The following is a 72,089-nucleotide window of genomic DNA, read 5'->3' as shown; positions in this document are numbered from 1 at the left end:
AGTTGAACAACATTGGATTTAAGCTAGAGTTCATGAATGGCAAGGTAAAACTATTGGATAAAAAAGGAAATCTGATTGGATTAGGCAAGAAAACAAAATGTAACCTATTTTATCTTGATTTGAGTGATTGCTCATGATTTATTGGTCAAGTAGAAGAAAGATAGTTATTGCATAAAATGTTAGAGTAAATAATTAATTATTAATTATTTATTCTATTGCTTAAGTTTACTTAGGTCATGCATTTATTTAATATTTCGTATTTAATGCATGTTGTGACAACACGGGAGTTTGTTCCCTTCTAGTTGTCACACCTATCTTCTAGCTTGTTCTACAAGCCTCCATGAGCTCTTTATATTCGAGCTCTCCTCATTGTATTTTCATACATTGTAAGCCATTTCTTATTGTAAATACATTTCTTATTGTGTTTGCATTTTTGGCTCTCATGTCCGTTTAGGGTTTTTGCCCATGCTCCATGCTTTTCCCCTTCTTGGCTTCTCTTTGACAGGTTCGCATGCAGGTGATCTTGGCATCTTCGGAGTTGGCTTTCCTCAACTCCAACATGGTATCAGAGCCTTCCTGCTGCAGCTTCGTTAAAGAAATTTTGAAGCTGTGATTTGAAGTCACAAACCCTAGTTTGTTTGTGAATTTTTTCTTCAAAATAGGGGATCAGCAAATTTTCGGAGCACTTTGGGACCAAACGGACATCACCATTGGATCCGGAAGGCCGTTTGCAGTCAGGATTCATATAAAGCTTGTCGTTTTTGGAGACAGAGCAATTTTGGCAAATTTTTGAGGCCTCCAGGAGTCTGCCGTACGGTCGTACGGACGCTGCGACGATTTTTTTTTTTAAAATATATATATTCGGCAGTGCCGCGGGGCCGCCACCGCGCCACCGGCGCGCCGCCCGCAGCGGCCGCAGCAGGCAGCGCTGCCCGCGAACCACCGCGGCCCGGCCGCCTCCTGGCCGCCGCCCTCCACCGGCGGCGCCTCTCCAGCCAGCCGCCCTTCGCCGGTGGCTCCTCCCACCTCCGCCGCCCCTGCGGCCATCTCCGCCAGTTCTACCGCCTGCCAGCTGTACTGCACAGTCAGCGGAAGGTATCAAATCCGCGTGTGACACGTGGCAGGCGTGCTACGTGGCACATTGCCACGTGGCCCCTACCACGTCATGATCCGTACCTGCCACGTCAGCTGCCACGTGGCCATGCCACGTGGCTCTCTTTTTTGCTGCGACGGCTGACGGGCCGTCAAATTTAATCGCGTGAATTGCTGACGTCAGCACTGCATCAGCCCTTGCATGCACCTCTCCCGATTGCTTTTGGACCTACTTGTGGTTTTTTGGCCATAACTCTTGCTTACGGAGGTATTTTTCCGATCCGAAAGAAGCGCCGGAAAGCTGGTTCCGAGACAGAGATTTTGGTGCAAGTATTTTTAGGTTTTGATGCTTTTTATTGCCTATTTTTTTAGTTAAAGTCTGAAGTCTTGTTTTTGACTCCGGCATGCATATCTTTTGCGTCCCATGTCTGTTTTTGGAAAACTTTATATTTTTGGAAAGCTGGTTTTCTCATCTTTTCAGAACTGTCATCTTTTTTCCTCACTTTTGGCCTCTTCTCTTTCTATCATAGTTTTGGCATTTTTTGCTCTATGGTTGATATTTTGAGTGTTTTAGGCCCGAGGATCGTTTTCCTGGCATGGTTTGCTTTATTTTCGGCTGTACTTTCTTTTGGTTCAGCTCTTTTTCAGTTCTGATCATTGTAGCTATCTTTTTGAAGCATTTTTTATTTTCGCACTGAGATAAACTGTCACTTTTGTAATTCTGGGAGTCATGAACGTTGTTTTGAGTCAGGTGTACTTGCACTATTTCATAAAGCACCATGGGGGGGATTATTTGTTTGCTGTTTTAGGCATTCTCCCTTTGTCAAGTGAGTGTCCCTTCCACGACATTAGCCCATGCAGAGTCAGTTAGACTGTGTCTTTATCGGTGTCTGTACTTCTTTTCCTCTCTCCTCGTTCTTGGTTCGTTTGCAGAAGATTTTGGCTCACCTTCTCAGTTGCCTGTCATCACACCCCATCTGCATTAAGTGGGGATTATGCTGTGTTCTAATGCATCCATGGTTCGATGGTTCGATAGTGTGAACTATGTATTCAGTGGTTGATCCTACATACAAGGCGATTGCAGTGGCTGGCTACCTATGCATTTCGGTGAGATGGATCATCTACCATATAGACATGCTCGGCTCGTGCCTTCTTCTTCCATGGAGGTTTCTTCAGATCAGCAGTTTGACAGATTTGCGGCTCTTCATGCTTCAGTGATGCTGCTTCTTCATGATCACTCATTGTTCCTGTTTTAGGGACATTTTCCCTAGTTGGAGACTTCTTCAGCTCTTCACTGGGTTCTTACCTCTTTTTAGGGGAGGGTTTTTCCCATGTGGTTTTCTCTCTTTCCCCGTTTACAGAGGTTTCATTTTTTCTTGCATTGTACTTGGGTACCTAACATGGCCTCATTGCCAGGACCCATTATGCATTTCATCTTAGCTTTGTGAGCTTAAGGCATTTCCCTAAGTTGCACTTAAGGGGGGGTGTTAGAGTAAATAATTAATTATTAATTATTTATTCTATTGCTTAAGTTTACTTAGGTCATGCATTTATTTAATATTTCGTATTTAATGCATGTTGTGACAACACGGGAGTTTGTTCCCTTCTAGTTGTCACACCTATCTTCTAGCTTGTTCTACAAGCCTCCATGAGCTCTTTATATTCGAGCTCTCCTCATTGTATTTTCATACATTGTAAGCCATTTCTTATTGTAAATACATTTCTTATTGTGTTTGCATTTTTGGCTCTCATGTCCGTTTAGGGTTTTTGCCCATGCTCCATGCTTTTCCCCTTCTTGGCTTCTCTTTGACAGGTTCGCATGCAGGTGATCTTGGCGTCTTCGGAGTTGGCTTTCCTCAACTCCAACATAAAAGACTATGCCATGTGAACTTTGATAATATATTCAAGATAAGAAAACATAGAAGAGTAAGAGGTATCCCTAGTTTGAAGAAACCTAATATTGGATTATGCAAAAATTACCAAATTGGTAAAATGGGAGGGACTAGTTTTAAGAGAAAAAACTATTAGTTAGAAGATGTCTTGGAAATTGTGCATACTGATTTGTGTGGACCCATTGGAATAGAAAGTTATAGTGGAGAAAAAAATTTCATTCTTTTTGTTGATGACTATTCTAAAATGATGACTATTATGTATCTGAAAGAAAAATTAGAAGCTTTTGAGAAATTCAAATGGTATCTGGAAAGAGAAGAAAAAGAAACTAGAAAAGGATTGAAATGCCTAAGATTAGATACAGGTGGTGAATTCATCTCAAATAAATTCAATAATTTTTGCATTGAAAGAGGGATCAAAAGACAAGTATTAGCCCCTAGTACTCCTAAGCAAAATGGAAAAGCTAAAAGAAGAAATAGATCCATCATGGATTGTGCAAGGACACTAATGATTGAGAAAAATATTGCTATCAAATATTAGAAGGGAGCTATCAACACTATAGTTCATACTTTGAACCAAGTTCATTTGAAGGACTCAAACAAAACTCCCTATGAACTATGATATGGCTACAAACCCATGTAAGTCACTTGAAAGTATTTGGAAGAAAATGTTATATCCTAAAAAAATCTAGAAAATGAAAATTTGATGTAAGAGGTGATGAAGATATATTTCTAGGATATTCCTATAGAAGTAAAGCATACAAATATCTAAATTTTTCCACTCACAAAATCATAGAAAGTGCACATGTGAGAATTGATGAGTTTGCAAATAAGAGTGAAGAAGAAAAAAAAAAAAGAAACCAAAAGATTATAGAAGATTTGTTTACTATGAACCTACTACATTGCCAAACATATTTGACAAAAAGGACACTTCATCTCTTGAGCTCTCCAAGACTCCAATAGTTACTAAGTTGCAGGAAATGCAAACTGAGTCATAGGGACCCAAGTCATAGTTAGAGGCTATCGAATTAGTGCATACTGAGCCTGAAGGACCCGACCCATAGATAGAAGGACTTGAGCCTGAAGTTGAGATTCAAAATGAAGAGAGTACAATTCATTCAAAAGTCAAAGAACCTGTATTGGCTAAATATGTCAGAAGGCATCATGCACCTAATCAAATCATTAGGGATAAATCAATTGGAACAATGACAAGAAACAAACTAAAAGGTACATGCTTGCTTGCTAAATTTGAACCTAGAAGTGTTAAGGATTCACTGGAAAATGAAAGTTGGATTGAGGCTATTAAAGAATAAATTAAACAAATAGAAAAGAATAAAACTTGGACTCTTGTTCCTAAGCCCAAAGATAAAGATGTGATTGGTACAAAATGGGTATTCTGAAATAAGCTGAATGAAAATGGAAAAGTGTCAAGAAAGAAAGCAAGGTTGGTATGTAAACATTATTCTCAAGAAGAAGGTATTGATTACTATGAGACTTTTTCCCCTATTGCAAGATTAGAAGGTGTTAGGACTTTACTAGCATAAGCAACTCATAGAGGATTCAAATTATATTAGATGGATGTTAAATCTGCATTCTTCAATGGAATTCTTGATGAGGAAGTCTACATTGAACAACCAAAAGGTTTTGTTGATATTGAAAAAAGAGACATGGTCTACAAATTACACAAAGCACTATATGGTATCAAACAAGCCCCTAGAGCCTAGAATGAAAGATTAAATAACTATTTGATATAGATTGGTTTTCAAAGAACAAATGATAACAATAGTTTGTATATAAAGGAAGGATCAAATAAGAAGATTGTGCTGGTAGAAATATTTGTGGATGATACTCTATTTATAGGAAATGATGACTTATGCAAAGCATTTTCAAAAAAAATGAATAAATAATTTGAGATGTCCATGTTTGGTGAAATAAAATTCTTTGTGGGATTGTAGATACAATAGAACAAAAATGGTATCTATATCACTCAATCTAAGTATATCAAATAGATACTCAAGAAATTTGGAATGGAAGATTCAAAACTAGTTGGAACACCCATGTGTACTAGACTTAAGATTACCAAAGATGATGACTCCAAAGAAGTAGATTAGACCTCATATAGATCAATGATTGAGAAATTACAGTATGTAGTACATACAAGGCCTAATATTGCCTTAGTAGTTGGGATAGTGGCAAGATTCTTAGCAAAACCTAGAGAAAAGCACATGATGGCAATAAAAGAAATCTTGACATATCTGAAAGGTACTGAAGACTATGGCTTATGGTACAATCTTGGAGACAATCTTGACTTAAAAGTATTTACTAATGCTGATTGGGCAAGAAATCTTGATGATAGAAAAAGAACTAGTGGTGGAGCATTCTTTCTTGGTAAAAGGCTAGTATCTTGGACAAGCAACAAGGAAAACTACACATCTCAACCCATAGCAGAAGCAGAATATGTGGTTATAGCCCTAACATTGTTTGGATTAAACAATTTTTGGAAGGAATGAAGGTTGAAATCAAAGAGCCAATAGTCATGTATTGTGATAACACCAATGCAATGAACATATCAAAGATTCCAGTGATGCATTCCAAAACAAAGCACATTGTTATAAAATATCACTTTGTAAGAAAATTAGTACAGGACAAAGAAATCAGATTGGAATATGTACATACAAAAGAACAAATTGAAGATATATTCACCAAGCCATTACTTAAGGATACATTTTTGTATCTAAAAGGTAAGCTAAGGGTCATTCTAGTATCTGAAGCTCACTAAATAAATTTTAGTGATGTATCAACATAAACTAAGTTAAAAATCAATTAGTTGATGTGGTATTCCCAAGGACATATTGCAGATGAATCTATACTCAAGGTACATTGACACTAATTAGAATTATCTTTGGCATGTGTTGTCAGAGAGGGAGAATTTTATTGTCATATCTTTCTAAAATTTTGTAATTCTAAGAAGGAGAAGTTAAGTAGTTCCTTCACAGAGGGAGAATACTATAGGAGAAGTTTCTCTATGTAAAATCAAAGAGGGAGAAACTTTTTTATAGATGGAGTCTTGTTCTCAAAATTTTATTGTGCTATGACATGTTGTGTTTCCATCAATGCCAAAGAGGGAGATTGTTGGATATAATTGATTAATTGTGCATTGTCTTTGATATTACACAAATGTCATATCAATTGATAGTTAGTGCATGCTAAGCTCACTTGGTTAGTAAAGACAATTTTCCTTGTCTACCGAGTGTTCTTGAGTCTACTCTATATAGAAGGCAATATCTACCGAGCTCACTTGAACATCGAGGGAATTTATGTATAAAAGAGTGTTGACCAAGCTCACATGGTTAACAAATAGAAAACTAAATAGAGCTAGTATTAATTGAGTTCACTCAATTACAAAAGGAATTTTGTAATTTTTTAGTGTTAACTGAGCTCCCCTTGGTTAACACAAGAAATCACTTCAGAATTAATTTCTATCGAGTTGGGTCGGCTACCAAAGGATTTTCTTTTTTTGGCATGTAAAGCTTGATTATTTTACCTATTGATTCTAGTTAACTATGGTAATGAATATTGGTTATTCTAATTTGTATTTGAGCTAACTTGACAATATAGGAGGTATAAGTAAAAGGTTGATTTTTGATTTCAAAGTATGCAAGTTGAATGAGTTGAAAGAGATAAGAAGAGAGGAAGTGAACTTGAAGGATAAGTAGGTATCCCTGTAGAGAAGAAAAGTGTTATTCAATTAGGAAGGATCAAGTATAAGCCAGAATAGAGATCTATAATCAACAATTCAATTGCATCTCAAATAGGTCATTTCATTGTTACTCTCTAACCATTGTAGTAGTGATCTAAAATCTCTTAACAAAGTTGGTTTGACAACCATTTGTAAATCCTCTTACAAGGACACTCCTAATAGGATGATCAAATCCTTTAATAGGGTCACACTTAACAGTGTGTTTTGTAACATTTAACAAGGTTGGCTCCTAACAAGGCTTACTTCATAAGAGTGAAAAATAATAACTAGTTATGTTTGGTGAACTTTCTCAAATTATGTTTCCACATTAAATCTTGGTGTCATATGTGTCCATGTTATTTATTTATTGCTTGCAAGTAAATTGCTGACAATACCTTAAGATCTGCTAAGTTAAACACATTCTGCATTTACCGAGTTACAACAATTTATGTATGTTTACCATGTATCGGCAGTAATTAGTTTCATTAGTCTACATTTTATTTGACATCTAAGGGATCTAGGATTTACTTTAGAGTAATTGGTTCACCCATCCCCTCTCAGTTTCTCCTCTTATATTGCCAACAATTGCTGCCCTATCGTCAATTCAACCTAAATTTTTAACTATTCAGGATGTAATATCCTACTATCTGTGCAAAGTAGGAGAGATTGGAGATTTCGAGATAAGGAAAGCTTATGATATTCTATGCAATAATGGAGCATTGAAAGATGAAAAAAAAATGTTTTTGAGAAAGGGCTTACTCGTGCCCTAGGTTTTCTAAAAGTTTTCAAAGCAAAATGGATAAAAGTCATTCTTAGTTGTGATCAAGACATGAAGTATCATTAGAAGGAGGACCAATAAAGATTAGCAATGCTATAATAAGTCAAGTTACTTGATACCCTACCTCGGATTGACTAAAAAGAAAAAAGGAGTACAACACAAAATGAAATTAAAAAAATGACCAAAGTGAAGTGGAATGGTAGAAGGATGTCAATTGCTAGTATTGAACATCATATAATTGAATTCACAATTTGTGTGATAGCACACAAATTTTACCAATCTAGTAGATTGGATAGTTTTTCTTGCATTGCAGTGGGTTTGTGATACAAAATTTTCAAAATGAATCATGCTTATGACCTTACTAAGTTGCAACTGCAATAATTGATAGAGAACCTAAAAGCAACAAGGACAGAAAAGAAATAAGGAAAGAAAAGAACACATCATGTAAGTTTGGATCTTTACTAGTGTGTATATTTTTCTATGTATAAAATGCATTCCCTACAATTGGGATGGTAGCATGGGATAGAAGTCAACCTACTATGCAATAAATAGATGATTGAATAAATAGGTTGGGAGAAAAATTTAAATCCCTAATGGATAATTATTTAAAAAAATTAAAAATCAAAATGAGAAACCAAATGAGGATCCCCAAATTAGTCATAGATAAATATTATGATGAGATATGTTTTGTAGTAGATGAAAATTGTGTACGTGCTCAAGAAATATTACCAAGGATCACATGTTTAAGGCCTATGCCTTATGAAGTCAATGTTGGTGAAGTTACAATAGTAGTTATTGCTATTTTGATTGAAGTTATAGATGCTAAATTCAAGCAATTCAGCACATATGAGGCAATAATGGCTAAACTAATTATAGAGACTAGCATGCTTAAAATTAAAAATAAAATAAAGAGGAAGGGTCTTGAGGAAAAGAATAGTGAAGAAGGGGAAGGATCAGATCAACCTACTAAGGTCGAGGAAGGAAAAGGAAAAGAATTGGCCATTGTCAAACCCAAGGCAACCAAGTAGAGGAAAGTAGTAATTATTGATCCAAAGGTGAAAGTTGATCTTAGTAGAGATGTCTAGAAGGTTATCACACTTAAGAATCCCAATTTAAATATTGTAACAAGATCAAAGACAACCTATCCCCTAGTTGTAAAAATAAAAGGAAGTCCATTTGAGAAGAGACTGACTAGCTCACCAAAGTAGAATATACAAGAGAGGCCAAGGAGAAAATTGATCATGACACAAGAGGAGCAAGAAGATGATGAATAAAAGAAGTCTAATGAACCAAGTAAATTATTAATAGCAAAAAGACTTCCTTCAAAGATAGTGGATCAAGTATGTGAAACTATTAGAGAATCAACAAATGTAGAATTCAAGGATATTACTTGTAATTATTTGAATAATGATGATCAAGTTAAGCTTGAAGAAGCTATGATTGATATCATGATCAAATTTAGATTTACATCCTTGCAACTAGGAGATGGACTCCCAAGAGGCTCATATAAATGGATAGATGCTAAATGGAAGTGGGAATCATCTACAAAAAAGAAAATAAGAGGAATGACATTGGCACAAGCTATGCAAGATTTTGAGAAGACACATATGTCTATATCCATCAAATCTTTTGTAAAAAAATTCATGCCAAGGGATAGGACATATAAAATTTTGAAAAATAAATCTCATGAAGTTGAGCAAGACAACACTCATATATGGAAAGAAGCATTTAGACTACTTACTCCAATAGTACAAGTAAGAGATGGAAGAGATGCAATAGAATTTGAGAATACATATAAGGAAGAAGTTATAAGCTAATAGAAAAAATTTGACAACTGGAAGGTTGGTGTGAAAAAAAAGAGTTTATTACCATCAAAGATGTATTTGACACACTTCCACAGAATCAAAATGTACTAACTGAGGAAGATATGAAAATTTTAATGTTAGACACAACTCTACCTTGTACAAATCCAATTTTGTTACAAACTGTAGATTATCTAAATATTGAGAATGCAAAGATTGATAATGTTGAGGTTACATCTATTAGAAATGCTTTAGAATAACTAAAGAGAAGGGGAATTAGTTATTCAAGGTCTAAATTTCCTAATAAAACTTTTTCACTAAGTATAGTGAGCCCAATTGAACTAATCATGTATCCAAGCTAAACATTTATCTTAGAAAGTTACTATAAAATCAACATGCAAGAATAAGACATGAAAGATCAACACATAAAATAGTGATTTATGTGGAAACCCTATTTGGGAAAAACCACCAATAACATGCTACCTAATTCTCACTCTTATGAAGTGATGCCCTGTGAAAGGCATACCTTGTTAAAGGCTACAACGCACTATTAAATGTGACCTGGTTAAAGGATTTCAACCACCCTATTAGAAGTGGGCCTAGTTAGAGGACTTTAGAACATTCACTTGAAATGGTTGTTAAACCAAGCTAAGTCCATAGGATTTTACCCTAAGTGATACAATTGTTAGAGAGTAACAACAAGGGCTTTTGATTTGATACAAATCACAACTTAACTTACAAATTTTAGATCTTAGTTTAGCTCTCAAATTTACCTGGATTTTAGTCTCTACAACTCTGACAGCTTGTCCTCCTTTCAAGCTTCATCTCCTTGAATCTCCATGATTGATGTACTAGTGCAATCTCATATATGACCACTTATTAAAGTAGAGTCTTTGTACTCTTTTCTTCATTCTTAATGCCTTCACCTTGACATCCTTCCAACCACTTCAAGAACTTGGCAACTCAGCAACTCTTGCTTCTTGACCTGTAACTCCTTAAATGGAAGTATAAAATACTTTTCTCTCTCAAATATTCTTGATTTTAATTTCATTTTGAATGGATTAGGTAGGATTCAATGAATCTACCCCTTATCTTGTTTCTTCAAGAAACATCATGAAGAATCCTCTTGAATTTGACCAAAACTAGTTTACCTAAAATTTTGTGCCACTAGCTCATCATCCTTATCTTCCATCTAGTTTATAAAATTCAAGGTAACAAACTTGTCGGCTCAGATTTGGTGAATCTTTTACTTTCAAATGATGCAGTAGCTCGGCACTATTAAAATTTTGATGCTTGACATCAACTAATTTTTTTTCGATGCTCAACACTTATTACTTACTCAACACCTTCTATTTCACTCAACACATAGTAGATTTTTCATTTTCTTGGCACTTATTAATATTCTACTTGGCATGAACTAGCTTTCTCATCACCCACTAATGAACTTAGTCAAGCTTTGCAAATAGCTTTGTTACAACTCATTCTTTCCAGAGTTTCTAACTATAGCCAACCTCTGTATCTTGAAGTGTATTATTAATACATCATTTCACCATTGTCTTAACTAATCCTTGCACTTCATTACAATACTATAACTCAACCTTTTCCTTAGGTACTTTTGTTATAGCTTATTAATTAAATCCTCTTCATCAATCAACTAAGTGATAGTACTTGGATCGTATAAGAAATTGTCACTCTAGAAAATAGCAAGTTTGACATGAGTGACAAAACAATGATTGAAAAAATTCTTTATATCAACAATCTCCCTCTTTGCAACAGTCTCCCTTTTTCAATAATGATCTTTTCAATTAGATTTCCAACAATCTCCCTCTTTGGCATTGATGGAAAACCAAACTGATCAACCAAGTTATCAAAATGCTAACTAGGTTAAAATAACAAGTCAAATGCCAAAAAGAAATTTTATTACCATTGCTATTTTCATCAACTTTCACATCTTCCTCTTTGTTGATACATTGTCTTCTCCTTTTGTTTTACTCCCTCTTTGATCTGCTATCTTAATTTCTTTTCTTCTACTTCTTCCTCTTAGCTATTGTTTCCTTTCTCTTTACTTTATACTAGTTCTCCCTCTACACATATGATCAGTTTTTGCATGTCTCCCTCTTTTCTATGACTTATCTTACTTTGATCAATTTTCCTCTTGGCTCTTTCTCTTAACTTCTATTTCTCCCTCTACACATTATTTCTCCCTCTATATGAATTGATCAATTTTAGCTATTTCTCCCTCTTTGACAACAATGCCAAAGATACATTATTCTAGCATCTTACCATCCAAGTATAGCATTTGTAGGAACTTCAATTTCTTCCTCTATCAACTTGCTTGTGACTTTTTTATCATTACAATACTTTTATTGCTTTAGGTAATACCTAAAGTATCCTTTGCATCAATTTATTAGATTTCAACAATCAACTCATTTGATGCAGGTCAATCTTGGTGTTGCTCAGAAAGCCTTGGATAGGGGTATCACCCCTAACTTACCTCTAAGATGCTCAAATGCATCTTTAGGTAGTGCTTTTGTGAAGATGTCAGCAATTTTTCCTTTGAAATGACACATTCCATCCTCACTTGCTTGTCTTCCACCAATTCTCTTACATAGTGATAATTAAATGCAATGTTCTTTGGTTTTAGCATGCATCCTAGGATTTTTTGATATGTTGATGGCACTTGTGTTATCACAATAGAGTATCACAGGTTTAGTCATATCTTCCTTCATACCTTGTAATAGATGCTTGATCCATACAATATTGGTTCAATTAATAATAGCCACAACATATTTAGCTTTTGTTGTGGACTATGAGGTATGACTTTGCTTTTTGCTAGTCCAAGTGACTAATCTTTTGCCTAAAAAAAGTGCTCCTCCACTAGTGATTTTTCTATCATCTATATTACCTCCCCAATCTACATTAGTGTAGGCTTTCAGCTCAAAAAATTTAGTCCTCTTGTAATATAATCCAAAGTCATCAGTTCCTTTTAGGTACCTCAATATTCTTTTACTGCCATAAGATGATTTTCTCTTGGATTGGTAGAAAATCTTGCCACTATTCCAATAGCTAATGCAACGTGTAGTCTACTATACACAACATACTACAACTTTATAATCATTGATCTGTGCATTGTCTGACTTACCTCAGCTGACTCATTGTTCTTGGATAACTTATGTCCTATTACCATTGGTGTACAAACTAGTTTTGAATCCTCTAGGCCAAATGTCTTGAGTATCTCCTTGATATATTTTGATTGAGTCACAAATATGCCATGTTTTAGTTGATGTACTTGCAATTCAACAAAGAATTTGATTTCTACAAACATTGACATCTCAAACTCATGTTTCATTTGATTAGCAAAATCTTTGCATAGGGCATCTTTTCCTCCAAATACTATGTCATCAACAAAGATCTCAAATATCAAAATGTCTTTACCTTTTTATGCCTTGATATATAGGTTGTTGTTGTCATCTATTCTCTCAAATTCCATTTCACAAGATATTTGTCCAATATCTCATACCATGCTCTAGGTGCTTGCTTCAAATCATAGAGTTCTTTATGTAGTTTGCAAACCATATCCTTGTGTTTTTCATCAACAAATCCCTCTCATTGTTCTATATAGACTTCCTCTTCCAGTATACCATCCAAAAAAGTAGACTTTACATCCATTTGGTAGACTTTGAAACCTTTGTAAGTAGCATATGCAAGTAGAGTTCGTACTCCTTCCATCCTTGCAATAGAGGAAAATGTTTCCCCATACCTTTGCAAATTAGTCTAGCCTCATTTCTTGTGATCTCACCATTCTCATCAAGCTTGTTCCTAAACACCCACTTGGTACTAATCACATTCTTATCTGCTGGTCTAGGAAGTAAGGTCTAGGTTTTGTTCTTCTCAATCTGCTCAATTTCTTCTTCCATAGCTTTACACCAATTACCATCTTGTAGTGCATCTTTGCTATTTTGGGTTCAATCTTGCTCTATAGACATTATTCATTTCTTAGTATGTCCCTTGTTATTGGTTTGGTTTCCTTGTCACTAATGATTTGTTTTGCAAGGTGATGTCTTCTCACATACTTGGATAGCCTTGGTTCTTTCCTTATTTCCATGTTAGATCTTTTAGCTTTAGAGTCATTGTGCACATCTCTTTCATGTGTACTAATTTTTGAATCATAATGTGCATTTTCTTCATTCTATAACTCAGCTTTTAAATACAACTCAATATTCACTAGTTGTGACTCAACTGATACTAAAGCTTCTTGTTGATTTCTAGCTCGATTGGCAGCTTCTTTTTCAGTAGGTATTCCTTCATAGAAATATACAAAGGATTTGTACTCTTCTAGTTTCTTGATTTCATCAACTTGAACTTCTGCATGCTCATCAAAATTTACATTTGCACTTTCCACAATTTTATTAGTGTTAGTATTCAAACACTTATATGATTTACTTCTATTGGTGTATCCAAGGAATATGCCTTCATCGCTCTTTGCATCAAACTTGCCATTTCTAGTATCTTGAAGAATATAGCATTTACAACCAAATACTTTGAGATGTTTCACATTGGGTGAGTGAACATACCATAATTCAAAAGGTGTTGCATTTGTACCTTTCTTGACTTGTACTTGATTCAGGGTGTAAACAATAGTACTAATAGCTTCTCTCCAGTACTTTAGTGCAACATTATTTTCCATCATTAATGTTCTTGCATAGTCTATCACTGATCTATTCCTCTTTTCTACAATGCCATTTTGTGGGGGAGTTCTTGGTGCTAATGTTTGTCTCTTAATTCTTTTTTCATTGCAAAATGTCTCAAATTCTTTAGATGTGAACTCTACTCCTCTATCTAATCTTAGGCACTTTAGACTCTTTCCTATTTCCTTCTCAACCTTGGCCAAATACCACTTAATTATTTGAAATGAATCATATTTTTTCTTTAGGAACATGACAATCATCATCCTAGAGTAGTCATCCATAAACATCATTATATATGTGTCTCCTTTGTAGATTTTCACTTCTATAGGGCCACATAATACTCTAATACTTCTTTGGAAGTGTAGGTTTTTCTTTTGAAACTTGACTTGGTCATCTTTACTAGCTAACATTGTTTGCACATTGCATTGTTAGGATTTTTCAATTTAGGCAATCCTCTGACTCTCTTCATTTTACTAATGTTAATCAGATTATCAAAGTTGACATGACATAACCTTTTATTCCATAGCCACACATCATCAAGTTTTACAATAAGATAGTTTGCATTTTCCATATCTAGGTAGAACAAATTACTCCTAATTTGATCTCCTTTTCCTATTAGATTTCCATTAGTGTCATAGATTTTGGCAGTTTTGTTTTCAAATTCTACTTTGCAACCTACATTGCTTAATTGTGACACACCTAATAGATTTTAGTTCAATCCTTCAACATAATATGCATTATCACATGAAATTTTCTGCATAAGCTTAATAGAACCTTTTCCTTTGATTAGGCATGGAGCATCATTTCCAAATATACCACTATTTCCATCATATTGAGTAAAGGTAATAAACTTACTTTTGTCTCTTGTCATGTGATGTGAGCATCCACTATCTATGATCCACCTATCATTTTTGTTCACACAAGTTACTAGTGATGTTGCCTCATCTTCATCTGATTCATCCTTCATGGCTACTACCTCATCATCATTTTCATCAGAATCCTCTTTTTCAAATATGTAGCACTTTTTGCCTGTCTTTGTAATCTCTACTATCATCTTCTCTTATGTTCTTATGCTTGTTTCCTTCTCTATAGTTCTTCCTCTATGTACACCTTGCAGAAATATGTCTTACTTCATTGCAATTAAAACAAATGATAAGCAGTTTACCTTTAAATTTACCTTTGCCTTTGTGAAATTTTCTAGCTAGTAATGCTTCCAATTGTTCCACATCTTCTTCATCTATTATGCTATTACTGGATGCATGTTTTACCTTTTTCTTCTTCTTCTTTGGTTTTTCCTCCTTAATGTCTTTCAATGATAGCTTGGCCTTGAAAGCTGATTAAAGATTCTTAGGTCTGTAGTTATCAAAGTTGGATAACTCAAATGTAGTAAGTCTTCACACTATACCTTCAAGAGTTAGCTTGTTTCTTGGTACACATCTTAACTCTTGGATGGATAAAACTCTAATAGCATAGACAGAGAGCAAGGTCCTTAAGAATTTTTTATTAATAGTATCATCATCTAAACAACCACCCAAACTTCTTATTGCACTTACTATTTCCTTCATTCTAGAGGCATATTGAGCAATGTTCTCACTTTCCTCTAAGGCTTTCTGGACATTTTGATCTCCTCCATAGATATCATTCAAGGCTTTCCACATCTTGAATGCATAGTCACTTCTCTTGATGTCATCAAATTTAGCATAGTTGAGGGTAGAGGCAATCTCTATCATTGCTTGATTGTGCTCCTTCATTTTATTTAAATCTTTTGTAGTAGGGACTCCAACTAGATCAACATATTGCACTTTCATTGAGGTTTTTTCATGATCACCTACTGATCCAAGATGCAACTTAATCAAACTTTCCATGTAGCAAACTTATCTCTATTTTGCTTGGGAACTTCTCTCTTGGACATCTTGATCTTCCTACTTATAGTACTTTTAAACTAAATCAACAGATGGCTCTGATACCAATTGTTAGAATTGCTTTAGAATAACTGGGGGGTGAATCAGTTATTCAATTTCTAATGTCATAATAAAACTTTTTCACCAAGTATATTGAGTCCAATTAAACTAATCATGCATCCAAGCTAAGCATTTATGTTAGCAAGTTACTTTAAAATCAACATGCAAGAATAAGACATGAAAGATCAACACATAACATAGTGATTTATGTGGAAACTAAATTTGGGAGAAACCACCAGTAACATGCTCCTCAACTCTCACTCTTCTGAAGTGGTGTCCTATGAAAGGACTGCCCTATTAAAGGCTATAACACATTATTAAATGTGACTTGGTTAAAGGATTTCAACCACCCTATTAGAAGTGGGCCTAGTTAGAGGACTTTAGAACATTCACTTGGAATGCCACCCTATTAAAGGATTTACAAATAGTTGTTGAACCAACCTAAGTCCATAGGATTTTACCCTAATTGATACAATTGTTAGAGAGTAACAATAAGGGCTTTCAATCTACTATAACTCACAACTTAACTTGCATATTTCATATCTTAGTTCAGCTCTCAAATTTGCATGGCTCTCAGTCTCTACAGCTCTGAAAGCTTGTCCTCCTTTCAACCTTCATCTCCTTGAGTCTCCATCCTCGATGTACTAGTGCAATCTCCTATATGACCACTTATCAAAGAAAAGTCCATGTACCCTATTCTCCCTTCTCAATTCCTTCACCTTGACATCCTTCCAACCACTTCAAAAACTTGGCAACTTAGCAACTCTTTATTCTTCACTAGTAACTCCTTAAATAGAAGTATGAAATACTTTTTCCTCTTGAATCTTCCTACTTTTAATTTTAGTTTGGATGGATTAGGTAGGATTCAATGAATCTACCCCTTATCTTGTTTCTTCTAGAAACATCATGAAGAATCCTCTTGAATTCAACCAAAAATGGTTTACCTAAAATTTTGTGCCACTAGCTCATCATCCTTATCTTCCATCTAGTTTACAAAATTCAAGGTAACAAACTTGTCAGCTCAGATATAGCAAATCTTTGACTTTTCAAATAATGTAGCAGCTTGGCACTATTGAAGTTCTCATGCTTGACACCTACTTGGCATCAACTAAATGTTTTTTATGCTTGACACCTATTAATTACTTGACACCTTCTATTTCACTTAGCACACACTAGATTTTGTATTTGCTCAACATTTACTGATATTTTTCTTGACATGAACTAGCTTGCGTAGCACCCACTAATGAACTTAGTCAAGCTTTGTAGACAGCTTTGTTAAAACACATTCTTTCCAAAGTTTCTAAGTGTAGCCAACCTCCTTATTTTCAATTGTATTATTAATACATCATTTCACCATTGTCTTAAATAATCCTTGCACTTCATTACAAAACCATAACTCTACCTTTTCCTTAGGTACTTTTTGTTACATTTTATTGATTAAATCCTGTTCATCAGTCAAATAAGTGACAGTACTTGGATCTTATAAGCAAGTGTCATTCTAGAAAATAGTAGGTTTGACATCATTGGCAAAACAATGATTGAAAACATTCTTTATATCAAAAATCTCCCTCTTTGCAATAGCCTCCATTTTTCAATAATGATCTTTTCAATTAGATTTCCAACAACATCAATTATGAAGAATACAAGTGTTGAGAAATAGGGAAACAATATAATTGTGTTTTAACAATTTACTTGTATATGTATTCTTCAGAAAGAGGTGAAGATAGTAGAGATCAAGACCAAAAAATTAGAAAAAGTGAAAAGAAGATGCACAAGCTCTTATATAGATGTTGAGTGCAAAGCCTTTAGAACCATTGATTGAAACACCTAAAAAATAGGTGACTCCTACTCCAGAGAAGTGGCACTAGATATCTAGATCAATTGAAAAGGGCAAACATTGCAATTGTCACTACCCATTGATACAACCCCACAATCTTAAATCATGACTCAATCAAAGGAGATGGAAGATGAGTCAATAAGTCTACATGAGGTAATTACTTTACCCATGAATGACTTGAATAAGTTGATACTAGAGAAAATGGAAGATTACAATCTTTGTTGAGTTGTAAGGCAAAGAAACAATATCTATGAAGAGAGCACAAAAAGAAATGACCATTACACACTGTTAAGGATATTTTTGTGGATGCATTTGGCATACCTAACTTGAATAATTAGCATTAAATTTTGGATCAGTTAGTGTATATAGTTGACAAAGTTCAATCAAAAGATATATATACCAATGATAAATTGATGTAGTCATTTGAGAGAAAATTTGAGCATAAAGTATTGGAGAAAGTCTCTCATGAACTTGCAGATAGACAAGTAGAGCTTTCCAATGTAGTCAAACATTTAGAGGCAATTTTGAAGACTATTCATTCATTATACATGTAGTTATGTAGTGTTGAGTCTTTTACACAAGAAAATCAATGTTCTATTGACATATTACATGTTGATATGCAGGCAAGTGTTATTTGATTGGGCAAGGATGCAAGTTCAAGCTTAATTTCATACAATAAGTTGACATTTGATCAATAGGGGTTACCTAACTTCATGACTAGAGATATCAAAATAGGAAATAAGTTGATATTGATCCTATTCCATTTTTTACTACATTTGGAGATAATTCATAAAGAAGTGTCTATAGCCTAGAATATTTTGAAGAAAGATACACATTTTCCACATATTGAAGGTCTGCTTGATCTAGTCAATGAGCTAAAAAATCAATTTTAAGTTATGCAGAAGGTAAAGGACCAACAGAATAAAGGCTATGTAGATATTTTAGAAAGCCATAAACATTTTTTGAGAAGCATAAGCTAACCCCAGTAGCCCTAAGTCATTAGTGACAAAAATAAGGGGGAAATAATAGAAAAGTGAGACATAACAACAAGGGGGAAATGAAAGTAGTAAAATCAAATAGGAACTAGAAAAAATCAAAGTCAAAAACATCAGATGGAACAACATTGGTAAATTCAGATTACAAATCTAGATTATAGTCTTAGGGAGAGTATTTTGAAGGAAATGACTATTAATGACAAGGTATTTTTTCCACTCGTGTTAAAGGGGGTGATTGCTGATCTTTGCACCTATGATTGCCTATTCATGTCCAAACATTTAGTCATTTACTAGGAAAGGTTGAATGGTAATCACTATGGCCAAGTGATATAATAAAGGGAAAGCATATAAGGACTTGTTTATTTTACATTACATGCCTAGAAAGTTAGTAATTGTTGAGCACCCTAGTTGAGACTAAGTACATTTGTAAGAAGAGTTTTTATAGTAGAGACCAAGTAAAATTAAAGATAGTTATTTCCAAGAAAATCAGAATAAACATGTATAAAAAAGCCAAGTTCTAGTAGAAATGTTGTTAATGACTCAGTGTTAGCACATTCAGATGTTGAGAAGATCATTTTTGTCATATGTATTTCTAATTACACAAATAACTATGGAAATTATTTTGGATGACTTTTATATGATATTTAATGTTTGTAGAGATAATTAAGATGGAGATTACACGTCATTATAGAAGATAATTATCCAAGGAAAGAAATCCAACCAATCAAAAAATAGAAAGAAACAAAAGTAAAAAAAGATGAATTGTAAATTGTTGATTGTGATCCAGAACTTTTGAAGAACACCCTTTTAAGGAGCATTCTAACCCTATGATAAAGAGAGAGGATGGAATGTGTGTGAGAATGAATCTATGAATGTGCAAAGGAGAGAACAAGGATAGAATGAAGAAAGAAAGGCTAAGTATGAAGGGATATCAGATAGAGAAATCCAAGTAGTGAAGAACATAATAGAGATATTATATTAAGAGATCAAATCAAGACATTGCACAAAGCAGGTCCAAAATCAGCTTACAAAGAAAATTGAGGATCAGATACTGAATTGGTTTTAGCAAGAACAAATCAAGGAAAATCTCTTAACTAAGTGATCCTAACATGACTATGTAAATCTTTTAATATAGTCCTTAGTAATTTGTAAGTTTAAATTCCTTTAGCAAGGTAGGACATAATAGTCTTCAAGCTTTTAATGGGGTAGACCCCTCACAAGGTAGCAAACATTATAACTCTAATAGGTTAACTTTATTGTTATAATAGTGAAGATTTGTGGGTTTCATCCCCACACCATTTTTACCTTCATATTGAAGTAGTTTTGGTTTACCAAATTATTTGTGTTATGTGTTGAATCTTTAAATGGATGTGATGTATTCATTTACAATTCAGCATTATAGTTCCATGTCACTTGAGAAATATGAAATGAATTAGATGTGAATTTAGTAATTTGGTTTGACTAGTAAAAGTTTAAGATCATGATTCAATAGTGCAATACCCCCCACCCCCCTCTGTATCTTGTTTCCCATTAAATCCTTCCAACACTTATTTATTCTTTAGGGCACTTAGAAGTATAATTACCATATTCATTATAAGTCCAACATTTATATATTTTATTACCTTCAGGTTCTCTTTTTATAAGTAGGGAAATTTTCTTGTCTTCTTATTCTCTTCCTCTGCCACTACTAGCATAATCTCCACTAATACTTTCCCTTCTTGTCAGCCTAGGCCAAACCCTTAATGTGCCAAAAGCAATCTCAATTATAGGAACATCTCCACTTTTTCTCAAACTAATCTCATATGGTCTCAGTCTTCCAAGAAGATTTTCTCCTTTAAAATTCATTATGCAAGATATAACCTATTCAATCATTTGTGATGTTTTATTATATGTAGTCATCAAAGTTTTTAGGATCTTCTAAACAATTTCATCTTCATCACAATTCTTAATTCCTACAACAATCTCTAAAATTCTACAAAAATAACTTCTTATAGATTCATCTTCCATCATTTTAGCTTCTTGAAATAAACATATTTGATTCTATAATCTGAACTTTCTACATGATTATCACCTTCAAAAAAAATTTAACTGACATTTTTAGGAAGAGGTGTCAAAAGTTTTCTCTAGCAAGCATATTACATATAAATAATTATTTCTAAGATTTAGTACACTCCTCAAGCTTATCTTCTTCCACCAGAACCTTTTCTTTCTTAGTGATCAACCAATATCCCAAACCCATTCATAGAAAATGTGTCTTCATCTTCTCCTTCCATCTATCATAGTTAACTGCATCAAACATCGAACTTCCTTTGTTAAAATGACTTGCTATAGATCTTTGTTACATGTTAAGCTTTTACCTCAAGGACTTGATGCTCTGATACCAACTATTAGAAAGTAAAGTCCACCAAGATAACTAAGAGGGGGGGGGGGGGGGGGGGGGGGGGGGGGGGTGGTCATGGTGGGGGTGAATTATTTATTAGATTAAAACAAATCTTATTAACCTTATTAATGTAATTAGCAAGTGCAACAACCATACATAATAACACTAGATTTCTTAACTAGGGAAACTCTTGATCAAAGGGAAAACCTTGGTGGGGATGGTACCCAAAAAATGATGTACTAATATATAAGTTTCTTCTAAGAGTATGGACCATATTAGAAGTTAATGAATTACATTCAATAAGTATTAGTCCCTATTAAGAGACTCTAAATCCTTGTTAGGAGATTATAATCCTATTAGGAGTTGTGGAAGGCAGATGGACCCACTATCCAAACAACTTTATGGGAGACCACTAAACTCACTATTCAACTAGCCTTAGTATTGACCTTCTTAGAATATTACCAATACATAACTATTTATAGTAAATTCATTGATAAATACACTCTCTCTATCAGTTCACCATGCCTTAACTACACCAATCACTTTTCTCATCAAAGATGTTCAATATTAGGTTCACTTGATCTCACATTACATAAACCTATGCACTGGATAATTAAAACCAAATAAATCATCCTTCCTTTATAATAATTCCTAAAACTAATTATTGCTTCATCCTTGAGGCTTTCCCAATTTACAATTCTAGTATAGAACCACCTTAAGACATTACAATACATGTTACATTACAATATTACTATTGGAAATTTTTTCTGTGCTGCCCTTGGGATTTGTGACAAATACTTAACTAACTCTTATGTACTATAAGTTGAGTGGTTGTATCATGCATTGATAGATTAGTCTTTTGGTGCAACAAAAGCCCCACCCTAATAAGTGGTATCAGAGCTTGATCACAAGTTCAATTCCTCAGACACTTGGGTAATGTTGAGGGGGAGATTGTTGGAAATTTGTTCAATGCTCCACTTAGGATTTGTGAAAATGGCTTAACTACCTCCTATGTACTATAAGTTGAGTGGTTGTATCAAGCATTGATAGATCAATCTTTTGGTACAATGGCAAACCCACTCTAACAATTACAACTTTTGACAATTACAACCAAAATATTTGCTCACAGTCTTCATAACTCTTCACTCTTCACTCATCTAGATGTGCTATTTTTTCCATCACATCATCATAAAGTATTCTACCTCTATACAATCTCACTTAACTAGATTCTATCTCTATTAGGATATATAATCAAAAAATCAACAACTACTTCTCATGAATTTTGTCTGAATGTTGTCTTCAATAAAAATTGACTAGATGTTAATTACCTTCATGTTTTCGATGTGCTCTTATCCACATCATCAATATACTCTTTAAAACATGTCCTCAACTACATGTAGCCTTATCTTTAATCCTCAAATCATGTAACCTCAATTTCTATTTGGTGCTTTGTCAATCTCTACAAAATTATATGCCTGTTGACATCAATGGCAAACAAATTCATGAATATAATATATAATACTATACCAACCCTCTAGTAATGCTAGGATACTCCACATAGGAATATCATCACCATTTATGCTAACATTTACAAACTAATGAACTTCCACTCTGATATCACTTGATGAAGGGTGCTCCCCTTAATACCATAGCACACAAAATAAATATAGAAACTACACAAATTGAGAGAACAAAATATGGGCTTCTTAATACATCATAAATGTGAAATTATAAAATTCCAATATGAAAACCCACATGGGCACCTTACTTACAATAGTCTACAAGACGCTATGACTATCATCCAAAATTGCCCTAGACAACCTATGATTTTTCCTTATATAGATAATTTTCACCATCTGGGAAGCTTCTAGACACTAAGCTCGAACCCTTAAGGTCAAACAACCTCATATTATATTTTTTTATTACACTTTATTAAATAGGATCACTAAAAATAAATTAGAAGCTATAGACAATTCGAGCATTCCAATTTAGTGCACATATAGAGGCAATTTTGAAGACTATTCATTCATTGTACATGTAGTTATGTAATGTTGAGTTTTTTACATGAAAAAGTCAATGTTCTATTGACATATTACATGTTGATATGTGGGAAAGTGTTATTTCATTGGGAAAGGATACAAGTTCAAGATTACTTTCATATCAGTAGAGGTAGAATAGGAGAAAATGAGGTAAAATCTGCTCATATAGGAAATACCCACAAATCATTTTCGATCCCTAATATTATCTCGGATCAGCAGTGCCCAGGTAAGTATCATCATCCCATATGATTAGCATTCTTTTTCTATTCAATTTCATAATTACAGAATTATGAATGAAATGGTGGGAATATCTAATTATTTTTATAAAGGTTATCTAGTTAAATTCATAGCATGGGTACCAAATTTTAATGACAACAACAATAAAAAACCATTTGTAGGAAAATGGATAGAATGCAAAAACTTCCCTCTAGAATTAAATGATATTGATATTATTAAAAAGATAGGGTAATCCCTAGGAAAACTTATATGAATTGAATCAAATTTCAAAATATCAAGTAAAACCAAATTCTTAGTCGGCTTGGAGCCACATCAAAGTAAAATTAAATCTTAAAAATCATAACAAACATATCAATCCACAAACTATCCTTCACTCATTAGGAAATAGAAATTAATGAAGTAGTTGGATCAAACTTTAGAATGGACAATATGAAGAATGACTTAAAATAATTTCTATAGAACATCAGCAAACAAGAGGGAAAGGAAAATGATAGAAAGAAGGGAAGGTGCATTAACAAAGAAAACCCAAAAATTCAATCAAAAGGGACTAAAGAAGTAGAACCAAAAGCTAAAAGGATAAAAATTAAAATTAAAAAAAATTAGAGGATCTAGAAAGTAGAAAAGAAAAGGAAAGTCTAGAAGAATTGGAACTCAATATGAAAAAATTGAACATGCTAACTCATGAGATCTTGCTCCTAAAAAATGGCCTTGAAGATCAAATTATAATAGAAGACCATAATCACATGAAGCATAGGGGAAAGACACTCAAGGACCTAGAAATAAAAAATATTATAGAAGAAGAAAGAGAAATAGTTATAAAAGAGATAGAAGAAACTATTAACAAAAATTTGGGTATACCAAAGGGTAACCATAATCTAGAAGCTAACAAGAGCAATATTTGGAAATTAGAAAGTCACAAGACAAAGGGGGAAAGTTAAAAAGATTGAGAAATAGAAAACCCAGATAATCAAATGCAGCTCATAACCATTTCGATAGAAAATTTAGATCAATGGAGCAATGTGACTATTAGGAAATGATCAAAGAAAAAAGCTACAAATTCTGGTTGACACCTAGTAATGGAAAGGACTTATTTGATCTTAGTAAGGAAGAGGATATCTAGATGGAAAAAGAACTCACAATGGAACATTGATACCATTGGAGATAGAAATAGTAATTAAAGAATCAGAATCAAAAGACAACCAAACATATATCAAAAGAGAAGATCAAGGAAACCAACAAAGGAGTAATCAAACATGGGGAGAATGTGGAATTATGGAGGAGAGAAACTATATACAAAAAGAAGAACAAAAAGTTGAGGAATCAGGTGCCCCAGTTAAAATCAGAGAGTAGATAAATTTGGAAAATTTAGGAATATTCATTAATTAGGAAGGTCTTAAAACACCAAACTACAGAGAATAAAAATGAAAAAGATGAAGAAAATCATACAAGCAAAGAGTGAGAAGATCCTTCCCAAGAACTAATGAGAATAACAACCTGGAATACTAGGGGTCTAAATACCCCTAGAAAAAAGCTTTTGTTAATTCATAATCTCACATTATTTAAATCTAAAGTCATATTAATTTAAGAAAAAAAACTAAATATAGAAGAATAAAACAAGTTAGGACTAAAGCTAGGTCCATGGAATATAGTACTAAAAGAGTCAAATGGGACTTCACGAGGATTGGGAATAATCAAGATGTTGATCTAAGATTGGTTTTGACAATTGAGTGTCAACACACTTAAGAAATTTTCTAAGTTGATGCCGAGTATAATATAGATGACGAGTTACAATATGTGCCAAGCCAAAAATTAAACAAGTGCCAAGTCATTTAGATGCCAAGCAAACAGATAATGCCGAGCAAGTTTCAAATGCCGAGTGACTAATAAGTGTTGAGCAAGACAAAATTTAGAATGTGATGAGCATCAGTAATCAGCAAGTGTCAAGTAACATAGAATCAACATAAGAGTTTGTGCCTTAATTAACTAAGATGTAAACCATTTTTGAGCTAAGATATGGATAAATCTTGAAGGATTAAAAGATAAAAATGAATCTATTAGGATTCTCTATGCAATCAACATGCAACCAATCAGAAAAATGGAAAGACTTGAGCAAGAAAGATGGATGAATCTTAATTGTAGATTCATACCTAACCCTAAGTCATGAAATCTTTTTAAGAAGGTCAAAGCCCCATAATTTAGACATAGATAGAATGTGGGAAAAGAGAATGTGTGCAAGGAGATAATGCTAGTGAAGTTTGAAGGAAGTGAAAGGGGTGAATTGGTCAAGTAGAAGGTGACTTAGAAGAAGGATAGAACTATAGATTAGTTAGAAAAATAGAGTATCAGTACTAAAAAAAACTTCATATCAGATTAGTGAGGATCATATTGGACAAAACAAGGATCTAAAATCAACAATAACAGATTGCAAATAATTAGGTCAAACATTCTACTATACTTTCTAACAATTGTATTAGCAGAATGAAATCCTATGGAGATAGGTTGGTTTAATAGCCTTTGTATAAAGCCTTTAATAGGGTGACATTCCAAGTGAATGTTTTGTAAATCCTTTAGCCAAGTACTCTTTTGATAGAGTTTTAAAAATCCTTTAACAGGGTAGGATCTAACAATCCTTGTAAGATTTTAATAGGGCAGGCCTTTCATAGGGTAGATCATGAGAATGGTCAAAAATATGTAACCTTAACAAGTGAACTTTATTGTTGTAGTAGTAAAGAGTTGTGGGTGTCATCCCCACCCCATTTTTACCTTCTCATTGGAGGATTTTTGGGTACTCATATCTGGTGTCAAGTGTTTATGTGGATGCATTTACTTTACATGTTATTTTCATATGTTTATGCATGCAATGTTTTATAAATAAAAGTTTTATTGGTTAAAATTTAGTACTTCTAATTCACCCCCCCTCTTAGAAGTATATTTCCCACTTGTAAATCAAAACAATTGGTATTAGAGTTGAGTTCTCATCAGGAGAAGCCTTACAGCTTGGAGAAAAGATCTTGAGATAGAATTCTAAAAGTTAGGAAAACCCATTGAGAATTAGGAGATTGAGATACACCTCTTATTGCAAAAATTGGATGAAGCTAGAAATGCCTTGAGGAGTTCGCTAAAGAGAAGGAAAGAGATTGCCATAGCTAAGAATGACACTCAATACAAGGAGATTGACACCATAAATTTATTTGTAGATTGTAACTCATGTGAGTTTGATGCAGCAATTGCAGATCTCATGGACAAGAATAGAGCACAAGCTGAAGAGATTAGAAATTTGAAGTTGGAGGAAGAATCACAAGAAATATCGCTATGTGAAGGAATTGAACAAAAGAAGAAATCCATTGAGGATAAGATCATGATTAAAGAAGATAAATGAATTTTGTCAAATAGATTGGAAGAAAAATAAATAGAATTGTCTAGAATCTCAAACATGTTGTTGGACACCTTGAGTCAAATGATGAATGCCCATTATGAGTTGAATGTCAAGGATATTGAAATAACTACATTGAAATTTCAAAATTAACAACTATAGAATGACCTAAAAAGAGAGAAGGAGTTTACTGAAAGCTTCAACAAATGAAATGAAGCCATCAAGTACTTTGAGCAACTACTGAAAATCCCTAGATCTAATAAAGACACATTAGATTTGGGCTACACAAGCACTAAAGAAGGAGAGTCATCCAAGACTCTTGAACAAAGAAATGATAGAGGTAAGAACTCCAAACCCACTTCTCATCATTGTGGTAAGAAGGGACATACAACTAACGTTTGCAAAAAAAATAATGGTAGTTAGAATGTTAAGCCAGAGAACATGATCTATTGTTATAAGTGCAACAAACAAGGTCATCAGGCACATGAATGTGGGACAAGGACCATGCATGCACTAAGATTTGAAAGATGCTACTATAATTGTCAAAAGTATGGACATAAAACCTTTGAATGCAAATCTAAGACCACATGGTCAACAAACAAGGGAAGAAGCGATGAAAAATCCTATAATTAAGATTACAACACAAGACATAGCTATCACTACTGTCAAGAGTACAGACACATTCCTAAGAATTTCATAAGAACACATTTTAGTGGAAGCTACAACAGATGGTTGAGCCAAACTACATGCTTTAGTTGTTTGAAGATTGGTCATAAAGCAAGCACTATCCAACAAGATCAAAGGAACCTAATTCAGACTCAAACAAAGGAAAAGGCAAGGTAGATGCTGAGCATATTAGAGGAGAGGAATAAGACATGGAAAAAGAAAGATGGATGCAACACATCAAATGAAGGGATCACTTCACCTAAAGGGTCAAGTGGTCATACTTCATCAAACTAAGCAAGAAGGTATGTGGCACTGATATTTAAATGCTTTATCATACATTAGTTCCTAGGATAAGTTAGCACTAAAAAAGATAGATCAGCACGAATAAAGATGCAAGTCTTCAAATTTTTCATATAGTTGCCAAGTAAGGAAAGTTGTCTTCAGATGCCGAGTGAAATCCTAGTGTATGCTAAATTGTCTACCAAAGTTAGTAGAAGTTGAGTGTGTAGTTGTTACCAAGTAAAAGGAAATTCTCATTGAAGTAGAGTAATATAAAATTTAGTGGATGCTGAGTGTTGGAAAATCAATGGAGGCTGAGTAAAGAAAAATTGCATAAGGATCTGAGTGGACAGTTGTATATGTACTAAGCATTAAATGCTATATAATAAAGGGTATAAGATCAAGTTATTGATAATTTCTCATCATTACAAACATAGAGTGAGAGTGAGAAGAGCACATAAATGATTTCCAAGTAGAGATTAATGCTTTTGTGAAGATTCCAGCAAAGATTCAACATTGTTTCGTCAATCTAAGGTATTTACTTAAGTGTCAAGCTATGCAGTTATGCAATTTCTATATTTCTAAACCCTAGTTTTTAGAAATGGCATCTAGCTCTAGGAATCCCAAGGATAAGGAACCATTTGAGGTTCAACTAGTCAGAAATGAAGTTAAAAAACCAAATTTTAGGCCAATTCCTAAAGTTGCTTACAAAAATGACCCTACTTGCACTTTATCTATTATTCCACCTAAGGTTTTTATGGTGCATGATGTCAGAAAATGTTATAATTGTAAAGTTAGAGCAATAGGTGACATGGAGATTCAACAAGCCTATGATAAAAGTTGTGAGAATGGGGTATTAAAGGAGGAATTTTAGATTGTTGAGAGAAAGGGCTTAACCTATGCCCTAGGTTTCCCTATAGTTTTCAAGATGGAGTGGATAAGAATTGTGTTAAGTAGAATTCATGACAGATGCCTATGGTTGGAGGGTGGACCTATCAAGTTGTTAAAGAGAATCATACAGAGGGTAATAGGGTACCCAACCCTAGAATGGCCAAAGACCCTAAGGAGTGATTCAAAAGAAGCCATAGAGAAGAACACTAGGGCAAGGTGGAACAAAAGGGGCATGAAAATTGACACAATCAGGGATCCACTTGTAGAATTTTTTGTTAGGGTTATATCCCATAAATTCTACCAGCCAAGCTGACTAAATAGTGTACCATGCATTTCAGTTGATGTAGGATACAAATTTGTGAAGAAGGATCATACATATGATCTAGCAGAACTACAACTACAATAGATTATGGATAATTTGGGAGCAATAAGGAGATCCAAGAGTGCTCAGTGTAAGTTTGGATCAATTTTGATATGCATATTTTTCTATGTTTAGAATTAATTCCCCTTTTTTGGTAAAATAAGTTGGAAGACAAATATGTCTATAGTAGTACAAGTTAATGAGCATATAGAGTAGATGGGAGCCAATTTTGAAACCTCACTAACAAGCTATTTTGAAGACTTTAAAAATTTTATGAAGAAAAGGCTTAGAATACAAGTTTCTCTAGTAGATCAACACATCAATGACATTTCTTTCTTAGTTGACATCAAGTGGGAGTACCAAGGGTGAGATGGCCAAGGCCACTTGGATATGAAATTAATATTTATGAGGCATCAACAGCAATCATATCATTGCCTTTAGAAGACATTTATAAAAGTGCAAAACCTTTTGGCACTTTTGATGTTGTAAAGTCCAAGGTAGCTCAGATGGAGTTGAAAACTGCTTCAACCCTAAAGAAGAAGGTCAAATTGGTCAAAAATATAAAGGCCAAATTTGGTGAAGGAACAATAGAAGTAGAAGAAGAAGATGATGATGATGAAGAAGAAGAAGAAGAACAAGGCCAAGGGCCACTTGCCTTGACACAAGGCATGGGTGAAGATGTTGAAGAGAAAGAAGGTGTCAAGGAGTAAGAGCAAGCCGAAGAAGCACCTACCAAGCTAGAGCCAAAGAAAAGAAAAGCTCAAAAATAACCTACAACATAGCCCAAGGGTAAGAAAACTACCAAGCCAAGTCAAGCTAATCTTACTACAAGGGTAAGTACAAGATCTACAACAAAGGAGGCTAAGGAGCAAGAGAAGAAGAAGGCTATCGAGCAAGAAGGTCTTGCAAAGAAGAAGTTGAGAAGAAAATATGTTGCACCTCTTGAATCAGATGAGGAAAGGACTAAATCTAATGACAACAACCAATTTAGAGTGGTAAGTCACACCATGAAGTTAGATTTAGAAAATATATGTGATAATATTAAAGATAATGTAGACTTACCTGGCTTGAAAAGTATTGATTTTAATAAGTTGAATAGAGAAGAATAGAACATGGTTGAAGAGTCAGTCTACACCATGATAGCCAAGTTCAAGAACACTCCACTTGAACTTAACAATTCAATGCCCAAAGAGTTATATTCTATTGTTGAAAATAAATGGCATTATTTACTAAATATGGAGAAAGAAATAAGAGAGTCAAAATTGTCTTGAGTAATGCTTGAACTTACAAAAGAGAAAATAACCAAGGAAAATAAGGAGCATGGGAGAAAATTTTCACCCAAATATAGAGCACTTAGTATTCTTTAGAATAAGATTGAAGATGTTGTGAAAAAGTCCACTCAAATGTGGAAATTAATCTATGGCCTAACAACTATAAAATGAGAGGAAGATCCTTTTGAAGGGAGAGATAATGAAGAAGAGGATGACAATGAAAAGGAAGGTGGAATTGAAAAAAGAAAAAGAAGATGATACAGTGGAGAAGGAAAATCAAAAGGATGATATGGAAATTGTTGAAGAGTAGAAAATAGAATAGAGTGTGAAAGACACATAATTGCCACCTCCAAGTCCTCCACATGACACTTCTACACTTGCAGAAATAATAAAAGTAAAGGATGTTCTTGACAATTTTGGTCAAAACATAAACCCATTGACTATAGAGGATCTCAAGAAGATCCTTGACCAATCGACTCTACAAGCTCAACTATGTAGTAATATAGTCTTGGTCAATATAGATGAGTTGCAAAAACTAGTAGCTAACTTGACTAGGGATAAGATGGAAACACATGAAACATCTTCTATCATCTCTACAGCTACAAGTGGATAACCTAAAGAGAAAGTTGTACAAGATACATCAGCAAAGGTTGACTCCAATGTCAAAGTCACTACAATTGCTGGGGAGCCCGTAAAGGACCAAACAAGATAGATGCATACTTTTGTTCCTATTGCAAGAGTACAAGGTGCACCACCTCAAATAATAGTTATTGATAAAGATAGATTAGAGGAGGAGAAGGAAACCCCAAAAGAAAAGGAGCAACAAGAAATTCAAACTTTGGTTAGTCTATCAACCTCTGGGACTCCAACAAGAATGATATAAAAGCTGAGCACATAAGCAATACCTCTTCAAATTTTAGCACCAAGCTTGAGCTCTACAAAGGTTGCAAGGGTACTTCACTATGGAGACCCTACATTAGATGAAGAAATAGGCATTCCTAAGTATGACTATGCAACCATGAACATTGATTAGATCAATGAAGTGCAAAAGGCACTAGAGAGGAAGAAGAAGCAAGAGGTACTAAAAAATGAGTATAAATAGAGCCAAGCACTAATTGAAATAAAGGACATCTTTCTAGATGCATTTAGCTTGTAGGCACCTGATGAAACAAAGCCCATTATGTAGGAACTTTCAAACATAGTGGACCAGGTGCAAAGTGAAGACCATGATAATAATGCAAAATTGATGGAATGGTTAGAAAGGAAGTTTCAAAAGAAGGTGAATGAAAGAATATCTAGTGAGATAGCACTATCACAGGTAGAGCTAGCTAAGAAAATTGAAAAGGTGAAGATAGTACTTGAGAACATATTCTCATTATATGCAAAATTGTTTGATCCTTCCATCTTCACATAGGAAACTAGCCATAAAATCATGAGCTTGGAGAGGAATTTAAAGATATCAAGCATGCAACTACCTAAAGATCCAGCTCAAACTGAGAAGCACTTTAACACAACACTTCACACACAAAAGGAATTAGTTGTATTAACAGTAGAATAGGCTAACACAAGATCCTCCCTCACTCATCACATGGAAATTTTGCAAAAGAAACTAGCCTATGTAGATAATGTGATAAAGAAATATTCCAATCTTTTTGCATTAGATGGCTTAGTTCACCTTGTAGAAGAGATAGTCATCCAAATTAAATCCCTATAAATTACAATACAAAACTAGTATGTTGCTTTGAGAATTGTAATGGAAGTGAACAAGAAATTCTTGGCCAAATATTTAGTTAGTGTTTAAGACCCTTTGACATAAGTGTCAAAAAAGGGGGAGAAATTAAAAGAAAAAGGAGAAAAATTGTATAGCCAGAAGGACACTTAAACTACAAGGGGAAACATATGAAAGGGGGAGCTAAAATGAAGGAGGAAGTAATAAATAGAGAAAGGAGGAGAGAAAACAAAGAAAAATAGGGCATAATAGAACACATCAGATAAATAGTATCAGAATTGAAGACGAGGAGTATCAAATTAGGCACATCAATCTATTCAAAGATATTTTTGTTACAAGGATATGGCACATCAACTTAGGGGGAGATACAAAATTTTGAGGCATATAGTTCTTCACAAAATTTTGAACAATTTTGAAGTTTTGTATATATGTTGAATAGAATTTATATTATACTCAAGGAGATTAGATTCATCACGTACAGTTAAGTGTTTTGGACACTCATGTCAAAGGGGGAGATTGTTGATCTCAGATTGGCTTTGACAATTGAGTGTCAACACACTTAAGAAATTTTCTAAGTTGATGCCGAGTATAATATAGATGCTGAGTTATAATATGTGTCGAGCTAGAAATTCAACAAGTGTTGAGTCATTCAGATACTGAGAAAATAGACAATGTTGAGCAAGTTTCATGTGTCGAGTGACTAATTAGTACCAAGCAAGATAGAATTTAGTATGTGTCAAGCATCAATACTCAGCAAGTGCTGAGTAACATAGAATTAGCATAAGAGTTTGTGCCTTCACAAACTAAGATGTAAACCATTTTTGTGCTAAAATATGGATAAATCTTGAAGGATTAAAAGATAAGAACAAATCTATTTGGATTCCCTATGCAATCAACATGCAACCAATCAAAAAAATGGAAAGTTTTGAACAAGTAACATGGATGAATCTCAATCATAGATTCATACCTAACCCTAAGTCATGAAATATTTTTAAGAAGGTCAAAGCCCAATAATTTAGAGATAGATAGAATGTGTGAAAGAGAATGCATGCAAGGAGATAATGCTAGCAAAGTTTGAAGGAAGTGAAAGGGGTGAATTAATCAAGTAGAAGGTGACTTAGAAGAAGAATAGAACTATAGATCAATTAGAAGAATAGAGTGTTAGTACTATAAACAACTTCATATCAGATCAGTGAGGATCAAATTGGACAAAATAAAGATCTAAAATCAGAAATAGTAGATTGCAAATAATTAGGTCAAGCATTCTACTATACTTTCTAACAATTGTATTAGCAGAACAAAATCCTATGGCGATAGGTTGGCTTAGCAACCATTGTATAAAGCCTTAAACAGGGTGACATTCCAAGTGAATATTTTGTAAATCCTTTAGCTAGGTACACTTTTGATAGAGTGTTAAAAATCTTTTAATAGGGTAGGATCTAACAATCCTTGTAAGCTTTTAATAGGGTAGGCCTTTCACAAGGTAGATCATGAGAATGCTCAAAAATATGTAACCTTAACAGGTGAACTTTAGTGCTATAGTAGTAAAGAGTTGTGGGTGCCATCCCCACCCCTATTTTACTTTCTCATTAGAGGGTTTTTGGGTAATCATATCTAGTGTCAAGTGCTTATGTGGATGTATTTACCTTACATGTTATTTTCATATGTTTATGCATACAATGTTTTAAAGATAAAAGTTTTATTGGTTAAAGTTTAGTACTTTTGATTCACCCCCCCCCCCCCCTCCCTCCTCAGAAGTATATTTCCCACTTGTAAATCCCAACAATGGAATCCTTAAAAGATAGATTTAAACACAATATCTATCAGTACTAATTGGATGGGATGTAGAGTTTCAAGTCTGATAAATAACCTCTAGATCATGTATTGATAAATATTTATGGTCCTACCCAAATGGCAGACAAAGTGGTAGTATGGAATGAGATCGGCTCCTTTATAGAAAGTCATCAGAATGAAAACTTTATTATCAGAGGATATTTCAATTCAAAAATAAAAGGAGGATAAGACTATATGGGGGTCTCTAGGCAACCTCATGAGTGACATTAGACTTCTAAGAATGGGCAAAAAAAACTCATTAATAGATATTCCAAACAAGAAAGGAATATTCACTTGGAATAATAGGAGGAAAGACTTCAAATACATACCAGAGAGATTGGATAAATTCTTCTTCAAAGGAGATCTAAGTATTATAGACATGGAGATCAAAGCAAAGATTCTACCACTAGCAGGTTTAGATCACTTTCCAGTAAAATTAGACATAATTGAACCTACCAAACCTATGAGAAACCCATTTAAATGTAAAAAATGTGATTCCTAGATAACAATTTCATAGGAAACATTAAAAATTGGTGGCAATAAGGACAAGCCCAAGGATCAAATAAGTTCTTCTTTGTGTCTAAATTAAAAATGGTCAAAGAAAAAAGTCATAAAATGGAACAAATCATAATTTAACAACATTTATAGAAAAACTTGACATAGAATAATAATTGAATAAGTTGAATCAAGAAGTTAAACATGGAATGAACAATGAGAATTATACAAGAGCAAAGAAATTTCTATCTAAACAAGAAGACATTTTAGTAAAAGAGGAAATAATTGGGAAACAAAAATCTAGGGAGAAATGGTTGGCAGAAGGAGATTGAAATACAAAATATTTCCATACTAGCACTATACGATATAGAGCAATTAAAAATATTAAAAATAAAGAGAGAAATATGGAAGATAATCTAGCTAAAATATCAGAGGTATTTTTAGATTATTTTAAGGATAGCCTAAATAACTTTGAATTCAACTCAAGTGGCTCAAGAGGAGATGTTGAAAGCAATCCCTAAAAAAATCTCAGAAGAAGATAGTAAATCTCTGAACAAACCTTTCTTAACTTTAACAAAATTAAAATATCTCTTTTTAATGTTAATCTTGATAAAACATCAACACTAGATAGATTCTAGGCATCCCTTTTTCAAAAATGCTAGGAAATTATAGGGGAAGATCTATGGAAAGAAATCAAAGCCACTAGAAATAGAGGATCTTTATTAACAAAATTTAATCACTAGCTCTCTATAGTATGAGATACAAAATCTTATCTAAAGCTTTAGCAAACCACTTAAAAGGTTTTCTTCCTAAACTTTCTTTGGAAGAGACAAGGTTTGTCCCTAGGAGATCCATTCTAGATGTTATATCAATTATCCAAGAAACTATTCATTTAGCATCAAAGAATAAGGAGGCATGCACGTTGATGACACTAGACATAGAAAAAGCATATAGTAAGGTGGATTGCAAATTCCTATGAAAAACCCTTGAAGCATTTGGATTCTCACATCAATGGATCAACATCATATATCAATGTATCTCAACCCCACAAATATCTATAATAATCAATGGAACACCAAAATATTTCTTTAGTATCTCTAGGGGGAATTGACAAGTAGATCCTATATCATCTTTCCTCTTCATCATCATGGTAGAAACCTTCAGGAGAACTATTAAAATAGCTCAAACTAATGAAAATATTAAAGGAATTAAGGTCATAGAGAATATCACAAATACAACTCATCAACAGTTTGTAGATGACACAATACTAGTAGGTATAAGCTCTAAAAATGAAGTAGGAAACTTTTTAAAAATCATAAATAACTTATAAAAAGCTTTGGGACAAAAAAATTAATGCAGAAAAATAAAAAATCTTCTTCCTTCAATACTCCACTAGAAAGGGAAGACTATATTTGTAATGAATTAGGGCATAAGAAAGGAACCTTTCCCTACAAGTACTTAGGAATATATCTAGAAAAAGGTGCTAATAAGAATCAACACTAGGAGAAAGTTCTAGAAAGAATAGATAATCATATAGAAGCATGGAAAGGAAAATGGCTGACCAAATCCGATTGAAAAACTAAAATCAAACTTGTTCTTTTAGCATTCACCACTTACCAGTTATCATCTTTTCAACTACCTAAGAACATCAATAAAAAAAAATAGAAGCAAAATTGAGTGACTTCTTCTTGAAAGGTACAGAGGATAAAAAGAACACAACTCTAATTTTATGGGACAAGATCTATAGGCCAAAAGAAGCATGGGAATTAGGAGTCAAAAATCTAGACTGGCAAAATGAAGCATTAGGAACAAAACAAGTTTGGTAGATGTATCAAGAAAGAGACAATGAATGGACCAGAATAATGTATAGTAAATATCTGAATGCAATAGACAACGTATCCCTCCTGAGAACTAAGAACATCCCCAAAGGATCAGTAGCCTAGAATTTTATGAAAAAAAAATTCCCATTTATCTCTAATTATGTAACTTGGGATATAGGAAGAGTTGATAAAGCCCTATTCTAGGAAGACTCATGGAACAGACACCCCTCCCCCTAGACAAATCAAATTTCTCAATCAATTTTACAAACCTACTAACTTTTGTATGGGGAGCCAAGGTAGCTAATTATATCCAAAATGATCCTTCTAATGAAGAAGTTCCATGGAGATGGAAATCCATAGACAATTTGAGCCTTCTATTAGAAGAACAAGAGAAATTAGAGACCATTCTAAGAGATCGCCCAATTAGCTACCATGATAGGGAAGGTAAGCTCATTTGGGCAGCCTCCAAAGATAGAACATATAAGGTAAAGGAAGGATACAACCTAATAATCAATTAAAAAATATGGGAAGTGATAAATATGCCCCTAAATCTCTACTATGACCCAACAGGATTACCTAAAGTAGGTATTTTCCTATGGGCAACCTCACAAAATTGAATCCTAATTGCAGATAGATTCAGGAAAATGGGATTTGAAGGCCCCTCTAGATTCACTTTATGTAAAGAAAATTAAAAAATAGAAAATCATCTCTTCTATTAATGTAAATATGCCAAGGAGTGTAGGAAGTGGCTTAAAATGAAATTGAATTGGACAGCCCCACTCCCAAGGTGCTAGGAAGACCACCTAACAGGGTGGCCCAAAGACTCTAATTACAAAGTGTATGGAAAATTATGAAACATCACCCCAACTATTATAGTATAAGAGATTTGGAAAGAAAGAAATAGATAGATTTTCATAAATGTAGAACTTAATGCTTCATATCTCCTCAACAAAATTGAACCAAGCATCATAGAAGTAATGAACTATAACATTAGAAAGACTACAAAAGAAGAAGGCTCATTCTCATAATGGGATGCAAAAATAAAAAAGAATTGGAAACATTCAATCAAACTCCCCCTCACTTATAAAAACAAGAAAAATATAGCTAGAATCAAATGTAGGTGGGAACCTCCACCCAAAGGATGGAAGAAACTTAACTTTTATGGAGCATCAAGATGAAATCTAGGGAAAATAGGAATAAGATGTATAATCAGGGAAGATTCCAAAAATTGGGTCATAAAGAGGAAAAGGAAAAGGAAGACACCTAATTGGATCTTGAATTCTAAGCTTGAGAATATCCTCAACCTAATGGATAATTTAGAAGAATTAAGATTTAACCACATTTATAGAAAAGGCAATTCAGAAGTAGGCCAATTGGCTAATGGGTGAATACATGGATCTGTGTCACCTTTGGGGCTAACTTTATTGATCCAAATGAACCAAATTCGATTGAAACCATGTAGCACCAAATAGACACCATGTGGTGCATACACATTTATAGGGATCCAATTGGATCAGATTTGGTTGAACTAGATCCAGCCAGAATGATGAAAATTATATAAGACCCCAAAAGGAAAATCTAACAGTCATTTGCATCATATGAGCTTGTTGGAATTGTAGAGCAGGTAGAACTATAGGAGTCATTCGTCTCAAATAGGCATGTCAACAATTTTCTCTAATTTTTTAATATGTTTTAAGTTTTATTTTATGTTTTCTTAGGTAAAAATATGGTTTTTAATGTGTAGTTTTAATGTAGATTATTTTAAAGAGTTCAAAATTATTTTTATTACTATACATTTATGTTTTTAAGTATTATAATATTAGATAAAGTTTTAAAAAAGCATTGAAATTTAGTAAAGCTTAGACATTATAAGAGAAATTAGATTAATTGTAAAACATTATTTATAGAAAATATTAGAAAATTTAGAAAAGATTATAATAGTTAGAAACTTTAGAAACATTAGAAAATATTAGAATAGTTAGAAACTTTAGAAAATTTAGAAAACAATACAAAAAAATTATTAAATATAGAAAATTAGTTAGATATAAATTAGAGATATTAAATATTTTTATTTTTATTTTATTTAACCCTCTCTCTGGATCTCAATCTTGTAACCCTTTGTCTCTCTCTAAATCATAAACTCCAGCTCTCTAAACTCTAAACTACTCTCTAACCTCATAATCCCTAAACTTATCTCTCTAACCCCATAATCCCTAACATAACTTCATCTCTCTCTTACATAGCCTCAACTCTCCCAACCCTAACCTCCTCTCTCTCTAGATCTCAAAATTTTAACACTCTATCTCTCTTAACTCCTAAACCACATCTCTCTAAACCCTTAACCACTCTCTAAACCCTAAATTTCTCTCTAACCCTATAATCCCTAAATATTTCTCTCTAGCTTACATAACTTCATCTCTCCCAACCCTAAACTCTTCTCTCTCTCTAGATCTCAAAATTTTAACCCTCTATCCCTCTCTAATTTGTAAACTCTATATATCTCCCTAAACCCTAAATTTCTCTCTAACTCCTAAACCTCATTACTCTAAACCCTAAATCACTCTCTAACCCCATAATCCCTAACATAACTTCATCTCTACCATCTCATCTCTCTCTTACTTATCTTCATCTCTCTCTTACATAACCTCATCTCTCCCAACCCTAACCTACTCTCTCTCTAGATCTAAAACTTTTAACCCTCTAACTCTCTCTAGCTCCTAAACCCCAACTCTCTAAACCCTAATTCACTCTCTAACACCATAATCCCTAACATAACTTCATCTCTCCCATATCATCTCTCTCTCTCTCTCTCTCTCTCTCTCTCTCTCTCTCTCTCTCTCTCTCTCTCTCTCTCTCTCTCTCACTCTCACTCTCTCTCTCTCTCTCACACACACACACACAACCTCATCTCTCCCAACTCTAACCTGCTCTCTCTCTCTCTTACACAACGTCATCTCTCCCACTCCTAAACCCCATCTCTCTAAACCCTAAACCACTCTCTGACTGCTAAACACCATCTCTCTAAATCCTAAACTACTCTCTAACTCCTAAACCCCATCTCTATAAACCCTAAACTAGTCTCGCACTCCTAAACTCCATCCCTATAAACCTTAACCACTCTCTAATCCCATGGTCCCTAACATACCTTTATATATCACATCTCATCTCTCTATATCTCTTACATAACTTGATCTCTCTCTCTCTTACATAACCTCATCTCTCCCAACCCTAACCTACTCTCTCTCTCTAGAACTCAAAATTTTAACCATCTATCTCTCTCTAACTCCTAAACCCCATCTCTCTAAACAATAAGCTACTCTTTAACCCCATAATCCCTAATGCAACTTCATCTCTCCCATCTCTCTCTCTCTCTCTCTCTCTCTCTCTCTCTCACACACACACACACACACACACACACACACACACACACACACACACACTCATCTCTCCCAACCCTAACCTACTCTCTCTCTCCCTCTTACATAACATCATCTCTCCCACTCCTAAACCCCATCTCTAAAAACCCTAAACCTCTCTCTAATCCCTAAACCCCATCTCTCTAAATCATAAACCACTCTCTAACTCCTAAACCTCATTTCTATAAACCCCAAACCACTCTCTATCCCCATAATCCCTAACATAACTTCATCTCTCCCATCTCATCTCTCTCTCACACACACATAACTGTAAGAATTTTCCTTAGGGAAAAATCACCCAATACCAAGAAGCTCAATAACTAGCACAAAATAGACCAATAGAGTATGATTAGAATAAAAATATAAAATTATATTGATGTATCTACAAGTACACTAGGAGTGCCTAAATATAAAGGCCTCTAGAATTTTTAGGAGTTAGCAATATGATAAGCCTCACAGCTAAGCACATGTCTGCCAAGAGTGGATTATCCTCCATTATGCATAAGATTTAGTGTGATGATGAGAGGATAAGCCTACAAAGGTGTGTTATGTAAAATTATGTTGTAGACACCATGTACTTAATTAAGTGTGTGAACAACTATGTTGTCAACATGAAAACTCACATGAGTGTGCATACTCCTAAGTGTCTAACCTAATAAATAATAAAATAATGCATTTATCCCAAGTAAACTTAAGTAAAGTGTAAATAATAATTATTTATGCTAACACCCCCCCTTAAGTGCAACTTAGGGGAATGCACTTAAGCTCACATAAGCTATCATGAAATTCATAATGGGTCCTAGCTACTAGGCCATGTTAGGTACCCATGTAAAAATTCAATGCTCTACATAAAATGCTATGCAATGCAATGTAATGCAATGAAATCTCTCTAAAAATGGAGAAAGAGGGAAAACCTCATTGGCAAAACACTCCTCGAAAAAGAGAGATATGTACAATATATAAGGGAAGGATCATGTGACCCCCTCGATGAAAAATCCCTCACCCCCAAGAGATCTTACAAATGAAGATACTTGACCTCCTTGAAGCACTTGGTGAAGATGTTGGCTACCTACTACTTAGTAGGACAATACTGCAATGTGATGACCTACTCATGAATGAGCTCTTTGATGTAGTACATATGAACGTCAATATGTTTGGTGTGCTGATGTTGCGCAAGATGTTTTGAGATTTCAATAGCACTATAGTTATCATAATGGGTAATTGTGGTTCTAGGTAGATCAAAACCAAACTCGTTCAAAATCTACTACAACCAAATAGCTTCTATCATTGCAATCACATCTCCTCAATAGTTAGCCTCAATAAATTAAAGAGCAATAGTGTTATTCTTTTTACTCTACCAAAAAATGGGGCCAAAATCAAGATGAAACATATATCCTAAAGTAGACTTGCAAGAATCAAGATCCCCTGCATAGTCTGAGTCTATATAACCCACTAACTAAAGTCTTGTACTACTTGTGTAGTGTATCCAATGTGTATGTGTACCCTAAATATAGTACAAGATTTGTTTAGATTCCTTCGAATGAAGTTCATGTGGCTCTTGCATGAAGCAAGAAACCATGCCAACTACAAATGAGATGTTAAGGAGTGTATGTATCAAGTAGATGAGGCTTCCAACCAACTGTCTATACAAAGTCACATCAACAAGTGGAGTGGAACACTTAGTTTCTAACTTAACACTTGAAAGGAAGGGAGTAGGAGCAGCCTTGCAGTCATTCATGCAAAACTGAGTAAGTAGATCAAGATCATACTTGGGTTGTGATAATGTAATCCTTGATGAAGACTGATGTATCTTGATACCAAGGAAATAGTGTAGTAGACCCAAGTCTGTCATCGAAAACCTATCCTAAAAAGTAGCCTTGACACTATCAATAATGGATGTTGTGCTCCCTATAATGATCAACTAATCAACATAAAGTACAAGAAGAAAATTTAAATCATCCCTTTGAAGAATGTATACATTTGGATCAAAATGACATTTGGGTGAACCCTACTGAGAGAAGAAAAGAATCCATCTTTGCATACCAAGCTCTTGGAGCTTGTTTAAGTCCATAGATAGATTTCTTCAATTAACAAAACAAGGTAGCATCCTGTATGAATCCCTGTGGCTGCTCCATATATATCTCCTCATGAAGATCCCCATTCAAGAATGCACTTTACATATCCATCTAATGAATGACCCGTTATTGACTTACTGCTATAGCTAGTGTTAAATGAATGGAATTCATCTTTGCAATTGGTGAAAAGATCTCAGTGTAATCAATGTGAGATACTTGAGAGAAACCTTTTGCAACAAGTTAAGCCTTATGTTTATCAACACTTTCATTCACTGTGAATTTGGTCTAATAGATCGACTTACATTGAATCAATTCTCTTCCCTTAGGAAGAGAGACTAAGTTCCATGTATCATTTCTCATAAAAGAATTATATTCCTCCTCCATTGCTCTATCCCATTCTAGAATACCTAATGCTTCTTTAAATGAGTGTGGATCTGAAGCAACTACAATATAAGAATGTGGGAGTAAATTGTGTTGTGATCTTGAACTCCTAGTATCTGAAGGATTCCCTAAAAAATGGTCTTGTTGCATCCAATGTCTTCGTAGCCCATCTAGGTCTAGTGGAAGAAGATCTAGAAGGAATATCCTCAATCTCAACTAGCTGATGCCTCTATTTGGGTTGAGGATGTACATCTTCTAAGTCATTGTTATCACTATCACTCTTTTTAATGGAGGAAGAAAGAGGAGTTGAAGAAGTTAAGCTTGGACAACTTTCTTCAAAATGTACACTCCTCTCATAGAATATGTCATATTTCTCTATATCCATTAACTTGTAGGCTTTATGTGAGTCCACATATCCAACAAAGATGCAAGGTTTTCTTTGAGCTTGCAATACCTTGTGTTTCTATGGAGGTATTCATGCCCATTCTAGACAACCAAAGACTCTGAAGTGCTTAACCGTAGGTTTCTTGCTAGTCCATACTTCAAAAGGAGTTACACCATCCAAAGCTTTGTGAGGACTCCTATTCTGGATATAGTTAGCACAATCCATTGCTTCAACCCAAAAGACTTGTTTTGTAGCATGCAAGTGGTCATCTCCTTGAGATTTCTACTTTTCCTTTAAGCAATGACATTCTATTTACTTTTCCTTTAAGCAATGACATTCTATTGTGGTGTGTATGGTACTGAATTCTAAAGGTCAATTCCCTCTTGAGTACAAAATTCTATTATTCTTGAGTTCACATGCTCCCCCCCATTATCTATTCAAAGAACTTTGATGGCTTTTCTTGACTGCTTTTCTACTTGAGCCTTGAAGTTGAGAAATCATTCAAACACTTCACTCTTATGAGCCATAAAGAAAACTCAAGTAAAGTGAGAGTAGTCATCTATGAAGGTGAGTGTATAGCAAGACTTGCCAAATGATGGCACTAGAAATGGACCTGTCACATCACTATGAACCAATTCAAGAACACATTGTGCTCTCCAAGACTTCAACTTTTCATATAATTTTTTTGGATGTTTCCCAAGGGAGAAACTTGAACAAACACCTTTTGAAAACTAGACTTGAGGTTGACCATTAACCATTTTCTTGTCACTAAGCTGCTAAAGGTATCTATAATTGAGATGTCCAAATCTCTCATGCAACAATTTTCTTTCTCCATTTGAATGTAATAACAAGGCTTGTGCATTCGATTTTCACACAAAGGAGGAGAAAGTTTAAAGCCTTGAATCATGATTGGCTTCACCTATTGCAATCATAGGGTCATCCTTGATATTTTTCACTACCTCTAAATCTGGAAGAAATTAACCTTATTTCCACCTCCATAGTGAGTCATTTGGTAGACTAAAAGAAGGTTGGAGGTAAGACTAGGAACATATAGAACATCCTTGAATGCTCCATTGTCCATCTCAACTTCATGTTTACCTTAAACTTCCACTTTAGTATAATCTCCTACAAAGATGCATGGTACCTTTAAATCTGTCATCGAAGAAAAATCTCTCTTTGATGCACCCATATGATGCGTGGCACCTAAATCAATGATCCATTTTCCCTAACTAATAGTGTTTGTGAGTAAATCATGCCCTTTGCCCTTAGAATCTGAAGATGAAGATCCTTTCTCTTTACAAGCATTAGGTAATGGAACATTGTGTTTCTTCATGATGTTTTTAACTCATCAATTTGCTTGTGATAACACTAATTTTCATCATGACGCATCTTTTTACAATAGGCACACTTTTTCTTTTCTTGATTAGTATCCCCCCCTTTTGTTTGTATTAGGAGAAGACCTATTTTGTTGTTGATTTGATGTTGGTGTTGATTTTTCTATATCCTCTTGTTTTTTATTCTTCCACTTCTTCTTTTTTCCCTTTCCTTTGTTTGAACTTTGACCAACTAAATTTTGAGAACTCTCGTTATTAGCCACCAATGCCTTATACTTTGAAGACTTGAGAATCCCCATTGATGTCAACTTAGTTTGTTCATCCTCTAATAGATGAGCATAGTCATCAAAATTGATCTACTTATAGGAAGCTCCTAAGGTAGTCTTTGTGGTGTTGAAAGAATAGATAAATGTGGAGTACTCAAATGGAAAATTATTATGAATGAGATAGATCAACATGTCATATTTAATAGGACTACCACAATCATCAAGTTTTGTTCTTAATTCATTCACCTTAATGATAAAATCTTGTATAGAATCAAAGGTCTTGGGATCTAGGGAGACAAGTTCATCTTCAATTTTGTAAACATCCTCCTCAGTCACTTTACCATATAGGTTTTTAAGGGCATCCCAAATTTCCTTGAATGTATCATACTTCATGATCTGATAAAGGATCTTGTCTTCAACCCAAAGCTAATATCAGTTAGGGATTTCCTATCTTCCTATATCCAAGCATCGATATCACTTTTGGATACTTGATCACCTGTTGGCTTAGGAAAGGAACCATCTAAATGTTGAGAAACTTCATCATGCATCAATTCACACCATTTTTTAATAGACCATATGGCATAGTTATGTGGTTTTAATTTTTGCAAATGATTGAAAAGATCATGAATGAAGAATAATGGAACTAGAAAAAAAAAATTTCAATCATTGTTTTGTCATTGATGTCAAACTCGCTACTTGTAAGAATGACAATTGCTTAAGTGATCATAAAACTATCAATTGGTTGATTGACAAGGAGGTGACAATCAATAATATGTAACTAGAGCACCTAGAGAAAGGTTGAAGTTATGATGTTGTAATGAAGTATGAGGATTAGTTAAGCCATTGATGAAATAGTGTATTGATGATATACTCTAAGACACAGAGAATGGACACACTAAGACACATCAAAGATGTAAGGTTTAATTAAGTTCATTTGTGAGTGCGAAGAAAAGTAGTTGAAGCCAAGAAAATTCTCAGTTGAAGTCGAGTAAGTTCAACTTCAGTGTGTGTCGAGCAATTCTTTAGGTTCCGAGAAAGATCATTCAAGTGTTGAGTAACAGAAGATTGTTCAGGTGTCGAGTAACATAGGATTGTTCAAGTGCTTAGTAACATAGGATTGTTCAAGTTTCGAGTAACTCAAGAAATTTCTTTAGGTGCCGAGCATCAATAAATAGTAGTAGAAGCTAAGTAACCCAGTTAATACTGAACATCAGTAAACCAATGATGTTGAGTTGCTGCATTATTTGTTAAGTCAAAAGATTCGCCAAATCAGTAACAATAAGTTTATTACATTAAATTTTTTGAAGTAGTTGGATGATAAAGATGATGAGTAGATGTCACAAAATTTTATGTAAACCATGCAAACCAATTCAAGATGAATGTTGATGGACTTATCATGAAGTTTTTGGAAGAAACAATTTGGAGGGAAAACAATATCATTCTCTTAGATCAAATCAAATTAATGAGTAGGAAGATTTGAGTGGGAAATGTAGAATAGAACTTCTTTATAAGGAGTTACAGGTTAGAAGATCAAAGTGTGGTAGTGGTCGTGGTCATGTGAAGAAGCCAAGAGAAGGTCAGTGTGAAGTGTCAAGAAGAGGACACAGTAAGGAGTAAGCATGGAGCATCAAGACTTTGAGTTGATCAAGTGACCATAGAGTGCATTGGCATAAAAAGTGGAAGAACTCAAGGAGATAGATCTTGAAGGGTGGACAAGCTATCAAAACTACAAGGAAGAAAAACCAACCAAAGAAAAGAACTGAAGAGAGATCTAAAATTTGCAAGGTTAGAGTTGCAATCTTTATCAGGTCAAAACCTTTCTAATACTTTCTTACCATTTTATTAGACACTAAAACCCTACATTGCTAGGTTAGCTTAATATCTAGGTGGATAAGCCTTAGGAAAAGGATAGAAGATCCCCAAGAGAAGGATAATAGGTCCTTAGGAGGAGGATAGGAGATCCTTAGAGAGGGATAAAAGATTCTTTTGAGAAGGTGACTGTAAATCCCATGGACTTGGGTGGGCCTAACAACTCTATGTAAATTCTTTAATAGGGTGACATTCTAAGTTGAATGTTCTTAAGTCCTCTAATAGGGCACACTCTTAACAGGGTATAGAAATCTTTTAATAGGGTCACATCTGACAGTGTGTAAAGCCTTTAACAAGGTAGGCCTTTAACAAGGAAAATCATCAGAAGAGGTTGAAATCAATTGCATAATTATTTTGTGGGTTTCATCCCCACCCCAATTTTACCTTCTTATTCCTAGAGGGTTTATGGGTCACCAAAATCCTTTGTGCTATGATGTGATGCATGTTTACTTTTCATGATTGTTTAATGTTTAACTGCATGCATGATAATTTCAATTATATGCCATTAAGGATTTGACAAAAAAATTGTATTGGACATTATTGGACCTTGGATAATTGATTCACCCCCCCTCTTAGTTATTCTAAAAGAATTCTAACAATTGGTATTAGAGCCCACTGCTGATTTGTTTCAAGGTACTAGCAGCAGGAAGATCAAGATGTCCAAGAGAGAAGTTCCCAAGCTAAACAAAGACAAATTTGTTGCATGGAAAAGTCTGATGAAGTTGCACCTTGGATCAATAGGTGACTATGCACAGACCTCAATCACAATTGATCATGTAGACCCTGTAGGACCCCTCACTATAGAAGACATGAGCAAGAAGAAGGAGCACAATCAAGCGATGTTAAATATTTCTTCAGCACTAAGCTATGCCGAGTATGATGACATCAAAGAATGTGATACTACACATCAGATGTGGAAAACATTATCAAACATCTATGGAGGAGATGATAATGTCAAGAGAGCCAAAAGAGAGAGCCTAAGAGGAAAGTTTGATGACATGAAAATGGAAGAAGGAGAGAATTCTGCTCAATATGGTGCAAGGATGAAAGAAGTGGTAAGTGCCATAAGAAGCCTAGGAGGGCAGTTATCAGAAGAAACAATATGTAGAAAATACTTGAGAACTTTGCTTCCTATCTATGCTATAAGAGTTTCAGCCATCCAAGAGCTAAGGTGTGTACCAAGCAACACATTGTCATTTGAAGGAATAATTGGAAGACTTACTGCCTTTAAGCTATCCAACTTTGACAACTACAAGCTAAAAAACTTTGAATCTGCATTCAAAGCCAAGATGACAATAAAAGACAATGAGGAGGTGCAAACAAAGAAAAAGAGTAGAAAAGGAAAGTATGTATCTAGTGATAGCAGCACTGATGAAGATGATGTAGACCAATTGGAGGCATTATTAGCAAGAAGATTTCACAAAGGAAGAGACAAATTCAAGGGTAAGTTTCCAATCATTTGTTTCAATTATAATGAAGTTGTTCACATTGCATCTAGATGCACACAAAAGAAAAATTACAAGGATGGAGGCAACTTCAAGAATAAGAGAGAGGACAACAAGGACTATAAAGGTAAAGGAAAAAGATGCTACATTGTTGAAGAAGACTCTGACGAGAATGATGATGTAGTCTATGTGGCTATGAAAGATGAATTAGATGAAGATGAAGCAACTACCTTGGTAACTTGCATGAACAAGAATGACAAATGGATCATAGATAGCGGATGCTCTCATCACATGATTAGAGATAAAAGTAAGTTCATTTCCTTTACTCAATATGAAGGAAATAGTGTTAGATTTGGTAACAATGCACCATCTCAAATCAAAGGAAAGGTAGTATCAAGCTTACTAAAAAGATATCATGTGATAATGCATTCTATTTTGAAGGCTTGAATTATAACTTGTTAAGTGTCTCACAGTTAGGAAACATAGGATGTAAGGTTGAATTTGAAAATGGAATTGCCAAGATCTATGATTCTAAAGGAAATCTAATAAAAAAAGGTGACCATACTAGGAGTAATCTATTCTACCTAGACATGGAAGATACTTCTTGTCTCATTGTTCAAACTAATAATGTATGGTTATGGCACAAGAGGCTATGTCATGTAAATTTTGACAATCTAATAAGCATTGGCAAAATGAAGAAAGTCAGAGGTCTACCAAAATTGAAGAAGCTTGATAACACCATGTGCAAACAATGCTAACTAGGGAAGATGACCAAATCAACTTTCAAAAGAAAGACTTACACTTCTAATGAAGTATTAGAGCTAGTTCATACTGACTTTTCTGGTCCTATTGAAGTACAAAGCTACAAAGGTGACAGATACATAATGCTATTTGTAGATGACTATTCAAGGATAATGATAGTCATGTTCCTGAAACAAAAATTAGATGCATTCCAAACGTTCAAATGGTACTTGGAAAGAGTTGAGAAAGAGAATAGGAAGAGCCTAAAATGTCTCAAATCTATAGAGGAGGTGAATTCACATCAAGAGAATTTGAAGAATTCTGCAATGAAAGAGGAATCAAAAGGTAGACATTAGCACCTAAGACTCCACCTCAGAATGGTATAGCAGAAAGAAGGAATAGATCAGTCATTGACTATGCCAAGACCTTAATGATGGAAAAAAATGTTGCACTCAAGTACTAGAGAGAAGCTATAAGTATTGCAATCTACACACTCAATAGAGTTCAAGTCAAGAAAGGTACAAATGCAACACCTTTTGAATTATGGTGTGGGCATTCTCCTAATGTAAAATATTTCAAAATATTTGGACACAAATGCTATATATATAAAGAGTTTATAAATGGAAAGTTTGATGCAAAGAGTGAGGAAGGCACATTTCTTGATTATTCTACTAGAAGCAAAGCTTATAAGTGCTTGAATGTTCACACTAAAAAAGTAGTTAAAAGCACAAATATGAAATTCGATGAGCTTGTAGAAGTTCAAAGGGTTGAGGACACCAAGAAAGTACAAGAATACAACTTTGTATACTTTTATGAAAGTATACCTAATAATGGTGAAGTTTCAACTTAGAATGACAATCAACAACAAAATCCAGTATCTGTCGAGTCATAGATAGTGAATGCCAAGCAGCAAACACATTCAAAAGCTAAGTTGCAGAATATAGAGAATGTTCATTCAGATTCTAGGAACTATCAACATGAAGGAAATGAAGAAATATCTGATGAAAATACACATGAAGATTCAAATTCTGAAAGAGACAACATGCAAACAAGGAAAGAACTAGTATTGGCAAAGTATGTAAGAAGACATCATCCTATAGATCAAATTATTGGAAACAAAGAGGCAGGAACAATGACAAGGAATAGACTCAGAAGTGAGACATGTCTACTCAACAAAATGGAACCAAAAATAGTAAGTGATCCAATAAAAGATGATGATTGGTACAATGCTATGAAAGAAGAAATAGAACAAATTGAAAAGAACAAGACATGGACCTTAGTCTCAAGACCAGCAGACAAGAATGTGATTGGAACCAAGTGCGTGTTTAGAAACAAGTTAGATGAGAATGGTGAAATCATAAGGAACAAGGAAAGACTAGTCTTTAAGGGGTATGCACAAGAAGAAGGACTGCACTATGGAGAAACTTTTGATCTAGTTGCCAGAATGGAAGGAGTGAGGACCTTACTGGCATATGCAGCCTTCAAAAGATTTAAAGTCTATCAAATGGATGTTAAGTCCACATTTTTGAATGGTATACTTGAAGAGGAAGTCTACATAGAGCAACCAGAAGGATTTTTTGATGAAAATAAGAAAAACAAGGTATGCAAATTGCATAAGGCTCTATATGGATTAAAGCAAGCCCCTAGAGCTTGGTATGAGAGACTCCACAAGTATCTAGTGCAAATAGGATTTGAAAGAACTTATGATAACAACAACATGTACATCAAATTAGAATAAGGTAAGGATATCCTTGTATCTAAAATCTTTATGGATGACATAGTTTTTGGAGGAAAGGAAGCACTTTGTAAAAGTTTTGCTGACAAAATGAAACATGAGTTTGAGATGTCTATGTTTGGAGAAATCAAATTCTTTTTTGGACTACAAGTACATCAACTAAAACATGGTATATTTGTGACACAATCAAATTACATCAAAGAGATACTCAAGATGTTTGGATTGGAAGACTCCAAACCTGTCAGCACACCAATGACAACAAGACATAAACTATCCAAAAATGATGAATTGGTTGAAATCAATCAAACAATGTACAGATCCATGATTGGAAAACTACAATATGTTGTACATAGCAGACTAGACATAGCATTAGCAGTTGGAATAGTGGCTAGATTCTCTACTAATCCTATAGAAAATCATCTCATTGTAGTAAAAAGGATAATGAGGTATCTCAAAGGAACTGATGATTTTGGCCTATACCACAAAAAGAATGAGAATTTTGAGCTCAATGCATACACAGACACAGATTGGGAAGGCAACATTGATGATAGGAAAAGCACAAGTGGAGGAGCATTATTCTTAGGTAAAAGGCTAGTTACTTGGACTAGCAAGAAACAATCATGCACATCTTAGTCCACTGTAGAAGTAGAATATGTGGCAGTAGTAGTCAATTGCACAAACATTGTGTGGCTCAAACATCTATTGAAAGGAATGAAAGAAGAGGTAACCAAACCTTTGATACTGTATTATGATAATAAAAGTGCTATAAACATATCCAAGAATCCAGTAATGCATGCAAAAACTAAGCATATTGCAATCAAGTATCACTATGTCAAAGAATTGGTGGAAGACAAACAAGTGAAAATGGAGTACATTCACACAAAGGAACAAATTGTAGATATCTTCACCAAATCATTGCCCAAGAATACTTATGAATATCTTAGAGGCAACTTGAGGGTAATGCCCCTAACTCAAGCAGTCTAAAGCCAAAAAGAAGCTTCCCTGCATCCATAAGAGTTGATCCTTGCAATATCAGAAGAATGATGCAGAGGATGACAACAGGAACAGAAATTCCAGATCAGTCAGAAGCATAGTGACAAAGGGAGAAAACATGAGATGCAAAGCTTATATTTTGCATGTTAAAGATGCTACACCTTTGGCATTTATGTCAAAGAGGGAGATTTATGAGAAACTAATCAATAAAAGGTAAGAGGGAGATGTATGAGAATGTATGAGATCAGTAGTAGACAAAAAAAAAAGATGAAAGAGTGAGATTCATAAGAGATAAGAAACTGATCAGCAAGTAGCTATGAAGGATTAGGAATATAGAGTAAGGATGTATTAGTCAAGAGGGAGAAGAAAAAAAAATGATTTAATTTGCATCAAAAAAAGAGGGAGACATGATACAAAAATGAAGATATGTAATGACAACAAGTTTTCTGTTTTGTATATAATTTTGGTGGTAACTAAGTTGATCAGCTCAATCAATTGATCAATTTGGTTTTCCATCAATGCCAAAGAGGGAGATTGTTGGAAATGATTGAAAATATCATGAATGAAGAATAATGGAACTAGAAAAGTATGTTTTCAATCATTTTTTTTTCATTGATGTCAAACTTGCTACTTGCAGGAATGACAATTGCTTAAGTCATCCAAATACTATCAATTGGTTAATTGACAAGGAGGTGGCAATCAATAAGATGTAACCAGAGAACCTAGAGAAAGGTTGAAGTTATGATGTTGTAATAAAGTATAAGGATCATCTAAGCCATTGATGAAATAGTGTATTGATGACATACTCTAAGACACAGAGAATGGACACAATAAGACACATCAAAGATGTAAGGTTTAACTAAGTTCATTTGTGAGTGCCAAGAAAACTAGTTGAAGCTGAGAAAATTCTCAATTGATGCCAAGCAAGTTCAACTTCAGTGTGTGCTGAGCAATTCTTTAGCTGTCGAGCAAGATCATTCAAGTGCCAAGTAACATAGGATTGTTTAGGTGCCAAGTAACACAGGATTGTTCAAGTTTCAAGTAACACGGGATTGTTCAAGTGCTGACTAACTCAGGAAATTTTTGTAGGTGTCGAGTGTAGAACAAGAATTAGTATGCAAAGAACATTAACAAATAAAGTAAACATTCACAAACCAAAAATTAAATTCACATATATGCTTAGACAAAGAAAGAAAACAAGAAGTGCAAACCTCACAAGAGAAAACACTCCATGCTTTCTTGATTCTGTAGATGTGTCCTTTTTCTGTGGATGTATGCTCAAGATGCTCAAAAGCTGCTTCAATGGAGATGGATAATAGAAAATTGGTAGCTTTGTGAGCTCTCAATTTGGCATTATAAGGGTATGGGTATGGCTTTTGGCTCTCAAAAGGGCATGGTAACTTTAGCTCAAAGATTGTTGATGAAATGGCTTGGGATGGGATTCAATTTATAGGCTAAGGGGTAGAGGGATGGAGGGCTTAGATGCAAGGATGGATGAAGGCTTAAGGAGGGCTAGGATGCACTCAAAGGAGAGCACATGGATTGTGCTTGGTTAGCACCAATGGGAAGGTGACACTTGTCACAAGGAGGATGAGTGTGAGAGGGTAGGGTAAAGGGTTGGTTAAAGGCATGATGAGTGGGGTTGAGTATGTAAGAGGGATGTAAGAGGAATGAGTGCGGAAGAGGGAAGAGTGTGAAATATTGGTGTAAGAGTCATAAGTGGGCTTGTAAGAGTCTTTTATGTTTTGTAAGAGCACTCATGACTTAGTGGTTGGGTTTTTTGAGGGGAGACTTTGGTTTGGATTAGGAAAGTCTTAAACTTGTTTAAGGAATGTGACAACATTAGGGGGTGGATTAGGCTTGGGTTTAGGATTAGATTAGGGATGTTAGAGATGTGCAAGTGGATGGCATTAATGAGGGTGGGTGAGTTAGTGGCTAAGCTTGGTTAGTATGGGTGGATGGGGTGGATTAGGCTAAATGGAGGATTAGAGATAGGTTAGGGGTTTTTGAATTTGAGGATTTCATTTATCAAATAGATTTATTTAATAAATGGGGATTTTTGGAATTAGATAGGAGAAAAGGATTTAATTGATAAATAATAGATTATTTGATTTATCAATTAGGACTATAGATGATTAATTAAATTAATCAACTAGGGATGGCAAAGGATTAATTAAATAAGAATTTAATTAATGATTCCTTTAGAGATGGCTAAATTAGATTACCAAAGAAGTGTAATCAAATTTAGGTGTCTACATCGAGCATCAGTAAATAACAGTAGAAGTTGAGTAACGTAGTTAATGTCGAGCATCAATAAACCAATAATGCCAAGTTGTTGCATTATTTGTTAAGCCAAAATATTTGCCAAATCAATAATGATAATTTTTTTACATTGAATTTTTTGAATTAGTTGGATGATAAGGATGATGAGTAGGTGTCACATAATTTTATGTAAACCATGCAAACCAATTCAAGGTGAATGCTAATGGACTTATCATGAAGTTTTTGGAAGAAACAATTTGGAGGGAAAACAATATCATTCTCTCAGATCAAATCAAATTAATGAGCAAGAATATTTGAGCAGGAAATGTAGAACATAACTTCTTTATAAGGAGTTACAGATCAAAAAATCAAATTGTGGCATTGGTCATGGTTGTGTGAAGAAGCCAAGAGAAGGCTAGTGTGAATTGTCAAGAAAAGGACATAGTGAGGAGTAAGCATAGAGCATCAAGACTCTGAGTTGATCAAGTGACCATAGAGTGCATTGGCATAATGAGTGGAAGAACTCAAGGAGACAAATCTTGAAGGGTGGACAAGCTATCAACACTGCAAGGAAGAAAAGCCAAGCAAAGAAAAGAACTGAAGAGAGATCTAAAATCTGCAAGGTTAGAGTTGCAATCTTTATCAGGTCAAAACCTTTCTAATACTTTCTTACCATTGTATTAGACATTGAAATCCTACATTGCTAGGTTAGCTTAATAGCTAGGTGGAAATGCCTCAGGAAAACGATAGAAGATCCCCAGGAGAAGGATAAGAGATCCTTAGGAGGAGGATAGGAGATCCTTAGAGAGGGATAAAAGATTCTTTTGAGAAGGTGACTTTAAATCCCATGGACTTGGGTGGGCCTAATAGCTCTATGTAAATCATTTAATAGGGTGAAATTCTAAGTTGAATGTTCTTAAGTCCTCTAATAGGGCACACTCCTAACAAGGTTTAGAAATCCTTTAATAGGGTCATATCTGATAGTGTGTAAAGCCTTTAACAGGGCAAACCATTAGAAGTGGTTGAAATCAATTGCACAGTTATTTTGTGGGTGTCATCCCCACCCCAATTTTACCTTCTTATTCCTAGAGGGTTTTTGGGTCACCAAAATCCTTTGTATTATGATGTGATGCATGTTTACTTTTCATGATTTTTTAATGTTTAACTGCATGCATGATAATATCAATGATATGTCATTAAGGATTTGACAAAAAAATTGTATTGGACATTATTGGACCTTGGATAACTGATTCACCCCCCTCCCCCACCACTCTTAGTTATTCTAAAAGAATTCTAACATTAATTTTGGAATCTTAAGATTTCCAATGATGAAAGAAATGAAAGATAACAATAGGAAAAGAGGAACACAACACCAAGAGACACCCCCCCTATTCACTCAATCAAGAACCCACCCACACCCCCCCCCCCCCCCCCCCCCCCCCCCGCCCAAATGAAATATTTTGGCACTTTATAATTAGTGTGATTATAGTAGAAACTTGCCAATTTTGGCCTTAGGGGTCTTCTAATTTTATGTTTACAACCTCTTTTTGGAGTTCAAATCTAGAGCTTTATAATGTAGCTCAGAGAAACAACAATTTTGAAGCAATACAATGCAAAGAAAGGACCTATATCTGAAAGTGGTTATTTTTTCCACACAAGCCTATAATTTGATTGTAGGTCCAAAAAGTAGACAAAATATTATTCACTTTCAAAAAAAATGGAACCTGATTTGGAGTCCAAATGAGCTCGTATAGAGCAATTGAAGTTGCAAAATGTAAGATGGGATAGGTACAGTCACCAAAAACTATAATTTCTAACAAATGTATGCTCCAAAACTAGAAAATAATAGTACCATTAAAAAATTCAAGAAATTATAGCCAAAATTTTAAAAATTGCACCTAATTTGGAGCCCAGATGACTAAGATATGGCCTCCCAAAGTCAAACTATCAAATCAAAACTCAATCTGGACAGGGGTCTAATCAGAAAACTGTGGGGTTAAATTTGACTTTTGAATACCCATCACGACAGTGCAAACTAGCCTACTAATAATGGTCAAATGACCATTAATTTTAAACTCATGAAAAGGTTATGTCAGGAAAAAAGGGGCCCTAGGTGACATGGTAGGGTTGTATCATATGGCTAATGAATTGGGTGTATAGAGTTGACATAAAGATGATGTCACTATCTATACTAGCATTGATTAGGTAGACATGTGTTTGCTAACTAAATCTGATGTGTTATTCATTGATGTGGCAAGTTTACTAGCTGACAGGTCTCCACATGGAAGGCAGTAAGGTGAGCTATCACGGTCCTTAGAGGAAGATCATGAATGCCAGTGAGTGTTAACATGGCCAGTGCCAGAGGATGTCATTGGAATTAAGAGTAACATCATTGATAGAATTTACATTGGTGGCTAGTAGTTGAGTTGGTGCCAGAGCAAGATAGTGGCACCAAAAATATAGAAGCTGGTGATGAAGGATGTTCAACTGGGTAGGTAAGATGCCAGAGATTGCTAGAAGGTTATGCTAACAGCTAAGCGAGGACTTTTAGTCCCACATTCACCCTCCTATAGGTGAATGAAATGAATTTTCAAAAAAAATTGTAGAGCATTCGAATGGCTATGAAGCCACCATAGAATTATGCTTCGTTGATGTGTGATGTTGTCAAACCCAGATTATGTGAAGTTCTAGCCATGGGTTTGGTTGTGATGTGCTAGAAATAATGAATATTCCATTGAATATCTTGTGAGGGCCAGGATTTGACAACCTAGTTCCTACTCTACAAGCCTGATAGGCAAGAAAATTTTTGAAAATACAAATCCAAAAATTACAGAATAATGGTAGAAAAATTAATTTAGATCTAAAAAAAATAAATGCATAGTTCTAAAAAATGATCATATTGAATTTGCAAATTAGGCCTTCGAGTTTTGATTTGCAAAAAAAATTGCCTCAAATTTGACTATGGCCCATTATAGGAAAATTTATAGTCAAATTTCACCAAATTGACTCTTCGTACATAATGGTGAGCTCCAGTTTGGCTCTAGACACTCCTAATAGCTGTAGATATTCTAAATCTGAATTGAGGTGTCCTCAGATAGATGAAGCAAGAATCATCTCCAATGGCTATGAAATGATGCTTCTATAGCTCTGATACCATGTAAGAATTTGCCTTAGGGAAAAATCACCCAAGATCAAGAAGCTCAATAACTAGCACAAAATAGACCAAAAGATTATGATCAAAATAACAATATGAAATTCTATCGATGTATCTACAAGTACACTAGGAGTGCCTAAATATAAAGGCCTCTAGAATGTTTCTAGAATGTCTAGGAGTTAGCAATATGATAAGCCTCAAAACTAAGCACATTTCCACCAAGAGTAAATTATCCTCCATTACGCACAAGAGTTAATGTGATGATGAGAGGATAAGCCTACAAAGGTGTGTCATGTAAAATTATATTGTAGACACCATGTGCTTAATTACGAGTTTGAACAACTATTTTTTCAACATGACAACTTAGTTGATTATGTAAACTCTAGTGTTGTAGACAACATGTGCTAAATTAGATTCTCTTACTCATGTTGTCAACATGACAACTCATATGAGTGTGCATACTCCTAGGTGTCTAATCTAATAAATAATAAAATAATGCATTTATCCTAAGCAAACTTAAGTAAAGTGTAAATAATAATTATTTACACTAACAATAACTTCATCTCTCTTTTACATTACCTCATCTCTCCCAACCCTAACCTACTATCTCTCTAGATCTCAAACTTTTATCCCTCTATCTCTCTCTAACTCCTAAACTACTCTCTAACTCCTAAACCGCATCTCTCTAAACCCTAAACTGCTCTCTAACTTCTAAACCCCATCTATCTGAATCCTAAACTACTATTTAGCCCTATAATCCCTAAACTTGTTATCTAAATTTGATTTGTACCTATTACTAAAAAAAAATGTAATGTAGTTAACATTTCTTTATATGTTGTACAATATATTTGTTTAGCAAGATTCATTTAGTGTGTTTTGATTTAATTAGTTTACATAATAATCTATGTATATATGTATATATGTATATGTATCCATGTGCAAATCTCTATTATCAGCTATCCAGTTTTGTTTATTTATATCTTTCATCACTATGGCATCTGGGGGTACTAATTTTGGAGAGGCTAGTGTACATGGTCATCTCCATAGTGGTTCATCCCATAGATCCACTACTAGTACCTAGGATAGGGAGACATTATTCAGTGAGACTATTTAGTGCTTATATAGTGCACGTCCCACTATTGATCATAGTCTATAATCCATCTACCCTACAACATAAGGATAAGGTGATTGCAATTAGAGATGAGTTGATTAGTACGATGCACACTATTAAGGGTTTTAGCCCTTATGATAGTATTAGTTTGGACACATTTTATAGTGCTCTTTCCCTTAGTGTCAGTGGTGGTTTGAGGTGGAGGGAGATAGATGAGATGGTGTTAGTGGAGAGTGTCAAGAGCATGCTCCCGTATTATCGAACTTTGAAAAAGGTTAGAGGATATTGTGCTATAAGGTATACTGATCCATTAGTGGAACCTTTCATATATCCTTGTTGGTTGGCTACACATCACATGTGGCCCCAAAAGGATGAGTTCCTCTTATATTTATGTAAACAATTATTTGTAAAAATTCATCTATATCAAGATGTTGATTATATTGATATCGCTAGGCATTTTGGGTAGGGTTAGAGTAGGTTCTTAGATAAATTTAGATATCCAAATACTCCTATGCCCATTAATAAATGGGTATTGATTGGTCCAAACCTTTTGGTGATGCCAAAAACATTTAGAGTTAGCTACAGTTGGAGATAGAGTGATAGATGATACATGTAGAGATGTGTATAAGAGGATTGCTACTATTGCTACCTGGGTACATGAGATATCTTATGATCAAGTGCATAGAAACATGATGCACTCATGATCTACATCTACAAGTGGTCACACTATTGCATCATCTCTATGGAGTCATCAATAGACTGTCTAAGGGCTATGAGTACATTTTTTCTATTGAACTACTTTTAGCCTATTGAGCTATATAGTTGTTGACCAAGAAATCACTTACTATGGTGCCATCATATGTGAATGGTATCATCAAATGTACATCAAATGCATAGGGTGGTCAAGGGCGGGATTACATACATGTTGCACCTAAAGCTCCACCACAAAATATAGTCAAGGAGAATGCAATCCCCCCTACTAAGGCAAGTTATTTATACCCACCATGGCATTCATTATTCATAGATATGCTCACAGATCCTATGCTTGACATCAAAGAAATGACCTTTACTGATACAGACTTGAGTGAGATAGGTAGACATATATTTGTGATGATGATGTCATATGGGGATTTGCAAACACCTATGCATCCTATGTAGTAGGAAACATAGGTATAACGTTAAAAACATGTCTATTTATTTTTAAATATAATATTAAATTCAATTTAGTAAAGTATAACTTGTGACATATTTATTTCTTCCATTGCATACAAACTGCATTGTCACAGGTAAATTTAATTGTATGTATGTTATTATTATTGAATTTATACACATGGTCATGAAACATTTGTTCTTATATTGGACACAAGGTTCAAGATCTCAAGTTAGTTGATCACATCATGGAGCGAGACAAGATCATGTTTGATATTCATATATGCCATATACATGAGTTTGGCTCATATATTTTAGATGTTGGATATTGGTTTACCATGATATTATTTATATTTATAGCTATCAGACATTTCACATTTACAATAGGCTCATATTTGACATATTTCATATTTTCATGAGTTATGTGACCGTTTACATTTATACTTGACGTATATAATATTTTCATGAATTATGTGACCATTTAAATTTATAGTTGGCATATATGATATTTTCATGAGTTATGTGACCATGTTTATAGGTAGTTGATATATTTGATATTTATATTTATAGAATAACTTTTACATAAATGTGGAAACATGTTTTTGAAATCTCTATACATTAGTTTTTAGATAATTGTTAATGTGTAAGAAATTTATATGTTCTATAAATTAATGAAAATATGTCTTACATAAATTTATAGGTGTGTTGTAAAAGTGTATAGAAAATGTAAATGTAAATAGAAATAATTACATTATTTTTATTTAGGCAGTTAAAGAAATGTAAAAACAAAAACATGTATAAATATTGAAAAATACCTAAAGCAATGTACAAAAAAAAAAGTTAATTTATGTATATAAAAATTTGAAATATTTGTATGAATCATTAAACCTATCTATTAATAAGAAAGTTCTTGATACATATAGTTGGGATCCTCTCTATCTTTAATAATCTCCAACAACTTTTCATGCTCCTAAGATATCTAGCCTCTACTTTGGTTTGCTACATCCTTTTTTGGCACAATGTTTGATTGAATCTTGTGGCTAAAACCAAGTGGTTGTAATGCAAAAAATTTTGGCCAGACATGTATTCAATAAATTGAACACCATTGTGGTCAATTTTCTTTTTCTGATAATAGTTTCGTACAAAATAAGATTTGTACTTCATTGAGTATTCTTAATAATATAGAAAAGAAATAAAATTTTACAATTAATTGCTCACTCTCTAATTATTTATATACATCTCATAACTTGGGATAATCTTTACCTTCTATAACAATTGAACTAGTTGAATATGATTAGTTATCATCATTTGTATAGGATGCGGTCAACTTGATTTTCACTTGCGTGCATCTAAGTAAATAATAATCTACACCTTCCACATTTTGAGGATCTACATACATAGCAAAAATGTCACCTACCAATGTACAAAAATAATGGAACCTATAAATAAATGAATATGAAGACAATTAAATATAAAAATTAAACATGTTTGTAGAAACTCACTTAGAACAACTAAATCATAAACATGTTCATAATCAGTTGAATACATAGGATTATGAATTTCTATGTCATTTTCATCTTCTTCATAAGGGGTATTTTTTATTATGTTTGTCCATATCCATTCAGAGACATACCCATTCACAATATTCTTGCATTGACCCATTGCATTGTTTTGAATGTAGACATCACAAAAATATGATTTTTCTCTTACTTGAATTACTAGAGGTTTGTGTTCTCCAGTCATTAGTTGATGCAATCTTCTAATTCCAACAATGGGTTGACAATTGTAAGTATTTGATCAATCAATATCCGTAACACATTAAATTGGCAAGTATCTATGTAAATAATCAAAATATTAAAGTAATCATATCAAAGCAAGATGGAAAGCTTACCTTTCACTTCCCAAAAAAAGTGTTTATTACAAATTGTATCACAAGGAGAAAAATGAGATTTGCACCATTCAACAACTTGATTTTCTTTGTCTATCTTTGCAATTGTATAGGAAAGAAAATTGTATGACTTTTAACAAAATATAAAAGAATTATCTAGCAAATGGTCATACATCAAATTTGATTAGTAAATAACAATATTATACCTCAAAGTTCATGTTGGAAAAGTGCATGGTTTACACATGCTCTTGCTCCATTGTGCTCTCCTTTTCCATGACCACTTTCAAAGTAGTTCCAAAGAAACTTAACATTCCATTTTGCATGTTGTTTAATCTATATATATATAATTAATTGTTCAATTAATTAAATATGTTCATTAAATTTTGAAGTTTAACTTTCAAATACATGTATCATCACAAACATCAGACCAAATCTAATGATTTATAACATTTATCCCATGATTTGTGAGATCATCAAAGAGTAATCCAAAAAAATGAGTTACATAGCTCCTATCATGAACCCTATCATCACTAAGATAAAAATAGACCTCCTTGATGATGATGTTTTCATCTAGATCTATCTACCCCATTGACCTCAAATTGTGCATGTCTATAGGAAAATTGTACAAAAATTGCAACTTGATCTAAGTGATAATATTTAGCTTGAATTTCAGTTTGAAGGGGAAAAGTATAGTTTTTAGAGATGTCTACAATTGATAGAATACATCCTACTAGGAAATAATTTTTTGAATTTTGAAACTATTTCGCTTGCCATCTTGCACCATGACAATGTTGGATGTGTAGATACATCAAAGTTCTAAATTTATCCATAAACTCACTATATGGAAAATCTCTCTCCTTCAAAGCTATTTTTTTAAATTCTTCTCCATTCTTTGTTTGATATATCTCATACTCAAATATATTCCACACAAGTGGTGTTGAAAAGTCAATATTGCCTATTTCATGTGGAAATTTCTGCAACTCTCCATAATTTGTACATGCATTTTTTGTGCATTATACATTAAATTCAACTAACTCTTTAGAATTATCACATAACAAAGATTTGAAAAATTGTGTTGTGCTTCTAGGAATTATTGCATCTGGTTGAAGTGTTGTCATAGCTTTTCTAAACGATTGCAAATAAAGATGAAACTCAACATGATTTTGACAACAACAAGTTTAACATACCCTATTTATGTGTACAAAACATGGGTGTAACCTATCAAACATTATTTAGAAAATTTTCACATTTTCAAATTCTTTTTTGAAAGCTTCAAATGATTCACTTTGTGTTGTCTCTACAAAGTGTTTTGGATGTGCTCCTTTCATACCTATCTCTTCATCTTTGTTATGCATAGTTTCTCTTCTGTTGAAAGAAACATGTGATTGACTAGTCCAATATTCAACAACCTATCGTATAACATCTTTAAAAATTATATCCTTTTGAAGAAGCTAACAAATATTAACTTAGTTCTTTTCAATGTTCTCATCGAGAAAATTTCTCCTTTTTATATATCTTTAAACAGTTCTTCTAGATAGATTGAGCATTTTAGAAATCGCTCAAACTTGTTTTTTCTATGACAAGTCCTTTTTCATAATCATAGTCATCAATGCTCTCTATGCAACACTTAAATCAGCTACTTGACTTCTATTACCAATAGCATTTAATGTATCTTCCAAATTTTGAACTATTGTTACCTTAACATTATCTTCTAAGCTTTTCTTATTGTTGACACCTAACAACTCTACAACAAGACTCATTTCTCTTTTCCTAAATAGTATAACAAATAATTGTGCTTTATCAATTAGAGATTTATTTTCAAAAAATTACTCTGATATATTTCTTAGATGTAGCTTAATTGTACTTGCAGGCATCATGTGTTCAAATGATTTGATTTCTCTTAACAGAGAATCTTCATCCATCTCCAACAAATTTCCCAACCCTAAACCATATTTTCAAAATGTCCTACTACTTTTTGGAACTTCGTCATGATCTTCTTCAACTTCAATCAATGGATTTTCAATTGGTGGCTCTATATTATATTTTGTCCATCCTTTCTTCTGGTCATCTCGTACTCGATCATATCTTTTTGCTCCTTTTCACTTTATTCCCTATTACACAAAAACATGAATAGGGAGCTTGAAATCACCTACATACAAAAGACTTCCAAATTCAATTACATAAATAACAGTAGATTATAGAGAATTTAGAAAATGCTTTCAACTTTAGAAGCTTATTTTATCTAATTGTCCATAAGACTAGAAAATTTGAAGACAACTATTTGTATTAAAGCATTGCTAAATTTAGATTAAGAAATTTATTAAATAAATTAGATAATTTAATGATTTAATAAATTTAACAGTTTTCATAATGTTTTAAAACACTTAAATTAATTCTTAAAATTGATTTAAATCAAATTAATTAATTAATTTAAAATATTTAACATTAAATTTAATAAAAACAATAAATTTAATTGATTGATTTCAATAAAAAAATAACTAACAAAGACTAGCTTCCAAATATTTCTTCAATGAAATTTCACAAAACTTAACTTTTTTAATACTAAAATTGCAAATATCATTAAATATAATAATTTCAAAAAAAATACTTAACCTTTAAAATAAAATACTTATTTTATTGTATAAACAAATAGGTTGTCGCATGTGACCTTGTGCGGTGTACCTTTGGGTCATATTGATATGTTCAGATCCAATTTGGCTAGACCACATTCGATTGGATTGAATTTGGCTGAACTATCTATGTCTCATCTGATGTGGCACTTTCTTTAAAAAAATTTGCAATTCTAAAGAACTTTAGAATTCAAAGAACGTTTTCATCATCAAAATTATGGTTTCAAATAAAATAAAAAATACCACTAGATAGAGCTTGTAGTTAGGATAATGCCAATATAACTTTTTTATAGGTGACAAAATATCAATTATAATAATTACAAAATAATGTAAGTAAGTATTTCAACATTAAAGATGATTCACATTTGGGAAAATATAAAAATTAGTAGATGGTACCGAATAAATTTATAAATGATCAATTTTTCTAGAGGAGAGAGTGCTCTTTGATAATATATAACATTTGTAATGTTTAGAATGAAAAACCATAAATTATAAAATGTTTAATTTTAAATAGTTGTAAAAGACAAAATATACAATTTTTTTGAAAATTTCTTTTTAATAGTTCTAGGTACATATGTCATCAAAAAAATGCTTCAAATTTAGATGAAAAAACATTTATTTGTAGTTATTTTTGTGGTGGGAACTATAACCCCTAATTTGTTGGTTTTTTAAAACTGTCAAAAAGGTCATTGAAAATTATGAAAACATACTATTTTAATTTTTTAATATTAAAAAAAAAATAGACATAAACTTCATCCTTTATACACATTTCATCATTTTACACCAACTTAAATTTCAAAATAGAAATATGACTTTTACATTGTTGAAGTATAACACTTTTTTTTTATGTTAGCCTTTTCCTTTATAAAAGGGTGACAAATGTTTGTACTTTTACCCTAATAAAGGAATAGATGGAGAGAATAAAATTTTATTAGCCACTGAAATAGATAATATAGAAACACCTTAATCAAATTGACATTTTTAATGCCTCCCCCTATATTGTATTTGGACTCAATGATTTCATCATTTCATGAACTTTTAACAATGTTTTATATACTCATCACTAAGAGTACCTATAGCATAAAGGCAATACCTTATAATCATAAAACTTATGTATAGATTTTCTCATGACCTACAATGATCATCAGATGGAGTCATCTCTTACACCTCTCTATATGTTTTTGGAGCCCCAAGACTAGTATTTATTACTTGGCTCTATGTCATTTATTATCACTTTGAGCTCTAGATAGATTAGGAATTTTCTAGTTTAGGTGTGAGAATGGATACAAACATCATCATGTATCATGCTTTAGAGGTCTATACTATGGCACTTAGAGGTAATGTTAAGCCTAAGAGATGGAATTAGTTACTTAATCCTGTAGATGATATGTCCAGGGTAGCCATTAGTTGGGCACTAGGTGAAGGAGTCTTTAATTATGAGTACTCCTAGAGAACTAATAGAAATATTATAGGAACATGTTGGAAATCTAATTGAAAACATCATTGATGAAGAAGAGTGATTGAAAGAGGGAGATTGTTGTTAAAAGAATGTTTTCAATCATTGTTTTGTCATTGATGTCAAACTTGCTATTTGCAGGAATGACAATTTCTTATAAGATCCAACTACTATCACTTAGTTGATTGATGAAGAGGATTTAATCAACAAGATGTAACAAGAGGACCTAAAGGAAAGGTTGAGTTATGGTTTTGTAATGAAGTGCAAGGATCAGCTAAGGCAATGGTTAAATGATGTATTGGTAACATACTCAAAGACATAGAGATTGGCCGCACTTAGAAACACTAGAAGTGTAAGTTGGAACAAGGTTGATTGCAAAGCTTAAACTAAGTTCATTAGTGGGTGCCAAGAAAGCTAGTTCAAGCTGAGAAAATTCTCAGTTGGAGCCAAGCAAAAGGAAAATCTAGTGTGTGTCGAGTGAACTTTAGGTACCAAGTGAAGTTCAAGTGCCGAGAAAAGTAATAGGTGTTGAGCATCAAAAATACTTAGTGAATGCATAGTGAATTCACAATAGGTGTTGAGCATTAGTAAAACACAGTCGATGTCGAGTAACACAGTGTGTGTTGAGCACCAAAATTTCAATAGTGTTGAGCTCTTGCATTATTGGAAATGTCAAAGATTCGTCGAATCTAAGCCAACAAAGTTGTAACCTTCAATTTTGTGAACCAGTTGGAGGATAAGGATGATGAGCTGGTGGCACAAAATTCTATGTAAACCATTCTTGGGCAAATTCAAAAGGATTATTCAAGAAGTTTCTAGAAGGAACAAAATATGGGTTAGATTCTATAAATCCTACCTAATCCATACAAACTAAAATTAAAGGATGAAAGGATCGAGCGGGAAAAGAAATTTTAGACTTCTATTTAAGGAGTAATAGACCAAGAAGCAAAAGCTGCTAGTGTGCCAAATTGTGAAGTGGCTAAAGAGTGTCAAGGAGAAGACATCTATGAGAAGGAAGATTAGAGCATATAGACTTTGCTTAGATACATGGTCAGAGAGAGATGATTGCACTGGTACATTGAGCTTGATGACTCAAGGAGACAAAGCTTGAAAGGAGGGCAAGTTGTCAAAACTACAAGAGATTGAAAGCCAGGCAAGGTTATGAGTTGGAGAAGTGATCTGAGATTTGTAAGCTAAGTTGTATATTGTAATCAGGTCAAAGAATTTCTAATACTCTCTATAAATTGTATTAGATATGAAAATCCTATGGACTTAGGTTGGTTTAATATCCATTTGTAAATTCTTTAATAGGGTTGCATTCCAAGTGAATGTTCTAAAGTCCTCTAACTAGACCCACTTCTAACAAGGTGGTTAAATCCTTTAACTAGGTCACATTTAAAAGTCTATTGTAGCCTTTAACAAGGTAGGCTTTTCACAGGACATCACTTTAGAAGAGTGAGAATTGAGTAGCATTTTACTAGTGGTGTTTCCCAAATTGGGTTTCCACGTAAATCATTGTGTCATGTGTTGATATTTTATGTGATATGTTTACATGAAGATTTACAGAAACTTGTTGAATAGGAATGTTTTAAGCTTGGATGAATGAATGGTTGAATGGGCTCACTACACTTAGTGAAAAAGTTTGAAATATGACATTTGGACCTTGAATAACTGATTCACCCACCCCCCCCCGCCCCCCCCCCTTCCTAGTTATTCTAAAGCATTTCTAAAAATTGGTATCAGAGCCATCTGCTGATTTTGTTTCAAGGCACTAAAGTAGGAAGGTCAAGATGTCCAAGCAAGAAGTTCCCAAGCTCAATAAAGACAAATTTGTTGCATGGAAGAGCCAGATGAAATTGCACTTTGGATCAATAGGTGATTGTGAAAAAACCTCAATTTGAATAGAACATGTAGACTCAGCTTGACCTCTTACTACAAATGATTTGAGCAAAAAGAAGGAGCACAATTAGGCAATGTTGGAGATTGCCTCTACACTCAGTTATGTTGAATTTGATGACATCAAAGGATGTGATACTTCATTCAAGATGTGGAAATCCTTGACAAATATCTTTAGAGGAGATCAAAATGTTCAAAGAGAAAAGTGAGAAAGTCTTAGAGAAAAATTTGACGACATGAAAATGGAGGAAGGTGAAAATGTTGCTCAATATGGATCTAGAATGAAAGAAGTGGTAAGTGCAATAAGAAGTCCAGGTGGTCAATTGGAAGAAGAGACTATCAATAGAAAATACTTGAGAACTTTTCTTCCTATCTATGCTATTAGAGTTTTAGCCATCCAAGAGCCAAGGTGTGTGCAAGGAAACACACTAACCTTTGAAGGAATAGTGGGAAGACTCACTGCATTTGAATTGTCCAACTTTGACAACTACAAACCTAAGAACCTTGAATCTACCTTCAAGGACAAGATGACATTGAAAGACACTAAGGAGGTGACATCAAAGAAGCAAAGTAGAAAAGGAAAACATGCATCTAGTGATAGCAACACAGATGAGGAAGATGTAGATCAATTGGAAGCACTACTGGCTAGAAGATTCCATAGGGGCAAAGGTAAATTCAAAGGTGAGCTTCCTATCATTTGTTTCAATTGCAATGAAGTAGGACATATTGTTACAAAGTGTACAAATAAGAAGAACTACAAAGAAGGAAATGAGTACAAGAACAAGAGAGAAGATAATAACAAAGACTACAAGGACAAAGGCAAATGATGCTACATTGTTGAAGAAGATTCTAATGAGAATGATGATGAAGTAGTCTATGTGGCCATGAAGTATGAATCAGATGAAGATGAAGCAACAACATTGGTTTCCTGTGTGAACAAGAATGACAAGTGGATCATAGATAGTGGTTCCTCATATCACATGACATGAGAAAAAAGTAAGTTTATTACCTTTACTCAATATGATGGAAATAGTGTTAGAATTGGCAATGATGCTCCATGTCAAATCAAAGGAAAAGACTCAATTAAACTTAGTGAGAAAATTTCATGTGATAATGCATACTGTGTTGAAGGATTGAACTAAAACTTGTTGAGTGTATCATAGTTAGGCAATGTAGGTTGCAAGGGAGAATTTGGAAACAAATCTACCAAAATCTATGACACTGATGGAAATCTAATAGGAAAAGGTGAACAAACTAGGACTAACTTGTTTTACCTAGATATGAAAGATACAACCTATCTTGTTGTTAGATTTGATGATGTGCGGTTATGGCATAAAAGATTGTGTCATGTTAAGTTTGACAATCTAATTAGCATTAGCAAAAAGAAGAAAGTCAAAGGTTTTCCTAAACTGAAGAAACCTGAAAACATAATATGCAAACAATGTCAACTAGGAAGGATGACTAAGTCTAGTTTCAAGAGTAAAACATACACTTCAAAAAATGTACTAGAACTAGTCCATACAGACTTATGTGGGCCAATAGAAGTACAAAGCTACCTAGGAGATAGATACATCATGTTATTTGTAGATGACTATTCTAGGATGATGACTGCCATGTTCTTGAACCAATAATCTGATGCATTTCAAATGTTTAAGTGGTATTTGGCTAGAGTTGAGAAGGAAATAGGAAAGAGTCTAAAGTTCCTAAGGTCGGACAGAGGAGGTGAGTTTACATCAAAAGAATTTGAGATATTCTACAATGATAAAAGAATCAAGAGACAAACATCATCACCAAGAACTCCACCTTAGAATGGTATTGTTGAAAGAAGGAATAGATTAGTAATAGACTATGCTAAAACCTTGATGATGGAGAAAAATGTTGCTCTAAAGTACTAGAGAGAAGTTGTTTACACCCTGAATAGATTCCAAGTCAAGAAAGGTACAAATGCAACACCTTTTGAATTGTGGTATGGCCACTCACCTAATGTAAAACATTTCAAAGTTTTTGGTTGTAAATGCTATATTTTTAAAGATACTAGAAATGGAAAGTTTGATGCAAAAAGTGATGAAATCATATTCCTTGGATACTCCACTAGAAGTAAGGCATATAAGTGTTTGAATACTAACACTAACAAGATTGTGGAAAGTGAAAATATAAACTTTGATGAGCATGCAAAAGTACAAGTTGATGAATCCAAGCAATCAGAAGATTATAAATCTTTTGTATACTTCTATAAAGGAATGATTATTGAAGATGATGCTACCAATCAAGTTGGGATTTAGCAAAAAAATTTAGTATCAGCCAAGTCATAGCCAGTGAATACTGAGCTGCATTCAGAAGTCAAGTTGTAGAATGAAGGAAATGCACATTCTAATTATGAAAATAGTATACAAGAAAGAAATGATGAAGTACCAAATGAAGAAGAGAAAAATGACTCTGAAGCTACAGGATCAAACATGGGAAGAAGGAGAGAACCAAGATTAGCCAAGTATGTAAGAAGACATCACCCTGTAGATCAAATCATTGGTGACAAGGATGCCAGACCAATGACAAGGAATAAACTAAGGAATGAATCATGTCTAATAAGCAAGGTTGAGCCCAAAATAGTGAAAGATGCACTACAAGATGATGACTGGTATAAAGCTATGGAAGAAGAGATAGACTAGATTGAGAAGAAAAAAACATGGATCCTAGTTCCCAGACCAACTAACAAGAATTTAATTGGTACAAAATGAGTTTTTAGGAATAAACTTGATGAGAATAGTGAGATCACAAGAAATAAGGCCAAACTAGTTTGCAAAGGATATGCACAAGAAGAAGGATTAGACTATGAGGAAACATTTGCTCCTATTGCAAGAATGGAAGGACTCGGGGCATTACTTGCATATGCTACCTACAAAGGTTTCAAAGTCTACTAGATGGATGTCAAGTCTAGTTTTCTAAATAGTATACTAGAAGAGGAAGTCTACATAGAACAACCTGAGAATTTATTGATAACAACAACAAGGATACGATATGCAAACTACATAAGGCACTTTATGGTTTGAAGTAAGCACCTAGAGCATGGTATGAGAGACTGCACAAATATCTTGTAAAGATAGGATTTGAGAGAACAGATGACAATAACAATTTGTATATCAAGGCAGAACAAGGTAAAGATACTTTGATATCAAAAATCTTTATTGATGATATAATATTTTGAGGAAAAGATGTTCTATGCAAAGATTTTGCTAATCAAATGAAGTATGATTTTGAAATGTCAAAATTTGGAAAAATTAAGTTCTTTGTTGGATTACATGTACATCAATTGAAGAATGGCATATTTTTGAACAAATCAAAATACATCAACGAGATACTCAAGACATTTGGATTAGAATATTTAAAACTAAGGTACCTAAAAGGAACTGATGACTTTGGTTTGTACTACAAGAGAAGTGAAAAGTTTGAACTAAGAGCCTACACTGATGCAGATTAGGGAGGTAACATTGATGACAAGAAAAGCATCAGTGGAGGAGTACTTTTCTTGGGAAGAAGATTGATTACATGGACCAATAAAAAGAAAAGCTATACCTCACAATCAATAGTAGAAGCTAAATATGTTGCAACTACTATCAATTGTACCAATATTGTATGGATCAAACATATGTTGCAAGGTATGAATTAAGAAGTGAATGAGCCTATGATACTTTATTGTGATAAAACAAGTGCTATCAATATATCAAAGAACCCTGTAATGCATGCCAAAACCAAGCATATTGCAATCAAGTATCACTATGTAAGAGAATTGGTGGAAGACAAGCAAGTGAAGATGGAATATGTTAGCTCAAAGGAATAGATTGTTGACATTATCACAAAAGCACTACCCAAAGATGTTTTTGAATATCTCAAAGGTAAGTTAAGGGTGATACCCCTAGCCAAGGATACTTAAGAAAAGAAAAGACTCCCCCACATCAAATGAATTTATTGTCAAAATATTACACATTGATGCAGAGGATACCTACTTGAGGATTCATGCCTAAAGTAATTGAAGTGATGAAGTTCCAAATTAGTCACAAGCAAGGTGATAGAGAGAAAAATTGAAAGAACTTGCAAATTCTACACTTGCATGTTAAGATGTTGAGATAATGTCTTTGGCATTGTTGTCAAAGAGGAAGAAGTAGTAAAGAAACTGATCAACAGCATTTGAACAACAGTATGAGGAAGAAGTAGCAAAGAAACTGATCAATAGCACTGAATGGATAAAGCTTTGATCAACAGTTGAGGGAGAGACTGCATATAGAGGGAGAAAATGTAAGAAAGAAAAAAGGATACAGTAACTAAGAGGGAGAAGTAGACAGGAAGAAATTGCGTAATCCAATTTTTTTTTGGCATTTGACTTACTATTCTAACCTAGTTAGCATTTTGATAAAATGGTTAAATAGTTTGGTTTGATGAATGATTAGTTTCGTTTTCCATCAATGCCAAAGAGGGAGATTGTTGGAAATCTAATTGAAAATATCATTGATGAAGAAGATTGATTGAAAGAGGGATATTGTTGTTAAAAGAATGTTTTCAATCATTGTTTCATCATTGATGTCAAACCTACTATTTGTAGGAATGACAATTTCTTGTAAGATCCAAGTACTATCACTTAGTTGATTGATGAAGAGGATTTAATCAACAAGATGTAACAAGTGTACCTAACAGAAAGGTTGAGTTATGGTTTTGTAATGAAGTGCAAGGATTAGCTAAGACAATGGTTAAATGATGTATTGATAACATACTCAAAGACACAGAGATTGGCCACACTTAGAAACACTAGAAGTGTAAGTTGGAACAAGGTTGATTGCAAAGTTTAATTTAAGTTCATTAGTGGGTGTCCAACAAGCTAGTTCAAGCCAAGCAAATTCTTAGTTGGAGCCAAGCAAAAGGAAAATCTAGTGTGTGCTGAGTGAACTTTAGGTGCCAAGTGAAGTTTGAGTGCCATGTAAAGTAATAGGTGCTAGCATTAAAAAATCTTAGTGGATATTGAGTGAATTCACAATAGGTGCCAAGCATTAGTAAAACATAGTTGATGTCAAGTAACACAGTGTGTGTCGAGCACCAAAAGTTTAATAGTGCTAAGCTAATGCATTATTGGAAATGTCAAAGATTCACCAAATCTAAGTCGACAAAGTTGTTACCTTGAATTTTTTGGACCAATTGGAGGATAAGAATGATGAATTGGTGGCACAAAATTCTATGTAAACCATTTTTGGGTAAATTCAAAAGGATTATTCAAGAAGTTTCTAGAAGGAATAAAATATAGGTTAGATTCAATGAATCCTACCCAATCCATATGAAATGAAATTAAAGGATGAAAGGATCAAATAGGAAAAGAAATTCTAGACTTCTATTTAAGGATTTATGGATCAAGAAGCAAGAGTTTTTGGTGTGTCAAATTGTCAAGTGGCTAAAGGGTGTCAAGGAGAAGACATCTAGGAGAAGGAAGAATAGAGCATAGAGACTCTGCTTAGATAAGTGGTCAGAGAGAGATGATTGCACTAGTACATTGAGCATGATAACTCAAGAAGACAAAGCTTGAAAGGAGGGAAAGCTATCAAAACTGCAAGAGATTGAAAGCCAGGCAAAGTTATGAGCTAAAGAAGTGATTTGAGATCTACACACTAAGTTTTATGTTGTAATCAAGTCAAAGACTTTCTAATACTCTCTAGCAATTGTATTAGATATGAAAATCCTATGGACTTCGGTTGGTTTAATAGCCATTTT

Source organism: Cupressus sempervirens, chromosome 3, assembly GCF_028749045.1.
Source record: "Cupressus sempervirens isolate cs-2001-9-10 chromosome 3, ASM2874904v1, whole genome shotgun sequence".
NCBI lineage: Eukaryota > Viridiplantae > Streptophyta > Pinopsida > Cupressales > Cupressaceae > Cupressus > Cupressus sempervirens.
This window is presented reverse-complemented; position numbering follows the sequence as displayed.